Genomic DNA, 72,089 nt, shown 5'->3' with positions numbered 1-72,089 from the left:
CACTACTATAAAACAGGCCATTTTCGACGAAAAAATTCCGTTGGAAAAACCGTTTCAAACGGAATATCCGACGAAAAACCAGTTGTCGGAAAAGCTTTTGTAAGAAAAACAACCTTTTCCAACGGAAATTCTGTCGGAAACACTTTTACAACATATTTTCTGACAGAATTCAGTCATTGGAAGAGATTTCCCGGCCTTGGAAAAGTCTGTCATAAATTTTTTACGAACACAATTTCGTTAAAAATTTTCGACAAAATTTCCGTCAGAAAATGCTGCAATCAAATTAAAAGAAAATCATGCCACACCACCACCGGCACGGCCTATCACCACCTCCAACTATCCGAAAACCCATTGTCAACCCCACCCCCAAAATTTCTATTTATTAGCATCATGTTTAGGTTAAAGCTTCATTTGATCTTGATTATTAGTGGAATGAAAGGATTTGTTATTAATTTGTTTAGTATCATGCCTAGGATCTTGCTATCGATCATGTTTTTATGATATTATGATGATGATTGTTTTATTTGTCATATGTTGCTTGATTATTCATGATTTATTGCTATTGCTTGACCACGCCCTTTCTGCAGGTTAAACGATAATTTGTACTTGAAATCACGCTTAATATAATAATTAATAATTTGATTTAGGCCTAATATGATTTAATTCAAGTGATCACCAATAATAGATTTGTTTGTGCATTAATAATCAACCACCGTAGATTAAATATGCTTAGAATTAATTTGATGAATGTATGTTGATCGAAAAGCGCACATGCATATCATAAGAATCAAGTAAAGATCGATTTAGGGCAGGTTCAATAATCTCTTTTAGGTTGGATTCATACCACCATCCCCGAATATTCAATCATGGTTCTTGATCAGTATGGAGACATTAATCTCTGTGATCATGAATGGGGTGTAACCTTCACACCCGTGAATGGTTTACAAGTTCCAAAAACTTGGTGGCGACTCTTTTATCTCTAGCTTCCTTCTTTTTGGATGCCAAAGTTGAGTTTGAAAAATTCCTTACACCTACCAATCACCTTAATTAACCGAACCAGACCCACCACCTTAACCCACCCCACCTAACCCTAACCCCCTCCCCCCCCCCCCCCCAAATTAAACCCAGATCTAAAACCACCCGAATTAAACACAAACTTAACTCAACTAAACCCATATTTAAAACCACCCAAATTAAACCCATCCTAAGTGAACCACCACACCACCCACCTAAAACTACCTACCAAGGGCACCAAAAACCACATCCACAACCCATAATCAAATAAAAAACAAAAAAAGAAAGAAATTTAAAAATAAGAAAACATACTTTTAATATCGAAATAGGCTTTTAGTTTCACCTCAAATTTGGTTTAATACGGCTTTTAGTTTCACCTCAAATTTGGTTTAATACGGATTTTAGTCAGGAATAAGATTATTATTTTCAAGAATTATATTTTATTAGCCAGGAATTAGGATTGTTTAGTCAGATATTAGATAGTGTGCTTAAGGAATTGGTGTATTCAAGTCATACATATATTTCTAAAAGTTGGAAATTATCAAGTTTTAGTTAGATATTAGCAAATTTATATCAGGAATTGATCTAGGTTTATCAGTAATAAAAAAATAAATTAATCAATTGATGATGTCAATAGTTACAGTTTTGTATTTAAAAATTTAAAGCCAGAAATAAGATTATTATAATCAGGAATTAGTTTGCTTTATTCATATATTAGATAATTTAATTAAGTTCTTTGTCTATTCTGGTCTAGCATAACATTCTAAATTTCAGGAATTAGCAAGTTCAAGACAGAAATAAGATTAATATAATCAGGAATTAAATATTATCAGTCAGGAATTAGAATGGTAAGAAAATAAATCTCATGCTTTGGTGAATTTTATTCAGGAATAACAATTTAAACGTCAGCATTTAGAACATTTTAGTCAGATATTACATAAATTTTGTCAGTTATTAGTCTTTTATTTACTCAGAGTGGTTCTCAGTACTTTGTGATTTGCTTAAAGATTTTTATCTTAAATATATGTTTTAAAAATCTCTCAATTTTAATGTGATTTTTTACTTTTCAAACTTTCAGAATTCTTAGTGAAGATGATATTGAAGACTTAGAGTTGGTAATAAATCTGGTCCTAGTCATCTTTGTCAAATCATGGAAGATTTAAGTGATCAGCAAAAAAAGGATGCGAAAGATATTGGGTTTGGTGGGTTGCTTAATATGAACTTGAAGGATAATATCAGTCACCAGTTGTATGGTTATATGGTAACTCATTATAATCCTAAGGTAAGAAATCTGATTGTTGGTAGAAAAGAACATGCCATTCATATTGACAGTTCTGATATTGCTGATGTTTTGGGCATTCATTTTACTGATATACCTGTAAAAGAGATTTCCAAAAACAAAAAAGGTTTTAATCCTGATGATTATTTGAAGTCAGAGTGGAGGAAATCTTTAGGTTTGGATGGAGAAGAAGATTTGGAAAAAGAAAATGAATCTGAAAGTAACAAAAAAAAGAAGAGGAAAACTGGTGATGAATCTGAAAAAGGTATTGAAAGCAAGAAGAAGGAATCTGAAAGACCAGCTCAAAGTAAGAAGAAGAAGACGTATGTTAATTTTCTTACTTATCAATCATTGTTTGAGAAATATAGGGGTGGAGGTTATGAATTTAAGAGACTCTATGTTATGTTTGTTGTTTCTAATTTTTTAGCTCCAATTGGTGATAAGTCCCCTAATTTTAACATCATAAAGTCTTTGGAAGATGTATGTTTCATAAAGACTTACAACTGGGTTGGTTATGTGATGGATTGGTTATGTACATCTATAGCAGAGTTTTAGTCCTTTGTTTTGAAGAAGAAGGAAGGACAAGAATTGAAAAGTAAATAAAAACAAGTAAATGGTTGTTTGGTTGCCTTTATAATTGCTTTTTTGCAAAAGTTTGAGTTTGGTACCACTTTAGATAAGAAGTCATTTGTAATGAATTGGTCATGTGAATCTCTGAATGAGCGGATTAAAGCGGTTGCTGAAAATATTGATTATGGTTCTGTGAAATTGTATCCTCAGACATTACCATTACAGTACGCTGGCAAAAGTGAACAAGAGATTCTTAAATCTTTTCAGCTGGATAACATTGAGTTTAAACTTGAAGATACTGAGGATGATGAAGATTCTGTTGGAAAATGGAAGGTCAGGGTGTACAATCTGGCCTAATTGATTCTGGTAAAAATAAGGATGGTCAGGGTTTACAATCTGCCCCAATTGAGTTCAAAGCTGATGATGACAAAGCTACATATGTCATGTACAAAATTCCTAAAGAATACCCAACTGATGATGAGATTGATAAAATGGATATTGATGTAAGTTTAAAATGTCTTTTTTTTTATCTGTTATTATGCACTAAATTCTGAAAGCTTTTTTATTATAACCTGTCATTAAGTTTAGTTTAGTTTAGTTTTATTAGGAGTAAGAAATTTGATATCATTATTAATATGAGAATGTTGGTCAGGAATATCATAGTTTTTTTCAGGAATGGAATAATTTTAATCAGGAAATAACTTATATCTGAATTGCATTCAAGTGTGTTATATAATTCTAAAAGTTAGAAATTATTAAGTCAGATATAAGAATATTTTTATTAGGAATTTATATATGTTTATCAGTAATAAAAAAATTAAATACCCAATTGATGATGTCAATAGTAACTGTTTTCTATTTAACAATTTTATTCCAGAAATAAGATTATTATAATCAGGATGTAGTTTGTTTTCTTCATATATTAGATAATTTAATTAAGTTCTTGGTTTATTTTAACATTCTTAATTTCAGGAATTAGCCAGTTCAAGCCAGAAATAAGATTAGTATGATCAGGAATTATATATTATTAGTCAGGAATTAGAATGGTTAAAAAATATATCTCAATTAGGTAAAACATTATTTTTCATTAGAAATTATATTACTTTTAACAGGAATAACATTATTTTTGTCAGGAATGTGTTATTTTTTGTCAGGAATTAATATTTTATAGTCAGGAAATAAGGTATTAGTTTCAGGAATAATGTTGTTTTATTTAGAAATTATTTAATTTTTATCAGGAATTAGAATATTGAGTGTCTTTTATGTTGGATATGTAATTATATTTAACTCATTCCTTTTTTAAACTCAATTTTTTTTATCAACCTGTGAAAAAAAATGATGAAATTTGGTCGTGACTTGAAGATTGTATCAGAGAACCAAATTCATTTTGCTACTTACTTGGAGGATGAGGCAATAAAAAGTTCACAAGAATCTCAATCTCAAGGAGAAGATGATATATATTCCAATCCACAGTTCTTAGCTAAAATTGATGAAATAGTGTTAGCTGCTATGAAGAGCAAAGAGTTAGCCACTGAATTGGATAATTTTGATCTTAAACTTAAGTCTGATGAAATTGTAAGTTTTATTACCATTATCTTTAATTTTTATATGAAATTTAACTTAATTTTTATTTTTTATATTAATGTTTATTTTATACAGGTGAATAATGTTATTGCTGAACTTGATTTGTCAAAAGTCTTTAGTCAAGATATACCTACAAGTGATAAATTAGAAGATAGAAATGAAGAAAAAGAATCTGAAGAAGAAGAAGAATTTGATGTACCTGAAACTGGTATACCTGAACAGATACCAGAAAAAAATGAAGATGAAACTGATGTTTCACTTGGTTCAGAAGCTGCTCCTGTTCACCAAGGACCTGTCGCTGATGTTTCACTTTGTGCAGAAGTTGCTGCTGTTGACAATGTAACTGATGTTCCTGTTTCAGATGTTGAAACTACTGCTGTAAATTCTGAACCTGTCACAACACCAGGTGAAAACATGGTTAGTTCAGTTGATAAGGAGGGTGTTTTTGGTTTTTCAACATCACCTCCTAGGACACCAAGGAAAGCTAGGGGACTCAATGAAGTTTATTCTGCTGGTTTGAATGATAATCAGGCTAGGATTGTGCAAGAAGGTAGGAGTTTTTCAATGGGAGATCAGTCTATGCCAAAATTTAATATAATTACCCCTACTCCTCCTTCTCCTCAACCATCAAAGGAGCAAATTGCAGAAGTTACCGAAAAAGAAGTTCCGGTAATTGTTGAAGAAGAAATAAAAAATGACAAAGATGATGACAGCACATCTAAGGTCTAATATTTGTATTTTATTTGAATAATTTATTAAAATACTAGTAATTATTGTATTAAAATTGAATATTTTATATAAATAAATTTATTTATTTTTTATTTTTGTTATACATATGTTTTCAGGTTTTTACTAAATCTGATGATGTTGGTCAGAGAAAAGTTACAGAAGAACATCAATCACCTATTGATGTTGTGAATCAGGTAATTTTTTTGTTATTTTTTCACGAGTTAAATTATTCTGGTCAGGAATTAGATTTATTTTGTCATATATTATATAAGTTTTGTCAGTAATTAGAATATTTTTGTCATGATTTAAAATATAGTTGGATTTTTAATTAGATTTACTGTATCAGGAATAATTATATTTTACTCAGTTATTAGATTATTTTTGCAAGAAATGATAAAATTTTGTTCAGATGTAAATTTTAACTCTAGTTGTTCATCAGGAATAAAGTTGTCATTGTCAGTTATTAGAATATTTTAGTCAGGAATAATAATTTTTTGATCAGAAATTTACTTCTTTTTTTCAAAATAATACATTCTTAACCAGGAAAAAGATTTATTCAATCAGCTATTAGATTAATTTTGTCAGTAATAAGAATATTCCTATCAGGAATTAGAAATTTTAGTTCAATAAAGTTGTCATTGTCAGTTATTAGAATATTTTAGTCAGGAATAATAATTTTTTGATCAGAAATTTACTTCTTTTTTTCAAAATAATACATTCTTAATCAGGAAAAAGATTTATTCAATCAGCTATTAGATTAATTTTGTCAGTAATAAAAATATAGGTTATTTTTGTTTGTATTTAAGTTATTTGTTTTTTATTTTAATACATATTGTTTTTTCTGTAGGAAGCTCGGCCTAGAGATACAACTGAAGTTTTAGATTTATTGAGAAATAAATATGTTGAAACGGAAACGATTGCTAATGAATCTGTTCCAACTGAAGTTGTAAAATCTCCTAGTGCTCCTCTTTCTACCCTTATTGTAATAGACAAAACTCCTACTCCTACTGTTGCTGAATCATCTCAAGATGAGTTTATGGAAATAGGACCTCAGCCTCCTAAAACTCACATTCAGTTAATTGATGTGGACAAAGTTTCTACTGATAAAAATGTCCCTCCTGAAATTGAATTTATTGTTGCTGATGCATATGCTGAAAAAAAGGCTGAGAGATCACAATATCTAAGAGATAAACAGCTGTTGGAATTGCAGGCTAATTTGGAAGCATCTAGTTTGGATTTAGATTGGGTAGATCCCCCTATTGATAAGATTCCGATTCAAAATCGAGAAATGATTGTCTCTAGGAGTTTGCAGGAAAATAAGCCTTTGTATCTGAAAAATTTAATTGAGCATGAAAGATATATGTGTGACTTCCTCTTTTTTAGAAAATATGATGAGGAGCATGAGTTAGATCCTACAGGAGAAGATGAGGGAGTTAAGGCGCGTAACAAGAGACTGTATGTGGAAGATATAGGTGATGTTATCTGTCAGTTTAAAACTGAAGATCTTTCGCAAAGCGATATTATTTTGGTGAAAGAGGAGTTTTGTTCGGTGCGCCCCTCTGTCTGGATTAATAGTGCTATTCATGATACTTGGGCTTCTGCTTTGAATCTTGAAGAGAGCAAAATAACTGATAGAGGAATATTTCAGTACAAAAGATTTGTTTTTTTTTACTGGAGTTGTTGTAAGTTTTTTTTTTATCGTTATTTATAATGTTTATAATTTATATGTATATAACATAATATATGTTTCAATTTTTTTGTTTTGTAGGATTCCGTACAGAGATATTTAATAAAGAGAGACAATTACAAAAGAGACTTCAAGAAGATAAAAGAGCAGGAAAAAATTTTGAATTCTTTGGAAAATAATCCAGAAGAATATGCAACTTTTAAGGAGAAGTTGAAAAATTTTGAGCTCAATATGGAATTGTAAAAACATGATGCTAAAGATGTTAATGATGCTATTCAAAAATGGGTTGATCGTTTTCCAAATTTAAACATAACAGAAGCAGAGTTGGTAAGTTATTAAATTTATTTTGTTGTTTTTACTCAGGTAATATATTTTTAAATTCAAATACTAGCTTTTATAATCAGGTATTCATCTAATTTTTTCATGTATAAAGATATTTAATGTAGTAATTAGACAATCTTAGATTTTACACTGTTGGATTAACATTACAATATTTAATCATAAATTTGATTATTATAATCAGGAATAAGATTTTATTAGTCAGGAATTACTATGCTTAGTCAGATATTAGATGATTTATATCATGTATTGTTGTATTTTGTCAGACTTAACAATTTAAGTGTTAAATATTATTATTCTATTTAGGAATTAAGGTATATTGATTAGGAATTAAATTTTAGTCAGATATTAATAATTTATACTCTAAGAGTTCAACTTTTGGATTTAACATTGTCAAGTTTAAGATAATATATTATTATTATATTTAGTCAGAAATTATATTATTATAATCAGTAATTAGATATTTTTAGTCAGGAATTACCAAAGATTTCAATATTTTGTCAGGAATTTTATTATTATAATCAGTAATTAGATATTATTTGTCAGGAATTATCAAGTATTAGATTATTTATGTCATTTATCATTCAGTCAGACATTGTAATATAAAAATCATATAAAACTATACTCTTATGATTTATAAAACTAACAGATAAAAATATAAAAGTTTAAGTCATGTATTGGTCTATAACTTATAATAATTTATTCTTTCAAAAAAAAAACTTATAATAATTTATCTTTTTTTTTTGTTTGTTTTATTGTTGCAGTTAATCTTTCCCATTTGGTACAAAAATCACTACACTCTGATGGTTTTCAATCTTATTCCTGATATAACTCCACGTATAGATTGGATAAATAACAGGACTGACATTGATCGATCTGACTTGGATTTAATTGATAAGTATTTGGTAAGTTTGTTGTCTAGTAACTATTTCATTTTGTTTCTTAAATATTACACTTTTAGATGTTTATATATATATATATATTATATATATATATATATATATATATATATATATATATATATATATATATACAGATAAGAGTTGTTCAACGTTTTTTGCAAAGTAAAGGACATCCTTTAGCAAATATGGTTCCTACCTTGACATGGAATACTCCAGTTTTTAGTTGGAAGACTAGCAATGAAAATTATGATTGTGGGATTTTTGCATTAATGTGTATGCAAAATTACAATGGATTTGATGGAGGACTAATTGATTTAAAAAGCGTAAGTGTTTTTCTGTCTTGATATTTTATTTTATTTAAACTAATTATTTTTAGTGTTTTTATTTCTTTATTTTTTTATAAATTTGCAGAAACAAAATCGGAAGTTGTATAAATGCAGAATAGCATATAATTTGGTTAATAGAGAAGACAATTTTTTGCACAAGCAATTATGGAATTCTTGCATTAAATTTTCTATTAACAAAGACAAAATTTTAAAAGCTCAGCCTGCAAGGAAGAAGCTTGAGGCTCAATATAAAAAGGATGTAGAAGCTATACAAAAAGAAAAAAGATAGGAGATACAAGTTGGAGCAGAAGAAACTACAGGAAATGGAAAAACAGAAGAATATAGACCAAAGTTAGATAATTTTATTTTGTATATATATTAACTTTTTGTAGTTAAATATTAGGTTTGTTTTGGTTGATAAACTTTGTTTATACAGTTATTTATATATGTATATATTTTGCTTTTTCTTAATATTTATCAATTAGGTGTACATGCGTGTTTTTGAATAAGTTATTTTATTTTTATCAAGAAAAACAAAACTCAGTTAGGAGATAATATTCAAGGAATGAGAGAATATTATCAGGCAATAAATCATATTAGTCAGTAATATCATTACTATGTTCAGAAATTATATTTAAGAAATGAGTGATGTTTATCAGGAAATAAAACATGTTAGTCAGGAATAGAATTTTTTTTCTTCAGAAATTTGATTAATTCTGTCAGGAATAATAAAAATTATCAAAAATTAATTTTGATTATAAATCTAAAATCTCAAATCAAAATATACTAGAATTAAAAATAATATTTTTTACAAATATTGTTAATGAATTAAAATATTGATCTAGTCAGGAATTGTTTTAACAATGATATATGACTTGATAGGTGTGCATATAATCTTCATCAAGAGAAACATCAAAGAATTTGACGTATATGCTCCTAGGCTGGTCTCAAATTCCAACTTAAAATCCTTGAATAAGTTCAGAGTATAAATTTATATATTCAGGAAAAAGATTCTGTTAGTCAGGAATTAACTTAAGGTAATCAGGAATTAAGTTGAGTTAGTCAGGAATTAACTTGAGTTAGTAAGTAATAAGATTTTTTAAGTCGGGAATGAAATTGTTTTAGTCAGGAATAAACATAGGTTAGTCAGGAATAAACTTGAGTACGTCAGCAATAAGATTTTTTTATGTCAGAAATAAAATTAGGTTAGTCAGGAATAACATTGTCCTAATCAGAAAATAAAATAATTTTTTTCAGAAGTAATAAAAAAATATCAAACCTTAAAATACCAAAATATAGTATTTTTTACAATTATTTTGAATAAAAAAAAATTGAAGATTGGCCTCATGATAGAAGAAGTCAGCAGTAGTGAAATATTAAATGAGTTGTGGATTTGGAGTTATTGTTCCAAACTCATTTGGATCTCTTGTTGCTGTTCTTCTTCTTTCAAAATGTCCTCTAATTCTTTTTTTATTCTTTGGCCTTCCTTTTGTTTTTGGTCGTTTTGGATCTTTTACTGTATTTCTTCTCTCTTCTTCTTCATCAAGTTCACAAATTTTTTCTTCATTTGTTTGGAACACTTTCCTTACAGATTTGTACATTTGTTCCAAAGCATCAACACATATTTTTGATGCTTCTTCATTCCCTTGACATATTGTCACAAGGTTGTAAAAATTCTTTGTTATTGATTGCCTCCAAGGAGTGTTTATTAATGAATGATCTATAGTTGAATTTCCTAACCAAAAAAAAATAGATTACTACATTTTTGTCAGTAATAAAAAAATTTTACTCAGGAATAAAACATGCAACTCAGGAATAATGTTATAATTTTCTGCTAAAACAATATTATAATATCAGATATAAAATTATTTATGTCATAAAAATATAAGAAAAGTCAGCAATAAGCTATGCCATGTTTTTTTTTTCTGTTTGAGCCATAAGTTTTCTAACAAAATTGATTTTATTCATGATAAATTTTATTTGTCAGAAGAAATATCAAATTTTTCAAGAAGAAAAATTATTTTGTTGAAAATTGATATAAATCTGAAAAAATAATTTATTGCATTTCTTAAAAAAGCCATACAAAAGTGAATAAAGTCATGAAAAAGTTCTATAAATCTGAAAAGTAATTTATTGCATCATTGAAAAGTCATTCTAATCTAGAAAAAGTAATTTATTGTATCATTAAAAAGTCATTTAAATTTGACTGAGGTTATAATTTTTTTTGTTAAATTACAGATTAATTATTGTTGTTCATACATAACTCTTCTATATTTAAAGCGTGTTCTAAATCAAGTTTTTTCTATTAAAAGAGTTATATTAATATATACATTGTTTCTATAAAAGGTGCAGTTTTGTAACAATAAGTTATATTTTTCTTCATCTAATCAAGAGTTATAAGATAATGGCTGATTTCTACGCAAATAAAGAAAAATGCACTATTACTTTCAAAACAATTCATCGCCTTAGTATGGTAAATATATTTTACATTAAGTTTTAAATTTATAAATTTTTTTTGTGTTTTAGAAAAAACTTAATGATTTCATTTTTTTTTTTAATTTCAGCCACTTCCTGCAGAATGGAAGTTTTTTCTTCTAAAATTCAGGCATCATGTAAGAGTCTATGCTGGGAATAATGGCAGAGAAGATAGATTTTGGGAAGTAAGAGTCATAAGCATACCACAAGATACAGGGATGGTGGTATGTTGGTTGATCGTGAATGGGAAAACTTCGTAGCTATTAACAACATAGTTCCTGGAGACAAACTTGATATTTACCATGATCGTGATACCATTTACATTAGAATTTTTAATACTGATGGTACTGAAAAGCTTCCTAATGAAGCAGAAAATGGTACCAATGTTTAAGTTTTTTAATATTAAGATTATGTTTGTAATAAATCTGATTTTATATCAGAAATAATAATATTTTTATCAGATATTAAACTATGATTTTCAGAAATAATAATATTTGTATCTGATTATAATATATTGTTCATTGTTAATTATCATCAGGAATTAGATTATTTTTGTCATTTATTAGATTTGTTTTGTCATGAATTAAATTATGTATGTCAGGTATTAAAATATTTTAATCAGGAATTAATTTGAATATTTCAGGAATTTGATTGTATATTTCAGGAAAAAAATTGTTTCAATCAGAAATTAGATTGAATATATCAGGAATAATATTATCTTTTTCATGTATTAAATTTTTTTAACTAGGTATTACTTTATTTAGATCAGGAATAAGATTATCTAGGACATGTATTATACTATTTAAGTCAGCTGTTGCATTTCTATGTCAGGAAATTATTTATGTTAGTAATTAAAATATTTAGCTCAGGAATAAAGATATTTTTATTTTATACTAAATAAACAAGTAATAAATTTTAAAATAACAAAGTATGTACGTACCTGATTCATTCTCATCCCATATCCTTGATTTAGCAAGCTTGGTCCAACGTTTCAGAATGTATCTCTCTGGTATAGAATGTATGTTGTACATTTGCATTATCTTGATAATGTGAAAGCACAGAAATCCAGTCTCTGTGAAGCACATACAAGAACACATAAATTCATTGTTTTGACAGTGATATATGACTTGATAGGTGTGCATATAATCTTCATCAAGAGAAACATCAAAGAATTTGACGTATTGCATTGAAGTTGGCTTTTCCTTTGCATATGCTCCTAGGCTGGTCTCAAATTCCAACTTAAAATCCTTGTATAAGTTCAGAGTATAAACTTCAGCAGCATGTTTTAAGATTTTTCTTTTTGTTTTTGGTTTCTCAGTAGTACATCTGAAGTTGTCACTCTTTTCAGTGCTTCTCCATCTTCTCACAGTAGCTTCAAATATATGGAAGAACTCCAAAAGTTTAGTGGTTCTGTTGGCCTTAAATGAAATTGCTCTGTTTGTTACTTCTAATCTTTGAGATGAATAGATTCCCGCAGAGAAACTATCCTTGCTCAAAGCAGTGCACCGTTTTTCTCGTAGCCCGAACAACCTATCAAACCACTCTTTTTTTTCTAATCCATATTTTTAAACCATCTTGCTCCAGATATCTTCGAATTCTGATTCTGAATCACAGCCACTTAAGCACTTGTGAAACATATTCTTGAATTCAGGGTTGTTTTTTAAAGTTCCAAAGTGTTATACAAAATTTTTTTGCAAATGCAATAGACATAGCCTATGTCTTGAATTTGAATAAACCTGCAACAATCAAATAATTTCATTTTATAGTCAGATATTAGATAAATAATGGAAGAAATTAATAAAATTTTGTCAGGAATTAAAGAGTCAAAATTAGATATTATATAACTCAAGTCAGTTATTAATCTATTTTTGTCAGGCATAACAATTTACTACTCAGGAATTAAAGTATTTTAATCACATATTAAACAAATAATGTCAATTATATATTTATTTTCTTCAACAATTATAGAACAATTTGATATATTTTTATCAGTGTTTAGATTATATTTATCAGGAATTACATGATATTTATTAGGAATTAGCAAAGTTATAGTCATTATTTAGACAACATAAATCAAATAATTTCACTATATAGTCAGATATTAGATATATAATGGCAGTAATTAATAAATTTTTGTCAGGTATTAAAGAGTCAAAGTTAGATATTATATAACTCACGTCAGTTATTAATCTATTTTTGTCAGGCATAACAATTTATTAGTCAGGAATTAAAGTGGTTTAGTCAGATATTAGATAAAATAAATCAAGTATTGTAGTAGTTTCTTTAGGGAAAACATTTTTTAATACAGAAATTAGTACATTTTGTTCATATATTAGATAACTTATAAACAAATAATGTTAATTATATATTTATTTTCTTCAAAAATTATAGAACAATTTGATTTATTTTTATCAGTTTTTAGAAAATATTTATCAGGAATTACATTATATTCATTAAGAATTAGCAAAGTTATAGTCATTACTTAGACAACATAAATCAAATAATTTCATTATATAGTCAGATATTAGATATATAATGGCAGTAATAAATAAATTTTTGCCAGGCATAACAATTTATTAGTCAGGAAATAGAGTTGTTTAATCAGATATTAGATAAACTAAATCAAGTATTGTAGAATTTTCTTCAGGGAAAACATTTTTAATACAGAAATTAGCACATTTTGTTCATATATTAGATAACTTATATCAAGCAAAAATTGTTTTACTAGTGTTTGATTTTACTTAGAGTTGTTTTCAGTACTTTGTGATTTGGATAAAGATATTTAAAATAAAGATATTTAAATATCAACATGAAGATATTTACCAACACTTTTGGATAAAGATGACAAAAATGTAAGAATAAGAATTATTCGTAGAAAATTATTCCAAAAGTAAAATATTTTTTTAATCTCTTATATTTGTCTATAAAACCAAGAATTGGTCATACATTTTTCATGTTTGTGTTCCTGTATATTCTCTCTCCTAAAACATACTCTTTTTCTTTTTTCCTCAAATATGGAAAACAATTCTCAGTCTTCTACTTCATCAAACGATCCAGAAGAAAATATTTTTGATAACTTTGAAAAGAGATTAAATGATCTACTTGAGAGAAGAGACAGAGCGAAGAATGGGTTGATGAAGCTGTATGAAAAAGTTGAGAAGAACAAAATCGAAGAACTGAGTAAGAGAAAGAGGGTTGAAGAAAAACTCCAGGAAGAACAAAACAAAAAAAAGAAAGAAGACGATCAACAAAAGAAGAAACAAGAAGAAGAAAAAGAAGATCAAAAGAAAAAAAACAAGTTTAAAATCTCAAGAAGATGATTAAGATTCTAGGATTTTTTTTTTTGATATATTATATTTTTCGAAATAGTATATGAAATCAAGTATATTTCAGTAATGTACTTTGATTTTATTTTTGTTTCTCATGTATTGTCTTTTTTTCAGTAAAATACTTGTTGGACAAAAATTAGTATATTTAATTTTTCATGTAATAGGTTATTTTTTTGTCAATAATTATAATATTATTACATGGGCACATAAAAAGCCAGGAAATGATGTATTGATTGATTTAAAATTAAATTACTTTGGAAAATGCACAGTAAAAACTGATATAAATAAAGTATTTTAAAGTCATACTCCCCAAAAAACATCATATTCCCAAAAAAATCTATATAACCTTTCATATTTCTCTTCTGTTTGTTTAAAAAACCATTCATTTCTAGTTTTTCAACAAATGATGTTTAGCAATTTTGTTCAATTTTATTCAGATATTAGATTAATAATGTCAATTATAATAATATAGGTATTTACTTGTTAGTAAAAAATTTATATATTTAGTCAAATAATAGATTTAAATTTTCATATAATGGTTTAAATTTATCAGAAATTAGAAATATAAACAGTAATTATATAATAATATTTTATGTTAGGACTGAGTATTATTACGTGGCCAGATAAAAAGTCAGGAAATGATGAATTGATTGATTTAGAATTTAATTACTTGGGAAAACGCACAGTGAAAACTGATATAAATAAAGTATTTCAAACATCATACTCTCAAAAAAATCTAAACACCCTTTCATATATCTCTTCTGTTTGTTAAAAAAACCCATCCATTTCCAGTTTTTCAACAAAGAATATTTATCAGTTTTGTTCAATTTTTATTCGAATTCAAGTATATTGTAAGATATGTAATGTAGTATTTCAAATGGATCCAATAGACGACCCTCATTAATGGCTGCTCTAGAGGATGCTCCACATGCATTATCTGTTCCTGAAATCTTATGCATGTATATTTTTCCTAAATGCACCCCTCGAGCGCAAGCGATGTGTAATTGTGTTTGTAGGCATTGGAATTAATTATGGTATTTAAATACTTGGATTCCTCATGTAGTTAGATATAGGCAGGCCAGTGAAAGGTGGTGGCTTGCAACTGATATTATGAGGCATAATGGATATGGCTTTCATAATTCAATGGTTCAAGATTGGGCTGAATTTCTGGATGGGTTGCGATGGCTATTTAGGGATGAGGAAGATATGTGGAGTAAGAAAAGAAAGAGAGAGGAAGCTATTCAACCTGGAGGGCCGCAGAAGAAGATTAGGCTAGCTTAAATGCCCTGTAAATATGTTTTTCTTTAATTAAAAAGCAATGTTTTGTATAGAATTGTTATGATCATATATAGTTTAAAGTGACAGTGTTCATTTACTTTTGTAAGGCATTGTCATAAGTATGACAAAATATTATGAAGAAATATATACTAATTTGGACTTATGTTTTTGTTAATTTTCTTTTATGTACATAATGTTTGTGAATGAAAAAACACTTTTGAATAATTGCACTATATTATCTCAATAAGGAATATAATTCTTTCGTTCAGAAATTAGATTAATTTCATCAGGAACAGTTTTATTTTAGTCTGGAATTATAATAATTTATGCAGGAATTAACATGCTTTTTTAATCATGAATAATATTTTTTATTTCAGGATTATTTTTATTTTACTCAGTTATTATATTATTTATGGCAAGAATCAAATCATATTTCTTAGAAATTATTTTTGTTGTATTTGTGTAAGGAATTGTAAAATTTAATTCAGTTTTCATATTTTATAGTCAGATATTAGATAATTTTTGACAGATAATTCTATAATTTAATCAGTATTTCAATATATTTAGATTTTAATCAGTGTTTTGGAATTAATATTTTTAACTCAAAAATAAGCTTAACTTAGACAGGAATTAGGTTTTATTAGTCAGTTGTTACATTTTTGGATTGGTTGATTTATGTCAGGCATAATAATATTTTACTCAAGAATAATAATATTTTAGTCAGGAATTAAAGAGCAACAATCAGATATTATATATTTAACGTTAGTTATTCTTCTAGTTTTTTCAGGCATAATAATATACTAGTCAGCATTTAAAGTATTATAGTCAGATAATAGATTAATAGTTTCATATAATAGGAATTAAGGTGATTTAAGTTATTCCATTGTATTAAAAATCAGAAATAATATTATTTCTTTCACGATTATTATATTTTTACTCATGTATTATATTATTTAGGGCAGGAAATAAATCATATCTCTCAGAAAATTATTTTTGTTGTGTTTTTCAAAGGAATGATAAAATTTTATTCAGCTATTCTTATATTAAAGTCAGATATAAAATGATTCTAGATAGATATTACTATATTTTAGACAGGAATTAAATATTTTCAGACTTTAATTAGTGTTATTTGATTTATGTCAGTTATTAATCTCTTTTTGTCAGGAATAATAATATGTTAGTCAGTTTTTAGATTATTTTGATCAGAAATTACATGAAATTCATAAGGAATAACATGATATTCAAATAGTTTCTTCTTATAGTCAGATATTAGATAAGTAATTGCAGTAATTAATATATTTTTTTCAGGTATTATAGAGTCAAAGTCAGATATTATATATATCATGTCAGTTATTAATCTATTTTTGCCAGGCATAACAATTTGTTAGTCAGGAATTAAAGTGTTTTAATTACATATTAAATATATAATGTCAATTATAAAATTTATTTTCTTCATCAGTTTTAATATTATTTTCATCAGATATTACATGATATTTATTAGGTATTAGTAAAGTTATAGTCTTTACTTAGACAGAAGTCAAATAATTTCATTTTATATTCAGATATTATATAAATCATGGCAGTAATTCACATATTTATGTCAGGTATTAAAGAGTTAAAGTCAGATATTAAATAACTCCATTAGTTTTTAATTTATTTTTGTGAGGCATAATAGTTTATTAGTCAGGTATTAAAATGTATAAATTAGATATAAAGTTTTAGTTGTCTATTCGTATATTATGGTCAGACATAAAATAATTCTTGTTAGATATAACAATATTTTAGTCAGGATTTAAATATTTCAGAGTTTAACTAATGTTTATTTTGATATTTTTAACTCAGAAATACGTATAACTTAGACAGGAATTAGAAAATATCAGTCAGATATAATGTGTTTTATCTTATGCATTGATTGATTTAAGTCAGGCTTAATACTTTTTTCAGATAAAACATTATATAGTTAGTTTATAATTATCAAGAATTAAATAAAAAATTCAAGATTATTTTATTTGATACAAAACATATCCCAATATAAAATACAAATACAAATATTAAGCTGAAACTGCTTACCTCTGGTATGGCGTTGCTCATTGCAAGATCTTGATCAGTGAAGATTGATTTTGGTTCAATTCCACACATTGACTTTTTGAAGATTGAAAGCAGCCAAACAAATGTATCAGTCTTTTCATCAGTTATGAATGCACATCCAAACATTGTTGTTTTCCAGTGATTGTTTATACCAACAAATGGAGCACATATCAACCCATATTTGTTTGTTCTGTATGTTTTATCGAAGATTAAAACATCACCATAAGCTTTGAAATCTTCAAGCATTTGGGAGTCACGCCAAAAATAGCTCACAACATTATTTTCTTCTCCAAATTTCAATCTATAAAAGAATGAGGGATCTTGATATGATCTTTCTTGAAGGGTGTCTAATACATTTTGCATGTCTCCACCTTCAACCATACTCATTTTCACCCTTGATACATAATTAAGGTGATCTCTCTTAGTATGACCTACACATTCTTCTCCTCCAGCTTCATTACTTATATAATTATAAGCATCCATTGGTTTAATACCACTCTCAATCATGCTCTCAATTAGTTCACCCATTGGAGCTGATATTTGCCTTCCTGATCTTAGATGATGTCGTTGAACTGCTATAACCAATTCATGATTATGCTCCAACTCATGTGTAACAGCTTCGAAATTTCCTTCTTTGTTTTTCTTGAAACGAATATGGGCTTTGCATCCAGTTCTTGTTTCATTTACCTCCCTATCTTTTCTCTTTTTTGCATCAGTTTTACCCAATATGGGTATTTCCACAGAATTTTGTTCACCTGCTATCTTCATTTTACCCTTTGTATGTCCTTCCTTAGAACATCTAAAATAAAACTCATACACTTTATCATTGGTATCTCTTCTCTTTGTTAATTTTCTGACACTGAAACCAACAGATCTTGAATGAGCTTTGTATAACACATATCCCTCATTGTAGTTTGATACTGTATAACTTGCGAGACATTTACTTATGTTTTCATCCTTGTCATATTTGTAATAATCTGCAACAAAAGTATACATATGAAACATATCATAATTTATTTTTGTCAGTAATTACAATATTATAGACAGTAAATAAATATTTTTTAAATTTATAATACTTAAGAATTACCATGTCTTAGTCAGGAAATAGATTATTTAAATCGGGAATTACTAAATACTGGTTAGGAAATAAATCATCCCAGTCTTGTTTAGGATTATATTAATCAGGAAACAGGTAATATTGATCAGTAATAAAATTATATCATTCAGAAATAATAATATTTGTATCTGATTATATGTTGTTCATTGTTCATTATCTTCAGGAATTAGATTATTTTTGTCATTTATTAGATTTGTTTTGTCAGGAATTAAATTCTGTATGTCAGGTATTAAAATGTTTTGATTAGGAATTAATTTGAGTATATCAGAAATTATATTGTATATTTCAGGAATAAAATTGTTTCAATCAGAAATTAAATTGAAACAATTTTATTAATCAAATTTTAGTGACAAAAAATAGTCAAAATATTACTCAAAAAATAGTCAAAAAATTGTTTGAATTAGAAATTAGATTATAATAGTCAGGAATAAAATTATCTCAGTCAGGAAAATAGATAATAAATTACTCAGGACATAAATGATATAGTCAGGTTTAAGATAAAAAATAGTCTGTTAGATTATTGCATACAAGAATTAGAATTTGAAAAGTCATGACCTTCCCTCTTCCAAAACATTAACACTCAAAACACTCAAAAAACACGTAAAATCATTTACCAGACATAAAATTAATTGAATAAAATGAAATGAATTTACTAGAACAGAGGTTAATTATAAATGAAAAACACATATTTGAAAAGACATGACCTTCCCTCTTCCAAAACACTGCACCAATTCACGTTCTAAACATTACATAAAAGAAAATACAGTGTACAAGAAACTATATTCAGAAAAAAAAAAAAAAATTATTACATACAAGAATTAGAATTTGAAAATTCATGACCTTCCCTCTTCCAAAACATAAACACTCAAAAAACACGTAAAATCATTTACCAAACATAAAATTAATTGAATAAAATTAAATGTATTTACTAGAACAGAGGTTAATTATAAATGAAAAACACATATTTGAAAAGGCATGACCTTCCCTCTTCCAAAACACTGCACCAATTCACATTCTAAACACTATATATAAGAAACCACAGTGTACAAGAAACTATATTCAGAAGAAAAAAAATTCATATAAAACTATAAATTGCTTCAGTTTGAATCTTAATTAATTTTATAAGAATATAACTACTGCTACTACAAAAGGTATATTTTTTTCATATTATTATCATACATTTGTTAGTTTATTTTATTTTGTTTTGTTATGATTTATGTGTTTTTTTTTTTTAGATGGCTAATCATATTGCACACCTAATTGATGCCTTAGAAGATGCACATCCAGCACTAGCTATTGAAGAGATATTATGCATGCATATTTTCCCTAGGTGCACCTTCAAAGCCCAGGCGATGATTAATTGTACATGTAAATATTATAATGAATTATGGTATTACAAATTTTGGATTCCAGAAATAGTAAGAAGAAATCATAATTCAAATGAATGGTGGGTTGCATATGCATTATGAGATATAATGGTTATGGTTTTCACAATGGTATGGTGCAAGACTGGGCTGAATTTCTTGATGGATTATGTTTAATTTTTGCGGAAGAAGAAGCCAACAAGAGAAAGAGAAAAAGAGAAGAGGCAAGCCAACCAGGTAGAGAGGAAAAAAGAATTAAAATAGAGGATGTTATTAGTAGCTTATGTTTAATGTTTTGCACTTTATTATATTTGAATTAAAAAACATAACATTTCAGTAATATTTAATTTTTTTTTAAATTTAAATGATTTTATTTTATTTTTTGTTTTGTATGACGTTATAAAGTAGTTAATGTTTTTTGAAATTTATAATACTCAGGAATTAGCATATCTTAGTCAGGAATTAGATATTTTAGATAAGGTATTACAATATATTAGTCAGGAATAAAATTAACTCATTCAGGTTTAAGATAATATTAGTCAGGAAAAAGATAATAATAGTCAGGAATTTTATTATCAATATTATATACAATAATTAAATATTTTTAAATTTATAATACTCAGGAATTAGCATATCTTAGTCAGGAATTAGATAATGTTGGTCAGAAAACAGATAATGATAGTCAGTTTTAAGATAATAATATTCAGATATATCATAGCATACAGAAATTTTAATTTTTTATCAAATCAGAAATTTTTTTCTGGTCAGAAATTACAATATATTAGTCAGGAAATATATTATCTTAGTCAGGAAATAGATAATGATAATTAGAAATTATAGGAATCGGAAAGAAAAGAAATAATATTAAACAGGAAATAGAAAATGATAATCAGGTTTAAGTTAATAATAGTCAGTTTTAAAATAATTATAGTCAGGTTTACATTATTTTCACTAATTTCCATATAATTTTTTTTAGGAAATAGGTTTCCATAGGAATAAAATGAATTCAGTCAGGTTTCAGATAATATTAGTCAGGAATTATATTGTCTGTAATTACATCAATAAATTACAGAGCATTTAATAATTTTACAGAACATTTAATTATCAGTATACCTATTATACTTGCAACATCTTCATCTCTTTCTTCGTCATCTCTTTCTTCATTGATATTGTCTCCTAAAATTACATTATCTACTGCATTCATCATTAGTGTTAGTATATTTGAATTTCACTCTAAAATTATCAAAAAAACTGGATTTAAATTAAAATTAATTTTCTGCGACATGTAATATATACAATTCGTGAAACATAAATTAATCCTGATTTCAAATTCGATTGGAATATAAATTAATCCTGACTTCAAATTCGGTTGGAATATAAATTAAGCCTGATTTTCAAATAAGTCGAAATTAACTACGATCTGAAATTCGATTGGCGTTGATTGCATATAATAAGTCGATATTAACTACGATCTGAAATTCAATTGGCGTTGATTGCATATAATAAGTCGAAATTAACTCGAATTTAAATACGATCTGATGTTAAATCGAAATTTACTACAATCTGAAATTCAATTTGGCTTGCATGCGAATTATAAGTAGAAATTCATATTTCAAATTCACTATGATACAATATGAAATCATGAACTATGTAATTTGAAATTCTTATATATGATTCGAAATTATATACAATCAAAATTATGAACTAAATTGTACCTTTTTCAGCAGTAATTGAGCTAGAAATTGATTCTATAGGTGAATCAGAATCTCCTTCAATCATTATTCTATTGTTTGATTTCTCCATTTTTTTATGAAATTTGAAGATTTGAATTCTCTGAAATTTGAGGAAATGAAGTGGTTGAAATTCGACGAAATGAAAGCGTTCGAAATTTTCAGTAAATGACGGCGCACGAAATTTTATGAAAATGATGAAAACGAAATATTCAGACACTTTATAAAATGGCGCGCGGGCTTTGGTCGGGTTGATCAGGCCCGCGCCTTTTTAATTAAGGAGCCCGGACTCACGTGAGTCCAGTCTCACGCAAAACGCTTTGTTTTTTAATACAACATTGAAAAGTGACTTTTTTGTTTTGCTTTTAGTAGTACGTATATACGATTTCTAAAAAAAATGATTTATGCCAAAGTGTTAGACATCACACTCTTCCATTGGTCACCTGTCTCAAATCCCAATAGCTCCATATAAAAAAGTCAACTACTCCATGTATAAAAAGTCAATTGATCAAGTGAAGTAGCATATAAATTGAAAATAATGTGGAGTTGGAAGAACAATATTTTACGATAATCATAGTAATGGCCCAATTGAATTTGGAGTTTTCGTGCAGTTATTGCGTACTGATTATTTTTTGCTACTCTCATCTATCCCCCTGCAATATTCTTTGATTAAAGGTAAATTAATCAACTGACATTACATATCTGTGGCTCCTTATATCATGCATTTTAAATTTTAAGAGGTAGTCGATGAACATAGTTTACGTACAATAATTTTTAACATAAATTTAAAAAAGATGTTAGGTACTTGAAAAAGAGTACACCTAATGAGGCGCAGACACCTAGTCCTACACTCACTTGGCATGTGGTCGGGTTAGCTTTCTTTGTGATTTCTGTGGGCAAATTCAGTAAATAAATCTTTTATGTCTACTAAAACTTTCTTAATTAATTATCAAAAGTAATACAAGTTTTCTTTAACTTGACGTTTTTGTGTTATTTATAATTTTATAGTGGAGTGATTAGTTATATTATCTATTTGTATGGGTTTGGAACTTTCTTCAAGTACAACAGTATGCAGCAGTAGTGGCGAACCACAATCTTTTCAAGTGGGTTTAAATAAATTAATACTAAATCCTAATTCAACTTAAATATGTTTATTATACTATTTTTGTACACATATTGTACATATATTACACATATAGAATTCGCACATTAACTAACTCATTTAATTAAGTTTGGGTACCCTGTATGTGTCGATTGAACATTAATTAACTCATCTAATTCAATATGTATGATTCGATGAGTATTGTAGAGAAAGTTATTGGAATGCTACGCCCAGATTCAGAACTAATATTAGGAATGTAAGCGGTCCAATGTGTTATATATGCCGCAATTATGGATCAGAACTTGAAATATCAGCATATCGATTTCACGATTAAGAGCTCTATGATGTTCTACCTCGTAATTTTAAATTTGATTTTTTTTTAATCTATAAGTTACTAAATATGCTTATTTGATTTCTTCAAAGAAAAAAAATATATATTTATTTGATGAATAGTAATCTAATTTCTATGGGTTTTTTTTTATTATTTACTTTTTAGACAATTACCTCTTCCAGTTTGATGATGATTTCGACTACATGGTGCATTGCGGAAAACAACTCTTTTTTACCGTAATGTTTAACCCAGCTACCCTCGTCATGGTTGCTATACTTAGCCCATTTATTTTGAACGAGCTCAACCAATTTGGGATGGTAAATAGATTATATTTATAATGCGCACTATTTAGATTAAATAAAAAATAGCAAATTTTTCATAATACTATGTTCATGTGTTTTACAACTTGATAGGACTCTTTGTAATCATTATTGGATTCTATCTTGTGATTATTATTTGAGGTAAAAAAAAAAATTAATAGCAAAGATATTTCCTCCCACAAGATGAAGATGAGGAGAGGGCATAGAAAACAACATCCTCATAATTTGTTTCAAGTGATATTCTAATTGATATCTCAAGTCACTTTTAGTCAGTGATGAACCTACCAATCTTGTGATTATTAGATTTTAATTAAACTTAAATATGTTTATCATACTATTTTTGTACACATATTGTACATATCTTGTACAGTTGTACATATATTGCACATATATTATCCACACATTAATTGACTCATTTAATTAAGTTGGGTACCTTATATTTGTCAATCAAATTCGCAGATTGGTTTTACCCTTGATATGGCGTTAGGAAATGAGCTAGCGAGGAGGAAGAAAAGCCACACAAGCGCAGAAGAGCTGAAATTAAGCTGAAGAAAACAAGCTCTTAGACCAGCAACATCGTAGATGGTCACAATTAGCTCATGGTACAGATTTCCTCCTGTGGTGAGGAGCATGGTGCAAAACAATTTTGCATTACTTTCAATTTCAATTTTCTTGATTCCCAATTCCTTTGCAATGTGAGTCCATCGAATCATTGATTGCATATAACTCTATAGCAAGAGGATTAGCAACATTGTATTTGCGAAAAAACAAAATGTACCAAGAGTCATCAACCCTTCGAATGACTCCCCCTCCGGTAGCTTTATCAATATACCAATAAGTTACTAACTAGTTTAGATACTCATCTTTGAGCCTCAATTGACAAATAAGTAGGCCCTTATCTATATGATACTCCGTAATAATTTTTGTTTAATATTTATTTATTTAATTTCTAGTCACAACAATCTCTAACAAAAAAAAAAATGGATGTGGTAGGCCATAATGTGGAAAGTAGGGATGGCAACGGGTCGGATCTGGACCGAGTCCGGGTGCGGATGGACCCAGATCCAGATCCGTTTTTGTATATAGGATCCAGATCCGTCGGGTCTAGAAAATGAAGACCCGGATCCGGATCCATCGGGTCCAACGGATCCGGGTCCAAAACGGGTCCAATATATTTTGCCTAATTTTTTGCAATAAATGTAATGTTCAGGTCAAAAAATTTATTTCAAACTTACGTTGTTGGTTATTAAGTTCAACCCCAAATTAACCAACTTATACACTCATATTTTGAATTAAAATTATAAACAACAAAAAAATACGATGTTACATATGAGTTAGTGAAAAACAACGATAATGTATATAATATGAGCATCCAAAATTCATCTCTTGAAAAGGGTTAATCTTTATCATTACTAACATTATCAACATTTTTAATAAAGAAAAAACAATTTTAGTTTTTTTTAAATAGGAAAAATAAAAAAACGGGTCCACGGATCTAGATCCGGGTCTAGGGTCCAGACCCAGATCCAGATCCGTTTTTGTCAGTAGGACCCGGATCCGACCCGGATCCATCGGGTCCAAAATTTTAAGACCCAGATCCATGAAAAACGGATCTGGATCCACGGATCCGGGTCGGGTCCAGATCCATTGCCATCCCTAGTGGAAAGTGAAATTAGGATACTTAATAGAGTTTCACCATTGGAATATTATTAAACATCACATGAGTTGCTAAAGTGAGAAGTGGATTGGGTTTCATCCATATCTCCATTGGATGTGAAAAACAACTCATTTTGTGTCAATATTCAAAGTTGAGTTTTACATTTAAAGATGGTTTAAAAAGTTACTAAAAGCAGATAATAATATAAAAAACTAGTTTTAGGCTCGTACGATGTCCCGAGTTATTGCTTTAGTTCCATGATTGAAATCTTTATTTATATTTAAGTTTAATAGAATGATATACAATATGATAATAACTTAGTAGCTAATAACACTATATTTTTAAAACTTAAGGTTGTGGTTCAAATCTTGTACCAAGATATATTTTAAGCACGTGAATGAAATATTCAATTGATTAAGGAAGGTGCCACGTGACACCTAAACATCTTTAGAAAACGTCTTTTAATAAATAGTATAGATTGAAATTAGAAATCTTATGTCGTTCATCTATGCAATGGTGGGTCAATAGTTGGTGACATTATCATTGCAATTTTGTCAGCTAGGAGATAAATTATTGTTGATTTTTTTTTTCCCATTTGTTAAATTAGGATGGAGAACTTGAACTTGCATACTCGAGCTAGAATATCCCAATGAACCAAATTCTAGGAGCATCATAGCCATAGCCGGGACAATGATTCTTAGCTTCTACAAGGGGATAATTATGGAGTCTGCAGATTATAAATGGGAACAAACTTAATTTGCCCTTCCTAAAGGGCAATCAACTCATATACGTGATCACAATGAGTTTCTTGGCATTTTATCTACAAAGTTGGAAGTTTTGTTTTTTCAGCAACCTCACTTTTTATTGAGGTAATAAGACTAATAATCTTATTTCACCAAAAAAAAAGACTAATAATATCATTTTTCAACATTAATTTGTTATAATCTATTATTAATTAAGCTCATTTATATATACTAGCAAAACAACCTTACAATGCACAGGATGATATCTAAATTATATAGAGAATTACAACATTAATTTAGCAATTATATACTAGAAAAAAATATCACATTCACTGAACTTATTAGATTTATTTATTTATCGACGTTTTTCTTGTATCTGTTTTGTACCCGTACCCTTGTCCTTATTAAATCTCATGCATCTTTAGCATATAACCCTTAATTTGATTCAAATTACTATCATTTCAAGTCGAATCAATTTAATTTTAACACATAGCTAAAATGGGCTATTACCAATAAACCCTATTTAGTGGGCTAATGACCCTAGTGTATTAATTTTAACGGCCAATTGACTAGATTGGTAAATAAAAAAAGACCCCTAGCAACAATTTGGTAAAAAAACTTACTCTAGCGACAATTTGGTAAAAAAAGCTAACCATATGCGACAATTTGATAAAAATAATAAACTCCGACAACATTTAGACCAAAAAATCTACGGCTATTTCACCAAATGTCACTGAGTACTTACAAAATTCACCAAATGCCATCAAAGTTTCAAAATTTACCAAATGCCACTGACAAACAATACAATGACACATCGTGCCACTAATAGCATATGGACGTTAGTTTTCCGTTATTGCAATTCTTATTTTACCAAATGCCATTACTTTGGAAAATTATTTCACCAAATGCCATTACTTTTTAAAATTAATACACAATAATTATTTATTATAATGAATAAAAATAATACTTTTTTTCGATTTTCGTGACGAATATTGTTCGAGTAAGGTTTTGGGGGTCATTTTGATCCTTTATGGGTACACATTAAACTCGAAATAGGCAAAAAAAAAAAAAAAACATAAATACCCCGTTTCACATTTTTTTCGAAAAAAAAATTACGATATCGACATACAAAACGGGGCATATATGTTTTTTCAGTCAATTCCGAGCTTAATTTGTTTCCATAAAGAATCAAAATGACTCCCAAAACCTTACCCGATCAATTTTGATGCTTAAAAAAATGACACGTCACACAAAACGGAGCATTTACGTTTTTTTTTGTCAACTATGAGCTTAATTTGTATCCATAAAGGGTCAAAATGACCCACTAAACCTTACCCGATCAATTTTGATGGTTAAAAAATAACGAGACGCTAATCGAAATATTTTTCAACACACAAAACGGAGCATTTACGTTATTTTTTTGTCAATTTCGAGCTTAATTTGTATCCATAGAGGGTTAAAATGACCACTATTAATTAAAATAAATAATTAAAATGATCCAATCATATAATGACACATGTCAAGATTTATTCTTAAAGACTAACGGAGTTAACGACCGTTAGTCATTAATGGCATTTTGTGAATTTTTTAAAAGCTCGATGGGGCCGTTAGTCATTAATGGCATTTTGTGAATTTTTTAAAATCTCGATGGCATTTGGTGAATTTTGAAAACCTTGATGGCGTTTGGTGAATTTTTTAAGTACTTATTGGCATTTGGTGAAATAGCCGAAAAATCTAATTTTTTCCGATTAACTCTGTTAAAATCCTAATCTAATTTATTTTTGTGTTTTAAAATTTATTTTTCCCTTTTAAAATTTTAAATTAATATGTCATCTCATTTTTATTTTGCTAAATTTCGATACCCAATTTATTTCCAACCCCTTTGTAAAACATTACATACGGGGTCAGGGCTATAATTAGATAATATTTTTGGGCCCTGTTCAACTTTCAAATTGGGCCCTAGATTCAATATATATAATAACCAATTATTTTTCATAAAATAAATTCATTCATTATGATTATTAAGAATTATGATTATCTTGAAGATTTATTTTTTATTTGTAAAATTGAAAGAGCTAGTAAAATACATATATAAAGAATTTGTGGAGAAAATTAACGGTATTTTCATTAATTTCATCTTAAAATTGGAGAAAAAAGGGGAAGATTAGAAGATTTTGGGTTGGGATTTTAATTTTAAAATTGGAAATTATATTTATTAAAAATTAATAAGGGGTGAATTAATTTTAGGTAATTGTTAATTTTGAAGAAGACATAAATGTAGATTGAAATATTTTGGGAGAAAAAAGGGAAAGATTAAAAGATTTTGGTTAGGATTGAAAAATTTGAGGAGTGAATAAGGAAATGGCATAGAGAAGATGAAAATTTTTAGGAGAGAATAAAGGGAAATAAGGAAGGGAAATTTTCTTATTGCCGTTATTCAATGAACATAGACATTCTCTAGTATTGCTTCCCAAAAAAGAGTAAAATTTGTTGGTTTAAGGAATTGAAACTTAAACCTTTGTTTTAAAAAGTAGCACTCAACCATCACTCCAACGTTATTTTTCTAATTTAACATGAAACTAATATACATATATCCAAAATTTGGGTCCCTACAAATTGGGGGCCCTGTTCGGTCGATCACCCCGCACACCCTTAGAAATGCCCCTGATTTCATTAATAAAGGTATGAAACTTAAGTGAAAATTGATACAATACTTAACAAGTGTTTTTTTTTTTCCCTTGAAATTGTTATTTTCCATAAAAAGGGTTAGTAAAATAATAAAAAAAAATCACGAAAACGAACTAATTTAATTATTCGCTAGTAATTTGTCAAAAAATTTTGTATTTTTTGGGTTTAAAGTCGCATGAAGTAATTTTATTTGCCAAATTGTCACTTAGGCTTAATTTTTTTTTACCAAATTGTTGCTTAGTTAATTTTTTTACCAAAACTTTTTTTTGGACGGGAATTTTTTTACCAAAACTAAAGGTCTTTTTTATTTACCAATTTGGTCAATTGGCCAATTCTCAAACAATGACCATTTTGTTTCTCACATACTAAAATGATTTGACTTCAAAAAAAAAAAATACTAAAATGATTTATTCTAAAAAAAAAAAAATACTCCCTCCATTTTTAAATACTTGTTCCACTTTTCTTTTTCGGCCGTTTTTAAATACTTGCTCCATTTCCTCTTTTGGAAAACTTTAACAATATTTAATTCATTTCTCATACTTAGTGGAACCAACATTCTCCCTCCGTTTTTAAATACTTGTTCCATTTTTCTATGCGTGGAGTTTTAGGAGAAATTGAAGAAAGTAATAAAATATGAAGGTAGTGGGGTGGTTGAGAAAAAAAAAATTGTAAAAAGTCAATAGTGGAAGAATGGGAGGATATTGTAAAAGTTTTCCAAAAAAAAGGAAGTTAAGCAAGTATTTAAAAACAGCCAGAAAAGGAAAGTGAAGCAGGTATTTAAAAATGAAGAGAATATTACTCTCTCTCCTCCTAATCTTCCACTACTTTTGCTTCTAACAATTTTTTATTTTTTCAACTACCCACTACCTCTATATTTTATTACTTTCTCGAATTTCTTCTAAAACTTCACGTATGGAGAAATTGAGCAAATATTTTAAAACGGATAAAATGTTTTATACCCAAAAAAAAAAAAGTAACGTGCCGGCTTGCCATACGCTAAGTATTCGAATTTGGAACAATCTGCAAAAATTTCGAGTCCCTTTCCCTAAAAAAAAACTAAAAAGTGCAAAACTTTGTTATAACAATCAATTTATCAGATTCCCATAAAATTCAAACATTTCTCCAAATTATTCGGCCTTTTTTTTTTTTTTTTTTTTCCCTCTTCCCTCCTGCACGTCGTCGGTCGGCATCTTCTCCGGGACTTCTTTCGAACTTTCCCTACCTTTTGCCGGCCGCCGATCATCCGCTATCTCTTTCTCTCTCCTCTCTGTTATAGCCTGACTTCTTCGTTATTCTTCAACCTGGTTGATTTCCAAATCCTTAGTTTTTTCGGTGAGTAATTTTTTGGATGTTATTTTGATTAACTTATATCAATTTGATGAAACGTATTCGTATTCCGTTTTGTTTCGGTATAGTATTTGATTTGATTCATGCTTGAATGTGATTTTGGATGATTACGGCACGTTTGGTAGGCGGTAATAAAATGGTTGAATTGGAAACGAAATCAGGATTATTGTTTGGTCAGAATTAATGGATATGTTTTGAATTATTGATTGAATTTTGTAATTTTTTGAAGAAATTAACTATTTTTTCAAGCTAATTATTTTATGTTTTAATGCAAATTTTATATAATTTTAGCTTGTTTGGTAGGCGATAATGTTGTTATTGACACGTATGATTGGATGAACAGGAGATTAATGAAGATGTTGAAAATTTGATTAATAATATGTTAATTTTGATGAAATCAGGAATTTGTGTTTTTGGTGTTGAATTGAAGGGGGATGACAAGTCAAGGTAGGAAAAGTATGTCATCTTCACATGCCAAGAACAAAGCAGCCGAAAATGGTGGTCCCTCGGACCCTGTTCGAAAGCCTGCCCCTTCTCCACGCTCAATGTATGACTTATTCTACCTTTGTACTTCGTATATGTTTTCCCTTTTCATTGCCTTGTTTTGTTGCTTGAAAAGAGTTTCTTAATTTTCTATGTACTGTTGGTTAGGTTATGTTGTTAGTTCGATCATTGAATGTTAAAATTGTAATTTAGGGCATGTTGGGTATTACTAGGGTACTGCCAGTTTCCGGTTTTAACGGTATATGATATTGGTTGTAATGAACATGGAGGTTGAAACTATGCCAAGCTTTATTATGTTTTCTTGTTATCTTTGAGAGTTGATACTCCAATCTGTATTCATTTTAGGTATAAGATGTTTCTGACTAAGTGGGGGGTGACAAAGGTTTATGTCATTGAAGGTTTTTTTACTTGAATTTTTTTTTTTCAAAATGCTGATTTGTAGTGATTGTCATTTTTGAGCCTATGCTCTAATTAATTGTACCCATTCTAAGGAATTCTCTTGTTCAGATATAGGTTGCCTTTCAATATATTGCATTTAAAGATGGGTTGTTCGACTATATGATATGTTTAAAGTATAACATCAGTCAGATAAGAGTAGGAAGTGAACAACTTTTGAGAACATCTTAGTATAGATCAAGAAGTGGAATGTGAGGCAATTGGTATAATTCACTCCAGAATCCAACATAGACTTTCTGGAGTGAATTATACAAGTTCTTCATTTCCAACACATCCTTGTGACTTGTCTCCGTTTTCCTCTTTCTAGTTTGCTTACCTGAACAAATGTGCATTCAAAGAGAAGCTTCAACTTGCAGCATGGGAAATTCTTATGTACACTGTATATTGAAAACAAATTAGTCTTCCTGCTCCATGTTAACTTTTTGTAGATTTGTATATCTTGCATTCACCTTGCTTTCAGAGATGTGGTCAATTTCTGTGCTTCAACAATTTATCATTATAAGTTTCTCTTTATTGTTTGCTTTAAGGTGCAAAAGTTATTTCAAGATGTTTGGAAGGGTTGCCTTATAAATTACTAGATCTGAAATTTCCAGAATGTTCAATAGTCAAACTAAGGGGAACTATCTTGGAAAATTTTCTTTTTTGGCAAGATAATGTGTATAGGTTGATAGGGTGTCTGTTGGACAGAAATATCTTTGTGTCAAAGTTTCTTGGTAGGAAGGAGAATATGAAGCTAATATTTTGGGAAATGATACTCAGTTTTCAGAAATTTTTGAATAAAATGGGTGTATAGTATAGGCACACTAAAAGTCACCCCAATTGTAATGAAAAATCATCCCAAAAATCATCTCATGCTATAAGTAGAAGTCTCTAAGTCACTATATATCTAAACGGATATGCTGTATCTGATAACCGGGGCAGCCAAACACTTTTTATGCTTATATTTTATATGCCCGGCCTTACTTTTCACCTTCATGCATCTGTATGTATATCTTTTCTGCTGACTATTTAATACAGGAATATTGTATATTGTTTGTTTGGTTAACAACTTAACATCATAAGTTAGGTGGTTTTGTTGATTTTATTTGGCTGCCTTTAGTCATACACGAAAATGAAGCATGTATTTTATTTGGTGAATATAGGTTTTATGGTTTAGTTGCATATATTTTGTGTACTTTGTACTCCCCTACTGACTTGCACTCTCTAGTGGATAGATTTAGTCAGGATGACTTAAGTCTAGAATAACCTTTTTTGCTGTTAAATGTCCATATCTTAAATTATGTGTGCACATTCTGTTGCTTTTTATTATTCTTTGAGCATGTACTTGTTCCTAGCTTTCATAATTATAGCTTTTGCTATAATGATACTTGTATAATTCACTCTAGAATCCAACATAGACTTTCATGCAAGTGTTTGCAGACCATATAATGAACATAGTGTGTGTGATAAGACAATTTTAGCTGCATGGACTTGAAAAAGTGGGCCTCATTGATTTTGTGGTTTTGCTTGTAAAAGGAAACTAATTGCTTGTTTATGCAGGGGATTGACTGGAGAACGTACAGTAAAACGCTTGCGACTATCGAGAGCACTTACAGTTCCTGAAACTACAAGTGTTTATGATGCTTGTCGCCGGATGGCTGCTCGCAGATTAGATGCCTTATTGCTTACTGATTCAAATGCTTTACTCTGTGGAATTCTTACAGACAAGGTAACTATTTTCTTTATTTATTTTATTGAGTCACCCAAATTAAATAAGAGGATTCGTCACATTCATATCAATTTTCTGTGTATTAGTTCTGAGAATTCTACTTAATACAACCTTGTTGTGGTTCAAGGATATTGCAACAAGAGTTATAGCTAAAGAACTAAATCTTGAAGAGACGCCTGCTTCAAAAGTGATGACCAGAAACCCTGATTTTGTTCTTTCTGAAACTCTTGCTGTGGATGCCTTACAAAAAATGGTCCTAGGTAATTATAACTCTTCTAAAGCTGAAATTAAGTTGTTATTATGTTTTTGTTTTGTTTTGTTTTATTTTTATTTTTTTTTATTTTATTTTATAAAAATCTTTTTCTTTTTAAAGAAAAAATCTTTCTTTATTTTTTTTTTTTAAAAAAAAGAAGTCAAGTATATCTAATAGTAGCTACTTCATACCAGGGAAATTCAGACATTTACCAGTTGTAGAAAATGGAGAGGTTGTAGCTTTACTTGACATAGCAAAGTGTTTATATGATGCCATTGCACGTATGGAGAGGGCAGCTGAGAAGGGGAAGGCCATTGTTGCAGCTGTTGAAGGTGTTGAGAAAAACTGGGGTTCATCAGCTTCAGGTCAGTGGAGAGTGTGGCATGGTTAATATCTCCTGCTATCTGAAACAGTTTATCTTGCTGATGTAATTTTTATATTGCTAGTTTTCATCTTGTGCTATATAGATTTGTGTTATATAGATTGTTTTCTTAGGAATTTTGACAATCTTGTAGTACTGTTTGGATTCCAGGCCCTAATACATTCATCGACGCATTGAGGGATCGTATATTCAGGCCTTCATTGTCTACAATTCTGTCTGAGCATTCAAAGTAGGTAATGTTTCTTTTTTTTTTGGAAGTTTTAATTGGTAGTTTAAGCTTTTAGGCTGCCTATCTAACAGACTTTAAGAATTTCACAGGCTCCTAACAGTATCACCTACTGACACAGTCTTAGAAGCAGCAAAGAAGATGCTTGAATCTCATTTAAGCTGTGCTATTGTTACAGTAGAAAATAAACCAAAGGGCATCTTGACGTAAGTCCTATTCAGAATTTTATTTATTTTCTAATGGTAATTCCTGATTAGTTTTAATAAATGGAAAGTGATGCATTGGGTTTGGGACTTGACTCCTCGAGTTTATGCTGTCTCAGTTTTCTACCAGTTGTTTACTTTCATCTTTGCATTCTGTCAGGTCCAAGGATATATTAATGCGGGTAATTGCACAAAATCTCCCTCCAGATTCAACACTTGTGGAAAAGGTATGTGTTGTCGAGGCAGAACCCTTGAAGTTCCAGTATTTGCTGTCAATTAAGATGATCAACATTTTTTTTTTTTACTATGTGTAGATCATGACACCTAATCCAGAATGTGCAACTGTTGATACACCTATAGTTGATGCTTTGCACACAATGCATGATGGGAAATTCTTGCATTTGCCAGTTGTGGATAGAGGTATAATTGTTTAGAGGAGTAACTTTGTGCTTTGAGTTACTGTTTTGCATCTGTTCTCATGGTTGTGAGTTTTATTTGGAACAGATGGGTATGTTGTTGCTGTTGTTGATGTGATTCACATCACCCATGCTGCTGTTGCCACTGTAAGTCAGCTCTTCTAGTTTATAATGCCGCCATATGTTATGCTTTAATTTTATAAACCATATGTATAAGTTTGTAGTTCATGACATGTTTTCATATCAAATGCAGCTTCACTATGCATCTGTTTAGTGTGAAATATGTCCTTGCCATTTGCCACCTCTGCAGTCCTGCACATTAATTGAGTTGTTTTGGGGATGGGTGGTTTTTCTTACATGCATTTATATATGTGGTGATTCTTACATGCACCTTGTTCACTTGATAATGGCCGTCGCTTGGTTCCATTTGACGAGGCATTGTTATTTGTGCTAAATTATTGTTAACTGATTCATAGATGCAACTTTCTGTTTACTTCTTGTTCAAAATTGAAGGCATTTTTTAATGAATGGCGGAAGTTTGTATGAGTATGATTTCCATTTGTGTCTGTAGATGAATCATTTGTACCAGTATTTTGATGTGTGTGCAGTGGCATCTGCTATGGTCTGCTATTGTTCACGAGTAATGAATTTTCTCCTGTTCTCATATTTGATAATTAGGTTGGTAATACTGGTGGAATTAATACTGAGGCTACTACCAATATGATGCAAAAATTTTGGGATTCTGCCATGCAATTGGGACCTGCAGATGATGATGAGGATTCAAGGAGGTAAGAGTTGTGATCTTGTGTTTATTTAAAATATTACTGAGACATTTTGTAACTCTTTGTATTATTATAGTGAGGGATCCCTTAAATTGGCATCTGAAAGTGGCGATACTACAAAATCCTTTCTCACTTCATCAGCTCAGCCAAATAACTTTGCCTTCAAAATTGAAGACAAGAGTGGCAGGATGCACCGGTTTATATGTGGTAGGTTTGTCAAGATCTGTTATTTGCAGTTTAGAATATTATTTCAAACAATGATATAGATTATAGAACAACAATAAATCAAAGAAAATAATAGACAAATGTCAATCAATTTGGGAAAAAACTTTCTTTGCCAGAAAAAAGTTAAACCACAAACTTGCTCTATAGAAGCTATGATTTTCCATGACAGTTTACAAAATCTCTCAAGATCTCTTTAAATCTTTCTCTCTTTATTTGAGAACAATGACCTTACATTATGATTGTGTTTATGCTTTGGCACAAAATGAAATATGTAGTCTAGTTGGAAATATTCTTCACACAAGGGAAAAAAAGTGGCTCCGGTAACTGGGTCACTTGTAGGCAGCCTGGGGTTGCTTCTCTCCTAGCCATGATATGGACAGCGTACTCCACAGCCTATATGTGGCTTTTCTTCATTGCCATGGGTAGCGTGGCTAGCCTTAGCACTTTTTCTACATCTCACCAAACCTTATGCCTCCAACATACATTCACATACACCATCTCCACACCATATACCCTACAAGGTCTTATACTCAGACATCTCATGCCACATTTTAAATACTTTAAGAGAAGAGGGCAAGAGTCTTTAAGAGAAGAGGGCAAGACTGAGCTTGTCTAGCAACGTTTTAAAATTGCTTAACAGAGTATTACTTTGTGAATGCAGATACACGAAACTTGACTGATCTCATTACTTGTATACTTCAAAGAGTGGGCGATGATATTGATCGCAACCGTCTTCCTCAGATTTTGGTAAAACGAATAGTTTGTTCACCATTTTGGGTTTTATAATTATGATTGCATGATTTGAATATGTTGTTGAACATATATTTACTGCTTGCCGCATGTTGCAGTATGAAGATGAAGACGGTGATAAAGTTGTCCTTGCTTCAGACAGTGATCTTGCTGCAGCTGTAGATCATGCTAGATTAGCTGGATGGAAGGTAATGCTTGCTTCACCTTTGCTATCCATGTAGTTCATCTCCTCAAATATCAGCTGTTGAAATTGCTGGTAGATTTTTGGTAGAGAATTTTATTTGGTACCCATCCTGATTTATTGACTAGAAAACTGGTCGCAGCAACGGTCTTTCATTATGGATGAAGAGAAATTTCAATATCAGAGTGAACCCTAAATTTTAAACCATGTAAACAATGAATCTTATAAGTGTCCTTATTGACCTATTGTAATACTTCCTCCGTTTCTTTTTATTTACAACGCTTTCCTATTTTGGAAATTGTTAATTACTTGCAACACTTTCCATTTTTGACATTTCTTTATTTCTATCTCTCTCCTACCCACATGGGTCCCTCTTATTTTTCTCTCTATCTCTCTCCTCTTCAAAAATTTCTTAGGAGACCGTAAAAATAAAATTGCAACTACAAAAAACGGAGGAAGTATAATGCCATAATAAGATTTTAACACATGAACTTTGAATTTAGAATGTGACTACAACATCATGAATGATATATTTGAACTTTTTTAACTAATCAAACTTATATGTTGAACTATTAAAAAACCCCTTCTTATTTCTTAAATACCTTATTTCCTCTTCCTTGCCCTTCAAAATCAATCTTTCATCTCCCTTTCAAATTTTTGCATCTGCTCTGCCACCCACTATGCTATGTTTACCATCATCAATTGTCTTTTTATCTCCACAACTCTGTCTAGCATTGTTGGCTTAATTTACAAAAAATTACTGTTCAAAATAATATATATGGACAGAAATTAAGAATTATGTCCATCTTACGGGGTCATATCACAAATTAGTTGGTGTACCTGGTCAAATGTTCTTTGGTTTTGAGATATATATATTCTTGGGATCTTTTACTCTATGTCATTTGAGTTTGAACTGTGTTATATTATCTATGTTCTTTGTAATTTTCCTTATGTGCTTTTGGGTAGTGAGGCATGCATGTTTTATGTTGACTGGCTTTACATTTAATATGGGTGCACAGTGCATCTGGGTGCATAACCCAAGCACTGGGATCCTATAGGTATTGATACTTTTAGTTATGTAAAAGGCTGAGTTCGGTCACACAGCAAAGTTAATGTAACAGCAAGGATTTCTGATTTTAACTAGCAAATTAATAAAGAAGAAAGCTATAAGATTGATTGATAGTGGTGGAAGGATTACAAAAGATAATTTAATAGCTTAAGGCTGTCAATCTTCGATAGTGAGTTAAGCTCACCGGTCTCCAATAATGGCTATAGGCCATAATTCTCCAAAAGGTTTACACCAAATTTCTGCCTACCTTCTTCTTTCTCTTCTCTCTCTATTTATACTAAGGCTATAAACTACTACCCTAATAATACTAGACTTCCCATAATGCCCATACTACATTTGATGACTACTAACATACTAAACAACCCATAATACCCTCTCCTAAGTCAGTTCATTACAAGTTAGCTAAGCTGAAGTGGAAACCAGGTATGATCTTAATTGTATTTACATTAGAAGACAGACTGATGCAACCAGAATCTTTCTTATATTTGGTTTTGTGGTTTTTACCTTCCTACCTCATTAAATTAGGCCTTTAAGCATCCTTTATTTGCAAAAAGATCAAAGCACAAATATTCGGAGATCCACAATCGAACCGCATGTCAATTCTGGTCCATGTCACCCAAGGACCAGGCAATCTACTTTGGCTTTTATGGAACTTCTTCCTTGAGCTTATGTCTTCTTCTAGGCTCCTATAGCAAGCTTGCTTCTGTATTTCAACCTGACCTATCACTAAATTTCTGAACACCTGTTGATTTATTGTGCTCTCCAAACCAACCAGGAAGAATGTGAAGTTTGCTGTTGAATTTTGTTTCCATCTATGCTTCATCCTTGAAACTGATAAAATCAACAATATTATTTAATGGCTGTCTTCCCATACATTTAGTTGTCATACAGAACACGGTTTCCATATAGTGCATTCCCTGCATGATGGGCAGAGTAGATCAAATAATCTGATAATTGAGGTCCTTTCTGTTAGAAGACGTTTTAGCCTTCCGCTAAAGGTCTCTACTCTTCTCCCAGGAAGTGTGGGAAAATGTGTAGAGAATTCTATTATTGCAAGTGGACTCCTCTTTTTAAATATCAAAGCAAGCATTATGCACAAAAAAGATATATCAACGTCATACAACCCTGGGAATAAATATTTTTAAAAGCATTGTAAACAGCATGTTCTGTAAAATATCTTCTTTGCCTGGTGCCCAGTGCTGACATCCTTAAATAGTCTTTCACTCATGAGATTATAAAACCCTTCACCATGGGGGTTATTGACTAAGGAGATTTTGAGTAGATGAATTTAACTTTCCAGGATGCATTTGCATAATTGAGCAAACAATTTCAGTTTCAAATTGAGTCAAACATTTTCTATCTATTTAGCTTTCTGGTAATAGTGGGCAAGAGAAATGTTCCATTGAACACGTGTGCTTATTTATTGTGAATTGGCTGAGGGTGGTTGTAACAGGGTAAAGACTATGCTCCTCAAACCCCCTTTACAGTGCTCCAGGTGAGAGACTCTGTATAGGCATTAAGCTGATTTGAATAGATAAATATTGCCAGCTTCGCCTTTACCTGATGGATCAAATGTGAAAGAATAAAGAAGTCTACTTCTTTTGTGGTTTGGTATGTTTCAAAGCTCTCCACAGACCACATTTTCTGTCAAGAAGCTAGTTGGCTTGAATAACACCACTGGAAGTTCAGATTGAATTATGACCTTATTGGGCCTCCGAAAATAACCATTCTGGTGTTGGTAGTGCTGCACATTGTGTGGCAATAAGAGCCAAATAAAACAATTGTAGGTCCAAACCTATGCCACCATACTTTCTAGTAGAGGTGAGCAAAAAATCAAGGTACCCTATCCGGAACCAGAACTGGAACCGGAACTTGTATAAGAGGTTCCGGTTTCGGGTAGCAAAATGGGGAACCTGTTGTAACATATTTCGGTTCAGGTTCTCAATTTTTTGGAATCAGAACCTGTAGGGTACCCTATAACCTGATAAAAGTATCACTTAAGTTCAATTTTTACACCAATTCTATACTCTTTATATATATATATATACATATATATATATATATACATATATATATATATACATACATACATATATATACATACATACATATATATACATATATACATATATATACATATATATATATATATATATATATATATATATATATATACATATATATATATATATATATATATATATATTATATTTATTTATTTAATAAATAAACATCAAAATTACAATTATAAATAGAAAAAATTGACATTTACTACGAGCGAAAGTACCCTGTGTTACATTTGCTACCCGTTTAATTTTTTATTTTATTTTGCTACCACCTAAAATCAGATAATTAAAATTTCACTACCACTTAACGGAATCTTACTTAACGGAAGTTGTTAAGGTTCCGTTAAGTTTATTAAAAAAAAATAAAAAAAATAAAAAATTAAATTTTTTTTTATAAAAAAAGTAAACCAACCACCCCTTCACTCCCCCCTGCCGGCGGCCGACGCCCAGAACTTCGGTCGGCGCGAACCCCCCCCCCCCCCCCCTTTCCCCAACCCCTACGCAGCCAACGAACCCCCTTTCCCTTTACCCGTTCTCGCTACCCCGAACCAAAACCACCCCTGTCCCCTTCCTCCCACCGGAATTCGCCCCCCAGCCCCCGTTCCCCCCACCAAAATCGACCCCCCTCCCCTTCCCCTACCGTTTTCGGCCTTCCCTAACCCTAAACCACCACCATAAGCGAAACCCTAAATTTGTTTTGGGTGGTTTTGGGGTGGTGGTTTTGGGTTAGGGAAGGCCGAAAACGGTAGGGGAAGGGGAGGGGGATCGATTACGGTGGGGGGAACGGGGTAGGGGGACGGATTCCGATGGGGGGAAAGGGGTGGTTTTGGTTCGGGGTGGGGGTCGAGGCAGCGAGAACGGGGAAAGGGAAGGGGTTCGTTGGCTGCGTAGGGATTGGGGAAAGGGAGGGGGTGGGTTCGCGCCGACGCCGGCAGGGGAGGGGTGGTTGAACAGTGGCTAAACCCAACTAATGGAAATAGTAATGGCGCAAGTTAGTTGGTAGTGAAATAAATATTTTAGAGATTTGGGTGGTAGCAAAATTAAAAAAAAAAAAATTAACAAGTAGCAAATGTAACACACAGTTCTTTTGCTGGTAGCAAATGTCAATTTTTCCTTATAAATATATGTATTAAATTTTTTCAACAATTACTATTAGTTTGTTTTACTTGCGTGTTATAAACAATATAAATTAGTAACCATCTAATTTTTATACGAAAATCTGCAAAAAAAAATATTAAATATTTTACAAGACATGGTAGCTTGTTACCCGGTTCCGATTCCCAATTTGAGGAACTTGTTGCAACCGGTTCCGGTTCCCAATTTGAGGAACCTGTTGCAACCGGTTCCGGTTCCCAATTTTAGGAACCTGGTGCACCAGGTTTCGGTTCTAAGAATTTTAACAGGGTACCCTGATATGCTCACCCCTGTTTCTAAGCTTCTAGCGTAGGCATTTTCTCTCAACTTGGTGAGTTTATTTTGTACTTGTTCCCTTGACCCTGCTATTAGTAATATTGAGAGAATGCCAATGGCCAAAAGATACTTTCCGATACTCTCTGCCTAGGCAGGGATTCACTTGAAATTGCTTTAGAAGGCCGTCCTTGTAGGCCCCATACAAGAGCTTCCTTCTGTTGAAGCCTTTTCAAATTAAAGTGGTCATAATTTGCCACAAGTGAAAAACTGGGAAAACTTATAAACTTCTTTAACTTGTCCACTTAAAAAACATGGAATACACCCCACCACCTTAACCTTTATCCCTTCATTCATGTTTTTGCTGAAATACTTTTTTTTCTTCATATTTATTCATTAGCCAAGACATAGTTTCTTCTTTGCATCTGTGTTCCCTTGATCTCTTGAACAAACTTATGTAATAATGTACAAAAAGAAGCAATATGTAATAAGTGCCTTGGACATGTTTTCTTTACAGCTAGTAGAGTTGTCAAGTGATCTCTGTCGTGGTTTTTGTATTGAAGCCTGCAAATATTTAACTGATCATTATTAATATTACTTGTGTTAGATATCGGCTTGGGCCACATGCATCATTAATAAAGAGAGAGTCCACTATACAACACTCCGTCTCACATGCGAAGTCCCTTTTTTTTTTTTCGGGGGGGGGGGGGGGGAATAAATCTTTACAAGCTTGAACAACTTGCATTGTATTTGTTCAAAAAAAAAAAAAAAGCTTGCCTCGTTTTTTTCTTATCCCTAATTTTAATGTTGAGCATCTGTGCTTTAGAACGGAATTCTCATCTAAATCAGTATGTCTTTTATCTTAGGGGTTTTGAACAGACCTCTGTATCAATTGAAGCTCTCAATTCACACTTGCATTTAATATCATGCTAGTTAGTGTTTCTATATCTTGTGGAGGTGTTGAGTTCTTATTATACTTCTTCATTAGGAAGGTGACTTGATTTATGATTGGACAATTTACTGAAATGCAATCCACTGCTCTGAAAATTATCTTGTTTATTGGTCTAAATTTGATTATCAACTAGCATTGTGTCCATTGGGAACTGACCAGGACAATAAAATTTAAACTTTGGTATTGCCGTGGATTGCTGGATTTTAGTGCTTTCTTTGTCAGCTTGCTATCAATTTCCATTTTTCTTCAGGACTCTCTCAAACATTGTTGGTTCATTTGAACAGGGATTAAAATTACATTTAGATTACTCTGGATTACGTCGTCGTAGACGCGCTTCTGGGGCAACGAGCCTGGATTATGCTCAGCCTGATGCATGGTCATCTGCATACAGTACAGTTGCAGCAGGTGCTGCATTTGCTGCTGGATTGGGTGTACTTGCTTATTTGAGGAGAAATGGCTAATAGCACTATGGCCTCGATATATTTTACTTCAGCTGCAGGCATGACAACATTTCATTGGCAGGATACATATTTGTTGGTTGGCTTTGTGTTTATTGAGGACCAAGGAGTGAGTTGTGCCAGCAGCCTCTTTTTGTATAGATCTATAAAAAAAAAAAAGGATGCCAATGTGAATTTTTGCTGGCTAACTGAGTGTTAGGCCATGTGTGATACACGATTATATGTGTTGTTTCATGGAAAGCTATTATTTCATGATTGAATTCCTCATATTCATGTAATTTCTTGATTCATAATAAACACCAAACCAGCTGACAAGATGATGATGAAAAGATTATATTTGAATTGATAGGCTTTTTATTTGAAATGCTGTTTATGTTTGGTGTTCAAGCTTGATTGTAATGAGAATTTACCCTTTCACATGGAGGCGTAATGGGACATTTTGGGAGAAAATTGTGCCTATAATATTCTATTCGATTGATTTCCGTTATTTGAATGAAGAATGAGTTGGGTTGTCGATTCTGGTCATTTTAATTTGTTTGCTGGTCATTAAGAGTTTAACTCTTAACATAGGTGCATAACAGTTTATTTGCTGCCTTTTGCATAACATAACAAGTATTTTTCATATATTGGTTTAATAACCCAAACATTGCTCGAAGATTAACTAGTGTATGATGAAATACATATCAATTAGAGAATAATACATCATCGGAAGTGAAGTCATGTAAATATTGCAACTAAAAAAATCGGAGGTAGTATATAAAATAGTTAATTGCGATTTGCATTTTGGTTTGGTTTGATTTGATTCCAAAATTTCAACAAAACCTAACCGAGCCATTTGTGGTTTTAAAATTTCGTAAATCAAACTATAATTTTGAAGCCATTAAACAAAATAAAAAGACGATATCTCTTTCAAAATAAATAAATAAATAAATAAAATCAAAATACGATTTGATTTGCAGTTTGGTGCATTTAGTTTGCAGTTTGGTGCGGCATAGGTTATACATTAAACACACCTAAGACCCTAAATCGTGTACATAATCGATGATAGCACGACATGCATTGCGAAATTAGTTGCTAACTACCCATTATTCCCGTTTGAAGATAAAAAAAAAGGGAAGTACTCAATTACCAAAGTTGAGCACGAGAATAACTCATTGACCATTTGTCACCGACTTCGTTGCTGGAATGAAGTTACAACTTACAAACTTGATCAACACTGTATTTTACAGAACATACACTAGTATCAAATTCCGTAATTTCTGCAACTCAAATATGAATGCTGTATTTTTTTTTATAAAAAATTTAAGATCCACAGAATAAAAGATTTACCAACATCATCATAAAACATGGGTCCACATGATTGCAATTAACTTTCTTCGCTATACTTTCACCCTCACTCACTCACTCCAGTTTTTGCTCTAAGTATCTACTTTAGTTCTAGTACTTGTAGAGTTGTAGTAGTACTTTTACTTTACTCACCACTAAACACCAAAAAGGAAGGAAAAGAAAAAGGAATGTAGTCCTCTTACCCTTTCACACGATCATCATCAAATCTTATATTCACTTATTTTACAGAAGAAAAAAAAATAAAAAATCAAAGGAATAAGCTCGGAATTAGTCATTAAGATTTGATAAGGGTTAAGAAGGATTATCTAAATTCAATTACAATCAATAAATTTTTATCATATTGATAAGCTCGGATAAATTCAAAATAGAATCAATTAAGTAGAAACCAATTAAATAGAACGCACCCTTAATCCCTTATCATTTTTTATTAAATATGAAAATCAAGATGACATCCATATTACCATAGATTCATAGTTTAAAAACAATACAATCTTTTCTAATTGGTATATTCAAACACATTAATTAGAATATCACTCATGATCTTCCAAATAAATCCTAAAACCCCCCTGGTCACAATTTTGTATTATATGCTTTAATTATTGGAGTATTATTTTTATGTTACAAAGTATATAAAGCCCACAAATTATAAAGAAACCCATTTTCCAAAACCCCATTTTTCTAGCTACTTCATTCTATTCTCCAAACACCATCCAATGAAAACCCCTATATTTTTTCTCCTCCTCATTTCGTTCTCCACCATTTTCCCTCCCAAACAATGCTTAAGCCAAACTCAATCACCCATCAAAAACATAGTAGTCCTAGTCTTAGAAAACAGGTCATTTGATCACCTTATAGGATGGATGAAAAGATCCGTAAACCCGAACATCGACGGTGTAGATGGTACAGAGTGCAACCCTGTATCCACCAAAGACCCGAGATCAAATTCCGTCTGCGTCACCGATGACGCCGAGTACGTAGACCCAGATCCAGGCCACTCCTTTGAAGAGGTAGCAAAACAAGTATTTGGGGAAAACAGCAGCATTCCTTCAATGACAGGGTTTATAGAACAGGCAATCTCAATGTCAGGGAATGTTTCAGAAGCAGTTATGAAGGGATTTAAGCCTGAAAATGTGCCTGTTTTTGAAAGTTTAGTTAGAGAATTTGCTGTTTTTGATAGATGGTTTTCTTCAATTCCTGGACCAACTCAACCAAACAGATTATTTGTTTATTCAGGAACATCACATGGAGCTGTTAGTCATGTGAAGAAACAGTTGGCTCTTGGATACCCACAAAAAACTATCTTTGATTCATTGCATGAAAATAATCTGGATTTTGGGATTTATTTTCAGGCAATTCCAAGTACTTTGTTTTATAGGAATTTGAGAAAGTTGAAGTATGTTTTCAAATTTCATCTCTATTATACTTTCAAGAAGCATGCTAATGATGGTAAACTCCCCAGCTTATCTGTTATTGAACCCAGGTACATATTCCACTATTAGTCTTTATGTTTCTTTCATTTATTATTATGTACTTTACTACTTTGTTGGTGTTGTATATAATTACTACGTGGTCCAAGACCGACTAATGATACACTTGTTAACTCGTAACATAATGAGTGGCTAGACAATTGTTATGGAGTAACATTAGTTCAAGACCGACTAACGATACACTTGTTAACTCAGTTATATAATGACTAATGAATAATGATACACTTGTTAACTCGTAATATAACTAGCACCTAGATAATAGTTACGGAATAATCCATATTAGTCTAAGGTAATATTTTTTGCTTCTAAATTTTATCTCAAAGAAATGTACATTTGGATTCATTTCAGGTGTTTTTGAGTTCAATTTTTCCTCAATTAATTTAGTTCAATTGTTTTCAGTTAATTGGAATAGGCTCTTATGAGGTCTAGAAGTACCAACAAGTATTTGCTATTGTCCTATAGAACAATTGAATATAAATAGTTGTTGACAAAGACTTTCTCGAATTCTTTGTCTAAATAGAGTCCATATTGACTTATTGAGTGGGAAATATTTATTACTTTTCTTTGAGGAACCAATTATTTAATTATTAACCGTGTCATTTTATATCGAGCTTATTAATTAATTAACTAGAACATAGTGGTTTTGGACCGTGCAATAATAATAACATCGACTTTGGCATGTATTGGAGACGACAATGATGATGATGGCACTATTAATTAACTAACTCGAGAGTTTTGTACTAAAGTGTTAACTTTATAATAATAATGGGTATGAAAATTTTGGATCAGATATTTCGATACCAAAGGAATGCCAGCTAACGACGACCATCCATCACATGATGTAGCAAATGGACAAAAGTTAGTGAAGGAAGTGTATGAAACACTAAGAGCAAGTCCTCAATGGAATCAAAGTCTTTTGGTTATAACATATGATGAACATGGTGGGTTTTATGATCATGTACAAACACCTTACATCAATGTACCTAGCCCCGACGGCAACACTGCTCCTCCCCCGAGTTTCTTCAAGTTTGATAGGCTTGGTGTTCGTGTTCCAACTATTATGGTCTCCCCTTGGATCAACAAAGGAACTGGTACCTTTTTTAACTTCACACAATATAAATTAATCTTTTGTACTCGCAAAATTAGTTTAAGTTTTGTTTTAATATTATTATTACTCCGTATCATAATGTATACAGACAATTATTTTTATCTAATATAGCATGAATAACAATCTTGTGTGTGACTGTGTGAGACGGAAAATGTCATCTTATTTTTACATAAAATGCATCAATATATAATGAATGTCACCCTTAGAATTACACTTGTTTTCTTTGTTTGTTTATAAAATAAAAGAAAATTACAATTAAAAGTATGAACTTGTGAAATTTTGTGTTTACCAAGTTGTAAAATTTATAATTACATGAAAGTTAGGTAGTCGTATATTGTTGTGCTTTTTGTTTGGTCTCATTTCTGTGTGAAATGGGATTGGATTGGATTGCCTATTTTTTTTTTTTGTGGTATTGGCAGAAATAATTGATTACTTATTTGGTCGGTAGTGGACTCTTTTGTGAAACTTTTTTGGCCAGTTGCACCGACAACATGCTAAAACAATGCTTTTCATTTTATAAAGGCTGTGATTGCGGATCCTACTATGCCTACACCCGCTATACTTTATTCGTTCTACTAAGATTGCCTACAATTATAAAGGATTAAAGGTTGTCTCATTTAGTTTGTCTCGATTTAAATGGATTATTTTTCCACCTAACAATTCATGTGAAAATAATATAATAACTTTTAAAGTAGACTAAGGGATATGGGACAATTTTAGTGGGACGGAAGGAGTGTATAATTCCCTGGGTTTTAGTTGAACAACATTGTGTATGAGACAAATGTAAAAGTCAAGGCGACACATTAGTTATGTTGTTGAATATGCTCTAGGTTACAGGGTTGGATTTAATTCCGGATGCCCATCCTGCTGATAATTTGGTTGTTATCTTTACAATAAGTTCCCTAGCCATTATATTGACACCATAGTAGGAACTAGGAAGCCACAAGTCTAACAATATAATGCATCTTTCTTAAAAATCCTAAGTTCAGCGTAGTCACTTCAACCGATTTTGATAGTTACACTAGCATCCGGAACAAAACTGAAATTAATGTTTTTCTTACGATTTTATTAGTCCCAATCGAGATAAGCTTGACATTGTACGTCTTCAAGGTTAACAATGTCAAATCGACAGGGTGGTAGAGTACTTATATTGACAATTTGACACCATACATTATGAGGACTAGGGACTTTGTCTTTAACACTTGTAGTTATGCTGTACCAACCCATGTGTTGGGGGACAATCCTTTGGTTGAGATTTGATGATGGTTAATTCAGGACTATACTTGAAATTTAATGCGATTTTAATCAGAACATGCTAATCAGCATAGTTTCATGTGGATCTGCTCTCCTTATTCTAGCATATGTTCGTCATTACTACTTTAGTCAAGATTTAGCTGTCGGGTTATTTGTTTAAATTACGGCATCAATGTGACATTGGATTGTGAAAGTAGTGAGAAAACCTCTAGCATGTTAGTTCAAGTGTTTAATGATTTTGACTATGAAGATGCTGTTGTTTTGTGCAGTGATAAGTAAACCAAACGGACCAACACCAGATTCTGAGTTCGAGCACTCTTCAATCCCAGCTACCATTAAGAAAATATTCAACCTCAACTCCAATTTCTTGACTCACAGAGATGAATGGGCGGGTACTTTCGAGGGCGTTATTGGGAATTTAACTTCTCCCCGAACTGATTGCCCACGTAAGTCATATACTCCTTTCGTTCAGAATTAATAGTCCGTTACAAAACATACTAGTTCATGATGTCCGAAAAAATTAACATTACTTGAAAATTAGTGATCATTTTAATCTGCTGTTTCTTAGAGTTTCTGCCTGATGTAACTCCACTGAGGAAGACTGAAGCAGACGAAGAGAGGCAGCTATCACAGTTTCAAACCGAAATTGTTCAGTTAGCAGCTGTTCTGAATGGTGACCATTTCTTGAGCAGTTTCCCTAATGGAATGGCGGATAAAATGAATGTTAAGGAAGCTCACGAGTACGTAACAGGTGCTGTGTCACGGTTTCTTCGAGCTGGGAAAGAGGCAGTTAAGCTTGGGGCTCATGAGTCCACCATTGTAAATATGAGGGCTTCCCTCACTACCAGATCCTCTGTTCATCATTAAGGAATAATAATCTTAGTATACACAGTTTAAGGGTAGCCATAGTGCTAAGTATTATGGTTTACCAATAATTAGAGGCCTTCCTAGAAAAAAGAAATGCTTGGAAGTTAAATAACTTGGTAGTTTTTAGTTGCGTGCTCGAGTAATTAGTGATTCTCCATCCGTCCCAAAGATTGACTTCCATCTTTTTGCAAATTGCAGCCATTTAAGGTTTCATATTGCAAATTGCAGTTCGCCTAAACTGTGAATTGCAACCCGATTAACTTTTTTATCGGTTTACATGTCGAAAAATTTTCGATTAAGGTTTTAGGGACCATTGTAGTACTTAAGGGTCCGAATTGAGCTCGTAATTAGCAAAAAAATAAAGCAAGTGTCTCGTTTTGTGTAACAAAAATGTATTGATTTGTGGGAAATTGTAAAAATGAGATACTTTATTTTTTTTTAATTCCGAACTCAATTCAGACCCCTAAGGGCTACAATGACATCTAAAACATTAATCGAATATTTTTTAACCATATATATGCAGTGACCTTTAACTTTTGCGTATATTGCATCTCAAATGTGCCCTTCTTTGTGTGTTATAGGAGAGCCTGTTAATTTTTGCTTATATCTCAAATGTACACCCGAATGTATATAACAAATTCCAATGTTGGGCTAACCTATCAATAAAATGAAATTATTAATCCCTTCATTCTAATAAATCTTTTCAATTTAAATTTTTGTATTATTCATAATAGAATCTTCTAAATTACTCTGAATATATTTCGATGTATAAAAATTTATATATTCAATTTGTTTTTTTTTTAATTTTTTAATTTTAAATAATACTTAGTTTATTTCCTCCGCTTCTTTTTAGTTGCATCAGTTATGTAAAAACGAAACTTTTAAATTAGTTGCATCACTTTTCTTTTTTAGTCCATATACTCTCTCTATCTTTCTCCCATCACATGATAGGATTTTTTTTAGTTTGCAAATTACAAAGTGACGCAACTTAAAAACAGAATATATATATATATATATAGAAGAACTTTTAAGCATGGATGCAACTCATATACCATACAACTAGTTGTATCTTATACATGGGTCTATCAAATAGCCCGTATATGAATAATTAGGGAGATCGAATATCCTAAATTTCATACTCTCTCCGTTTTTAAATATTTTGCTCCATTTTCCTTTTCCAGCCGTTTTTAAATACTTGCTCCATTTCCTTATTTGAAAAGCTTTTACAATATTTAATTAATTTATCTCATCAAGTGGACCCAATAATATTAATTCCATATTCTCTCTCCTTCAACTCTCTCCTCTACTTTTGGGTTTATGCTACCTCCGGTTCAATTTACTCGCAACAATTTCCTTTTTTGGGTGGTTCAATATACTCGCAACAAACTTATTTTTTTTCCTTTTTTAGTATGTTTTTGGGTGGTAATTGACCAAAATACCCTTACTTTTTTTAAACAACCTTATTAAATTACAAATCTGATTTTATTATATTAAAACCCAACCTTAATTAATCAAACCCCAAGCTTAATTAATTAAAACCTCATCCCCTTTAATTTTCTCTCTCCTCCTCCAACCCCATTTTCATGGTGGCTTTGTGGTGTTAAGAGCGGTGGGGGTTGCAGATCGGCGGCGGCGTGGGATCAGAGGCGTCGTGGGATCGGCGGCGTCGTGGGTTTGATTCGTTGGTTAGGTTGCTGGTGGTCAGGTTGCTCGTGGTCGGGTTTCCTGGGTTTTGGTTTCGTGGGTAGGTGTCAGCGGGTTCCTGGGTTCACGGGGTGGCTGGGTTCGTGGGTTGCTGGTGGTGGCCTGGGTTGGCGGGTTGCTGAGTGCTTGAGGTGGTGGTGGTGCGTCGGTGGTTTGCTGGGTGCGTGTGGTGGTGGTGGTGCGTCGACGGTGCTGGGTGGTGGTGTGTGGTTTGGGTGATGGTTGGTGGTGGTGGGTTATTTAATTTAATTAAAGTTGAATTTGTTTTTTTTTTTTAGGTTGGATTAATAGTTAAGCATATACCCTTATTTTCCCTTAATCAAGTTTTCAATCTTTTGCCTTGGTTTTCGAAAAGTTGTACTTTGTTGCGACTAAAATGAACTAGAGGTAGTACAATTTTTTATTCTTCCACCAACCACACTACCTTCATACTTAATATTTTATTACTTTTCCAATTTCTCCTAAAACTCCGCACATGGAGAAATGGAGCAAGTATTTAAAAACGGAGGGAGTATTAATTTTTTTTAGGTGTTTAGAGAGGGCATGGGTGAGAATCGATCTCAGAATCTCATGGAGGCGGAGGAAAACTCTAACCACTTGAATTTCATATTAGATGAACTAAATCTAATTTCTTCCATCCCATGTCCCCATGACTATAATCCACAGACTACCAATGTTTATTTAACACATTTCAATTTAGTAATGTGAGCAGAAATTAGAGAAAATTTGTTGATTTAATTTAATTTTGAAGAGCTGATCTTGTTTTAATTAAGAAGGCTCGGTGGACGGTGGTTGCACTTGGTTACTTGTATTATTGAAGCCAAAGTGAAGCGCCTTATTCAAGCTATTTAGTATTTACCCCTCTTTTCTCGACTTCCGACCTCTTTCTCTCTCCTCGCGCAGCCGCCGGCAATTTCGTTGCAACAATCTCCCTACTTTTCTCAAGGTTAAATTTTTTCATTATTTATCTGTTTTAATTGTATTTGATTCTAAACTATTCAATTTCTTGATATGTTTTTCTTTTTTTGTAATTTTTCCAAGTATAAAAGGAATTCAATTGTTGATTTTGGAGAATATTGGGTATTTTTTCTGATGAATTATGGTTTTGCTATTGTTCATCACCGATTGAGTTTTTTGGGTATAGGGTTTTCAATTTCTTATATCTGATGTTGTCAAGGTATTTCTAAATTAGGGTTAAGATTAGGGTTTTGGTGCTGGCTTTCTATATGAATGATTAAAGAAGTTCAAGTTTCAGGTTTTCTAGTATGATATTACTTAGATTACTTGAAAACAAAAATCGAGAAATATTTTGTTGATTGTTTAGATAAATGTGAGATTGTGGAATGTATTAACCTTTTAATTATTTTAGTTAACCTCCAGAGATTGTTGAATGAGAAGGGGAATTTGATTTTTTTTTTTTCCTGGTAGTCTGTTGTTATTCATATCAATGCCTATATTCCCTGTTGTGGGTTTTCGGTTGGAAAGGTTGATTCTTTAAGCACAGGCTTGATTAGGTGTCTTAGGGGATCGAGAAAGTGGAAATAATTTGGAGACGAAGATGAAGGAATTTATGTTGGATTAACTGAATGATCTTTCCCATTTCCTATAATTAGTAATTAGAAGCATATACATTAACTTTTTACTCTTTAGTTAATGGAAAGTTCCTTCGTCGCTTTCATGTCCTATAGATCAGTAATTTAGGAGCATGTATTCTCTTTGATTTCATACTCTTTAGTTGATGGAAATTTTCTTAATTGCGATGATTGTTTTTGGTGATGTTTGTAATGTAATGTAATGATATTGTGGTTGTACTGGGTAGCTTAGTAATCGTAGTTCTATCATTTTATGAGTTTGTAAATTTGGGTATGGTGGTATGTCTAGTTTCTTTTTATTGCACGTAATCTATGGAAAAATGCAGGAGCTTACTTCATTAAAGAAGGATGTTTGTGATTCTAAATCGTAAGACTCTCTTTCTTTATGCAGATTTAGCTGTGCCTGACTCCACTGACTGGATAGCATGAACAATTTTTGATCTGTTTGGGTTGTTGAGAGTAGAAGTTTTGAGACTATACTTTAGTTTCCTTCTCTGTAAGGACTGAGATGTGCTCATAGCCTTGACATTTTCCATCGAAATAGAGGCGATGGATCAAGGGTTTCTGGTGATGCTGACAAATCTGCTTCACTTACAGAACCACTTGGACCCCTCCTCCTCCCTCTTCTCTTCTGATGCCGCGTCCTTATCAGCCTCCACTACAACCTCTCTTTCCTCTCTCCTCACCTCCTCCTCTGCCGCTCCTCTTCTCTTCTTCACAATTGCCTCAGTTCTCTCCTTTGTTGCTGCCTCTCGTCCATCTTCTTCCTCTCCTTCCTCTTCCTCCCGTTCTCCATCTCGCTCTCGCTCATCTTCCCCTTCGGATCACTCCCTCTCTGCCTTCCGAGCCTTATCTACTGAGCTCATATGGTCTATGGACCCCCCTGTTCGTGATGCACAGTGGCGCTCTTCATATGGCCTCTCCTACCCTGTCTTCACTACTGTTGTTGATAAGCTCAAGCCTCACATAGCCCAGTCCAATCTCTCCCTTCCCCCTGATTATGCTGTTGCCATGGTTCTCTCCCGTCTCACTCATGGGCTCTCTGCTAAAACCCTTGCCAAGCGCCATTCCTTGGACCCTTACCTTGTTTCCAAAATAACCAACATGGTCACCCGTCTCCTCTCTACCAAACTTTACCCTGAGTTCATTAAGATCCCTGCTGGTCGCCGACGCCTCCATGAGACCACCCAGGCCTTTGAGGAGCTCACATCGCTGCCTAATTTGTGCGGTGCAATTGATTCCACCCCTGTCAAGCTCCATCGCCTTCCTACTGATGTCAGTGACCCTTCATCTTATCATTGTCGATATGGGTACCCTGCCATACAGCTCCAGGTGGTGGCTGACCATAAGAAGATCTTCTGGGATGTTTGTGTCAAGGCTCCAGGGAGTGTTGATGATTCCACTCATTTCAGGGATAGTGTTCTCTACAATAAGCTCATGTCTGGTGATGTTGTCTGGGATAAAGTCGTCAATGTGAGGGGACATCCTGTTAGGCCCTACATTGTTGGGGATTGGTGTTTTCCATTGCTCTCTTTCCTGCTGACCCCGTTTTCTGGAACTGGTAGAGGCACCCCTGCCCAAAATATATTCAATGCTGCTCTGATGAAGGCCAGGTCAGCCTCAGTGGAGGCAATAGGGCTTCTCAAAGGGAGGTGGAAAATTTTGCAGGATCTTAATGTGGGCCTTCATCATGCTCCTCAAACCATTGTGGCCTGTTGTGTGTTGCATAATTTGTGTCAGATCGCAAGGGAACCTGAGCCTGAACTTTTTAAGGAGCCTGAGGAGAACGGGTCTCCTCCTAGGGTCTTGGAGAGTGAGAGATCATTCTACTATTATGGTGAGAACTTGAGGCAGATATTGGCTGATGATTTGCAGCAACGAATGTCATCTCGATGAAACCTAAAGCTCGTAAGAGTTAGATTGTATGCTGTTAGAGTTGATATACTAATTTGATAATAAGGATAGCTTGGGAGTTTTTAGATGGCAGTGGATTAAATATCCTTTCTCAAAGTAATCTGTCACTTTCTGCATGATTTGTAGTTTATTTTTTAGATTCATCCATTTTTTGTACCGAATTTTTAATGTAATTTATGAGAAGAAAGCAACATGAAGTCTGATTGAACTGATCCATCACCTGTAACATCACTTAAGTGATAACAAACTAGAAGCATTTGACCTTCAGAATTAGTGGATTTACTTGCACGAATATATGCTTTAATTATGAATTTCGTAAATTTACTCAGTGTGCCATGTTTTTTAAGTTTCACTATTTCAGTAATTCAGCAGAGTAATACTAATCATTTATATCAACTCGATTTCCCAGCATTGTAGCTTTACAGATGTGTTATCACAAGTCACAACATTCTAGAAACATTTCAGTGAAACCAAAGTGCCTTACTTTGCTATATCAGATCTATTTCAGTAATATCTGTTATGCTGTCTTCTTTCAGACTTCAGAGTCAAAAAATATGTTCTTCCTGTCTAGAGCTTTCTTTCGGAGGTCCTCGAGCCCTCCTGTATGGTTTTTCTTCACATTTATGATCAGGGTAAGAATTTATGCGTGCATTTTTTTCTGCTGTACTTGTTTTTGTTAATAAATTGCAGAGTATTATCAGACATTATGTTCTGTTATTTGTTATTCTGTTATACTCTATCAAGAACTTGGAACATTTTTTTTATTTTGAAAGATGAAATTTCAAGGAAAAATTGTATCTTATGCCACCTCAAAAAACCCTATTTTTTTATTTAACACTCTGTTCTAATTTTTATATAGAAATACAAAAAAATTCGTTAAACCACCGCTTATGAGTTTCCACCAAGAAAATTGTTTGCAACAACTTTTCAGCCTTTGAAAATTATTTTCTCCATCTCCAGCTCTATTAAACCTTTTGGGGGTTAAAGGTCACAAAAAATTTCTTAAAACTTCTGTTTTGCGTGTCAAGAAATGTTTGTTTGCATGTTTATAATTTCAAATCAATAAATTTGTTCGGTTAAACTTTTAGAGATTATTTTGGCTCTTACGGGTCAAAACTCAAATTTAAGGTCAAAATTAACATAAATTTACTATAGAAGCCTAGTTTTACATACCATGAAACACATTTGAGTCAAATTTGAGGTTTAAATTAGCAAAAAAATTACCTAATTGACCCAAACAAGATATTTATGATAATTTTTTTGCTAAGTTTGATCCTTAATTGGTATTAAATTGACCCATAAAACTTTAATTGATCAATTTTCCCACATTTATCGCAACACACAATTAATTTGAGGCATTTTCGCCACACAAAATGAGTCATTTTAGTTTTTTTATTAGTTTTGATCTCAAATAAGTCTAGATTCCAAATGACCCTCATCAACCTTAATTCAACATTTTTTTGCACGTAAATTGAGACTTTTTAAAGGCTAGAAAGTGGCTATTCAGAACAAAATTTTCCTTGGATGGTGAAATTAAATTTTATAAGTTTAGAGGCGCACGCAATGCGTGCACGACTATTTCCCCTTTTTATATTTCGTACATAAAGTTATCTTTATACTTTACTTATTTGCATAAATGCATATATTTACAAAATGTTACTAACTCATATTTTTTCTAATAATTAGTAAATGTAAGAATCCATTTAGGCCCTATTCTGTTCACCTTATTTCCACTTATTTCAGGGTTAATAAGTTCATATAAGGCCATAAGGGTTAATAAGTTCAGATAATTTTAGATAAGATAAGTTCAGAAAAATTAAGTTCAGATTAGTTGTGATAAGGGTTAATTATGGCTACCCAAGTTTAATCTATAACTAAAGTAAGTTTTAATAAGGACTAATAAGTTTAGATAAATTCGGATATTATCAGATAAGTTCAGATGAATTAAAATAAGATTAGATAAGTAAAAATCAGATGAATGGATTGCACCTTTAACGAATAAGCAACTAAAGAAAACCATGCAAAACAATCCTAAATTTAACTTTTACACGGGTTTAAAAATTGTCCATTGTTCTAGCTATCATCCTTCCTTGTACAAAATAAAACCTTCAAATTAAGAAAAAAAATATATTAATGTTCAGTACTCAAGTTTCCCCACTCACAATCCTTTCCTTCTACAACAGCTAATCACTTTTTCAAGTCCCTTTGTTATAGTCACACACGAATATATGAGGTATGTCAGTCTTTTGTACGAGAATTAATGCCTTATGTGTGCCCTTTTCTTTCTATGTTTCTTCTATTTGCTCATGCCTCCTACAATCCTATTGCAATCTTCCCTTAGATGATTCTTTATATAATCTTCTGATGTTATAGTCATACTATTCTAAGATATTTTAAAACCATAATACTCATTCTTATGATCCAGTGTGTTATTAAGAATGGAGTTGATAGATTAATTGATTATTATGAAGTCCAAGTTAATGAAGGGGCTATACTACAATATCGGCAAGGAAGCGTATTGTTTTTGATGTTAAATTACAATTGAGTGCTGATGATTAATGTAGTATATAATCAAATCAGTAACTGGTTAAGTTCTTTGGTTGGTTTGATGAGTTTGTTGGTATCTTTAGATGATATAGATTAATAAAGGTGAATTTCATATGATGGTTCTAGTATTTTCGGTCCGTTTAAAGAGAGAACAGTGTTTGTATTATGATTTTGAGAAATATCTGCTACTACCCTTTATTTTATTAATAATCATGTTGAAAAGTGTTTGAAGTATTACTTATTAGATTTTTCTCCTTAATTACTTTAATTTCAAGTTATCCTCTTATTTTCTGTGGTTTAATTTTTTTTTTTTTTCTTATGCAAAGTTTTTGAAGTTGATCCTAGCCTCTAAGAGCAGCAGCATCGGGACCTTTCCCAATCCTTTTAGGACCCTTTAGTCAATCCTGATGAATGTTGTGTGTTGGGAAAGGATCCTCTTAAAAAGAGGAATGACCCATTTCCTTTCTGGTAAAAGGAAGCTTACCTCGTCCCTTGTGCAAAATTACACATTAAAATATTCAACAACTCACGCGTGCTGCAATCTCCAACGGCTAGTTCCTTTTTTTTTTTCAATTTTTTGTCATACTTCATTCCGACAAGTGGCAGCATCTTATTGGCTTTGATTTTTTTTTGCTCCAAAATATTATAACGGCTATAATTTGCAAACGGTAACTTATTTTTGAAATCCGAAAACACCAATGGTCATAAAATTTTTTTGTCTATAAAATGAGTATAAATTTGCTATATTTTCACAAAATTTCAGTTTCACTTGTACAATACTCTTAAACACAAAATTATTCTAATCTCCATATTTTCAAGTTTATTTTTCTCCATTTCACTTCCAATTTCTTAGAGTCTTCAATATGGATCGTAATAATTCTAATTACGGTCGTAACCCGAATTTTCCTAACAATTCAAACTTTCAATTTAACCAATCTAATCCTCCTGTTGACCCTAATCTGTTGAGTAATCCTCAAATTCAAGCTGTATTTTTTCAATGGTGTAGTAGTAGTCAACCAAGACCAACAAATTTCAATAATATTCCACCAATACAACCAAATTTACCTCATAATTCCCAATCCTATCAACAAGCTTTTGGTAATACCCCTTTTTTCCCTATATCAGAACATTTAACTCAAAATATGAATCAATCTCCAGGTGGAGTTTGTAGTAGCAATGCTACTCCAATAGAGTTAAGTGGTGAACATGTTGAAGAATTAGCGGGATATCGTATTTCGAATATCCTATTTTTGTCTATTTAAAGTACATGATTTCTATCTTCTAGTGTCACAAACAAACACACCAAAAATAAAACACCAAACACAATATGAGCTTAGATTCAATCTCTTCAAGTTCTTCAAGCTCTTCCTCCTCAAGTATAACTGATAAAATTTATGATCACATGGTCATGAATTTTATAAATGAGAGTCAACGTTTAGTTGCGATGCAAAATTCAGTGCTTAATTCATTACAACCTGAAAAGCAAAAACGTCCGAGAAAACGAAGGGTAACTGTGCCTAGAAATCGTGAAGCGGCTCACGACAATCTAGTTGCAGATTACTTTAGTAATCAACCGGTATACAATGATACCGTATTTCGAAGGAGGTTTCGTATGAGGAGACCCCTGTTCCTTCGCATTGTGGACACATTAAGTGCAAGTAATCGCTATTTCCAACAACGTCCTGATGCTACCATGCGTCTTGGTGCTTCACCCCTTAAAAAATGCACCGCGGCTATACGTATGTTAGCTTATGGTTGTTCAGCTGATCAAGTAGATGAATATCTAAAGCTTGGTGAAAGTACTGCTAAAGAATGTCTTTCACAATTTGTCGATGGAGTTATTGCTCAGTTTGCAACTGAGTACCTCCGCAAGCCAACTATGGAAGATATCCAGCGTCTTCTAAGAGAAGGGGAGGATAGAAACTTCCCCGCCATGCTAGGAAGCATTGATTGCATGCATTGGGTATGGAAAAATTGTCCAGCTGGATGGAAAGGAATGTATCAAGGCCGATCTAAAACGGCCACTGTTATCTTGGAAGCGGTTGCATCTAGGGATTTATGGATTTGGCACGCCTTCTTTGAGACTCCTGGGTCGTGCAACGATATTAATGTACTACAACGTTCTCCTGTGTTTGATGATATAATAAATAATCGTGCTCCACAAGTTCTGTTCACAGTTAATGGAAATACTTACACAAAAGGATACTATCTCACCGATGGGATTTATCCAAAGTGGTCGACATTTATAGATGCGGTTACTGCCCCTCAAACAGCTAAGGATACGTTATTTACTGAACGTCAAGAGAGTGCGAGAAAGGATGTTGAGCGTGCTTTTGGTGTGTTACATGCTCGTTTCGCAATAATCAGGAAGCCTGCTTTGGCATGGAGTGTAGATCTGTTGTGGAAAATTATGATGACTTGCATCATTATCCACAACATGATTGATGAAGACGAGCGTGATACATATTTAAATTATAAGGATCCACCCGAGTTTGCCGATGAACAGCCTGAGAATATGCCGGGGTCGTCCTCAACTAGGAATGCAACAACATTCACTGTAACTCTCGGACAGTATGATCCAGATAATTTCGGTAGATTGATAGCTTCGAGAGGGGAAATTCGTGATAGAGACGTCCATATGGCTTTGAAGAACGGCTTGATCGAGCATTTATGGGCACAGTCTATGAGGTCCGATGAAAATTAAACATTTCAGTTATTTTTAAACTTATGTTTGTTATTTTCTTTGCTATTTATCAACGTAATTCATGTTTTTTTTATTCGTGTCGTTTAATCAATGTATTTCATGTTTTTAATCAATGAATTTTATGTTTTTGAATTCGTCTCGTTTAATTAATGTGTCGGTTAATAGAACGATATATTATTAATTATTATTAACAACATTTTCAACAATAATAATAATTAAGTATATTAATAAATATATGTAATTTGAAAAAGGAATAAATGGTGGGGTATATGTAAGTAGGAGAGAGAAAGTGGGAAAGGATACTCATTGATGTTGGAAATTTTTAAGGGAAAGGATGAGTAAAAGGATGGAAATAGTGGGAAGTGATATGGAGGAAAGAGAAAGTGATGTGTCAAGTGTAGGAAAGGAGAGAGAAACCGGGAAAGGATATAAGTATCCCCAACACTAATGATGCTCTAAGACAGTTCGAAAAATACGGTTCGATTGAAATCAAGCTTATAGTTACTATGTGTATTAATGAAGGTTTTCCTATTTGTAATGATTTCAAGGTTTATTTCTAAGACTCTTGTACAAACTCCACCAAATTAATTTCATAGTATTGGATTTTATCATACTATAAATTGAATTTATGTACTACATGGATAAAATATCATAACATCTCAAAACAGAGGATGCAAAACTAAACACGATTATCAACCATTAAGAAATGTTTAAATGCAATTGCAATACACTGTTGTTACAAGACATAATGCAAATAAGTATCATACACTAACAAAAACCAAGCATGATACAAGCTAGTGTACGGGATATACCGGTAGCATCCTTCATAAAGCCGGTAAAAGAGTGTTTGTGCAGTTTAAGCCCTCGTTAATCGGTGAATAAACCATGTCCTTATCGGCATCGGTCTATGCCACGTGGAGAGCTGCTTCTCGTCACGTAGCATGTCCCTCTGGCACGTGGAGAGTTGCTTAGGGCCACGTAGGCACCTGTTGCCTATAAGGTCGGTGTGCCACCTATCTATATAGGTGACACCTGCTTAGTTGTGTTTCTGTAAATATCCAAGCAAATCCCCATTTCAAAGGTAGAATCTCTCTCTCTAAAAACACTTTCTCTCTCTTCATTCTCTCTCTTCTTTCTCTTTCTTCTCACAAAGGTACTGACTTTAGCATCGGAGTGGTTATTCCCGGATAACCCCCGGGCCAGCTAATCTGTATTGGCTGTGTAGGTGTGTAATTGGACGGTAAACCATTACCAGCCCTCGGACATTGACGGAAGCAGAATTCAACAGGAACAATTGGCGCTAGAAGGAGGGGATAGTAATAACTTCTATCGTCCAACAGAACCTCTCACAGTCATGGAAGGAAGTAAAGAAGCTACAGTACCAGTACCGGAAGTTGAAAACCGACAATATGATAACAGTATCTTTAATGCTAACGCGAATAAAACTGTAAACAGCCTACCAGAAATCGTGATCAAAGACGAAACTCATCTCCTTCACGGCAACACAACAAACATGCCAATAACGCCTAACCGCAATAGAGCAGTAACCTCAGATCCTTTGGAAGGGTTTACCCCGGAGAAACTGGAGATAACGGCTAAGGTTATGCGGGCTATGTCTAAGAAAAGAAAGGAAGCCGAGTTAACGGCAGGGGAGGTATTGGGTGATGTACCGGCAAAGCCGCTAATAGTGAACCTTGAGAGTCAGTTCAATCAGGCGGGACAGCAACCCCTGTCAAGGAGCCGGGGCCGAGAGACCATACCGGCTGAGCGCCAAATCACACAAGGCGCCCAAGTGGGGGATTCAGGTTCTTATCGGCATGAGGTTTCCAGCGGATTGGAAAGGCGGACAACCAGGGTGATCATTAGGCCCAGGATATCTCCGTTCACACAAGAGGTACTTGACCAACAGATGAAGAAAATAAAGATGCCATCCTGTACATACGACGGTAAGGGGGACCCTAAGCGGTATGTAGCAGCTTTTGAGAGTCACATGTTGCTATATACAGATACCAATGCTTTGTGGTGTAAAGTCTTCCCTACAACCCTTACCGGGGCAGCTTTAGATTGGTTCTCCAATTTAGAGCCGGGGTCAATTGACTGCTTCGAGACCCTGGTGGAGTTGTTCACGGGTCAATACATAAGTAATAGTGCAAGACAAAGGACATCTAGTGAGATCATGGCTATTCAACAACGGAAAGAGGAATCGCTCAGGGATTTCATTAGGCGCTTCAACAACGAGGCTAATACCATACCAAAGTTACAACAAGAAATTGCCGTGATGACATTGATGAATGGGCTGGTTGACAACGATTTCAAAAAATACATGTCGCGAAAGTCTTTCCCAAATTTAGGGGTAGCATTTGCCAAGACTCACGAATACATAAAAAGTGAGGAGCTGCTGAAAACGAGCCGTCAGATATCGTCAGCAGAGCCTCCAGGAGGCAGAATGATAATAGCCCAAACGCCCAGACGGGCGGGGTAAGTAGGTTGCAGCCGCAGAGCCAACAGAGATCTGGAAGGCTGGCGAGGGGATTGGGCCGTTATAGCAGCTATATGCAGTTAAATACCCCGAGAGCGGCAATTTATTTAGTAAACCAGAATAAAGAAGATTGGAGTCGGCCGGCGCCGATGATAACGAAAGGCCGGGACGTGAAGAAATACTGCATGTTTCATAGAGATGTCGGTCATTACACCGAAGAATGTGTTCAATTAAAAGAGAACATTGAAGATCTCATAAGAAAAGGGCGATTGTCTCAGTATCGTACTCAAACAGGTCCCAGCCGGCAGCAAACTGCACAACCCAGGCAAACTGAGTACCGAAAGCAGGGAGATTCATCAATGCAAGATGACGCCTATAGACAGAATCATGCGGAAACATCCAGGCAGGGAAGTATTCCGACAAGGCGCAAAATAACAATCGATGTTATTACCGGCGGACCAGTATACGGGGGTTCCGTAAGCGGAGAGAAGAAAAGTTTGTCGGAATACCGACACCTAGTGAACGCATTGAGCGTAGAGGAACGACCTCGACCTTCTCCCATGCTTTCGATATCCTTTTCGGAGGAAGATGCTAAGGGAATAGTCTTCCCTCATGATGATCCGTTGGTACTGGTATTGACGGTTAATGGAGCAGACATCAAGCGGAAGCTCCGCCAATATCCTATTTGCTAGAGCCTTTGATGCCATGAGAATTGGCCGAAAATACTTAACGCCAGTGTCTTATCCCGTGATAGGGTTCAACGGGTCAACGATAAGACCTGAAGGTAGTATAGTTCTTCAGGTTAGAATGGGAGAAGGTCCAACAGTAAGAGATATTATGGCAGAGTTTTTGGTGATTGATGTGCCATCCGCCTACAACGCTATTGTCGGTAGGCCTTTAATTCATGACATGCAAGCTGTAGTCTCAACATACCACTTAACGATGGTATATGTATCCAACGCTGGAATGACAGAACGCGTACGGGGGAGTCAAACTATGGCAAGAGAGTGTTATGTTTCAGCATTAAAACAATCAAGCCGGCAACATACCTGCGAACAGACACCATCTAAGCGAGAACGAGTTCCCTCTACACATGATTTGGCCATGGAAAATTTCGATACTCGGCCGGTAACTGCGACACGTCCTTCCCTAGGAGGCGAGACCGTAGAGATCGAGTTGCAGCCTGGGGTCCCCGGGAGGGTAGTGCGCGTTGGATCCGATATGGATGTCGACACGCACTGCCATTTGGTGGAATTGTTACGAGAAAGTGCTGACGTGTTTGCTTTCTCGGCAGATGAGATGCTTGGAATACATCCTGACGTCATAGTACATAAGTTAAATGTCGACAGAAGAGCAAGACATGTTCGACAGAAGAAAAGGAACTTCTCAACAGAGAAAATAGAGGCTATTCAGTCAAAGGTAAACAAATTGCTAGCGGCAGGGTTTATTGAACCCTGCACATATCTCGAATGGCTAGCAAATGTAGTTATGGTTAAGAAGCCGTCAGGGAAGTGGAGAATGTGCGTGGATTTTACGGACTTGAACAGAGCCTGCCCGAAAGATTGCTATCCCTTGCCGAGGATAGAGAGACTGGTAGATTCCACTTCCGGTCACGCACTATTGAGTTTCATGGACGCTTTCTCCGGATATCATCAGGTCAGCTTATATGAGCCAGATCGAACCAAGGCGGCATTCATTACCGATGCTGGGGTTTTCTGTTACAGGGCTATGCCGTTTGGGTTAAGAAATGCAGGGGCAACGTATCAGAAGCTGGTCGACAAGGTATTCGCAAACCAGAAAGGAAGGAATGTAGAAGTATATGTGGATGATTCAATTGTGAAAATCCGTTTGGTTACAGATCACGTCGCCGATTTGAGAGAAAGTTTTGAAACTCTTCGGCGCTATCGGATGAAGTTGAATCCGGAGAAATGTGTGTTCGGCGTTCGGTTAGGAAAGTTTCTCGGGTTCGTGGTAAGCGAAAGGGGGATAGACACTAAACCCGATAAGATCGAGGCAATTCTTAGTTTACCAGAACCAAAGTGTATAAAAGATGTACAAAAGCTCACTGGTCGAATGGCTGCATTGACGAGATTTATCAGTACGTCAGCTGAAAAACGCCTTACCGTTCTTCGTGATCTTGCGCCAGAACAAACTGTTTGTATGGGGGAAGGAGTAATCCAAGGCGTTACAGGCTATGAAAAATCACTTGAGGTCCTTACCCACTGTCTCAAGACCGGAACAGGGAAAAATATTATAGCTGTATATCTCCACGTCAGCAAAGACGGTAGCAGCAGTGCTCCTAGTAGAACGACAAAAAACCCAACTGCCAATTTACTTTGTGAGCCACGTATTAAATGCTGCCGAGAGACGGTATCCGTTAGGGGAGTAAATCGCATACGCAGTAGTTGTGGCTGCGCGAAAATTACGACCTTACTTAAATGCACATGTAATTGATATTCTGAAAAATCAACCGTTAGAGAGGTCTTTGCAGAAGATGGAAACATCTGGCCGCCTGCTTAAATGGGCGATTGAATTGTCTGAATACGTTATTACGTATAAACCAAGGGTATCAATCAAATCCCAAGCCTTGTCTGACTTCATTGTAGAAACATCTTATTATGAAGAAGAGGAGGGTACCGACACATGGAAGGTATCAGTTGACGACTCATCTGCTTCAACCGGCTCAGGGGCTAGAGTAATTATGATCTCTCCCCAAGGAGATGTGTTCGAGTATGCTGTCAAGTTCAAATTCAAAGCCTCGAATAATGAGAAAGAGTATGAAGAAGCCTTGGCAGGAATACAACTATGCATATCTGCGGAAGCAAAGCGTATTGAGATGATAACTGACTCGCAACTGGTGGCAAATCAGTTTAATGGCACTTACGAAACTCGAGAGCCGAGCATGACGGCATATCTGGCAAAACTCAAGAGTGTTACATCTAATCTGGAGTATTTCGAAATAAAATTGGTTCCTCGAGCAATGAACACGCAGGCAGACGCGTTGGCTAAACTTGCAATTCAAGCTTTAACGATTTAGAGAGGACGGTGATGGTAGAAATTTTGAAAGAAAAGAGTATTGATGAACAGTCTCCCAAAAATGTACATTGTACAAGCGAAGGTCGAGAATGGTATGACGAAATCTTAGCTTACAAAGTACACAACGTCCTGCCCACCGATAAGATTGAGGCGAGAAAGATCAAGAAGGACAACGTTTGGTTTATTATGTTTCGGGGAACATTGTATAAACGGGGGTTTTCACTACCATTGCGAAGGTGTATAACGGCGTACGAATCGGCAAGGCTGATAGAAGAAATACATGAGGGCGATTGCGGTAATCATGCGGGGGGTCGGTCAATGTCGCTGGAGGCAGTGAAACGGGGCTACTATTGGCCGACAATGAACGCAGACACCATTGAGTACGTTAAAAAATGCGATAAATGCCAGAAGTATGGGCCGGTGATTAATCAACCTCCAAATGATTTAACACCCATTCTTAACCCAATTCCGTTCGCTCAATGGGGAATGGACATTATCGGGCCGTTCACGTCAGCAAAGGGTGGCCGTAAATTTTTTATTGTAGGGATAAACTACTTCACCAAGTGGATAGAAGCGGAACTGGTAGCAAAGATCACAGCGAACGAGGGGAAGAAGTTCATCTGGAAGAGCATCTTCACCCGATTCGGATTGCCGACTGCAATGGTGTTTGATCACGGCTCTCAATTTGATTGTGGTCCGGTAAAAAATTTTCTCAGCATTTATAAAGTAAAATTTGCGTATGCGGCGGTATGTCACCCGCAGTCAAATGGGCAAGCCGAGGCCGCTAACAAGAAAATACTAGGGGCAGTCAAGAAAAAGGTGGAGGACGCCAAAGGCCTGTGGGCGGATCTGATAACCAAGATTTTATGGGCAAATCGTACGACAACGAGAGAAACTACGGGGGAATCACCTTTTAACCTTGCTTTCGGCTCGGAAGCAGTGGTTCCGGCGGAAGTGGGACCGCCTACTTTCCGCGTACAACACTTCTGTGAAAGTCAAAATGATTTGCTGCTTCGACAGCAATTGGATTTTCTACCGGAAGTGAGGCTGACGGCCGCCATAAAATCTGCTGCATACAAAAACCGGATGAGCCATTCTTATAATCGGCGCGTCAATTATCGGCCCATGGAAGATGGAGACTTAGTTTTGCGTAGAACGGCCGCAACCGACAAAGGGAACGCAGAGGGAAAACTTACTGCAACTTGGGAGGGGCCTTATCAAATATATGAAACACTTCGGCAAGGGTCTTATCGGCTAATGACCCTAGAAGGAATGCCCCTGAAGAATGTTTGGAACGCTGGTGTGTTAAAGAAGTATTTCATGTAAAGCTTAATGTGTTCTATTTTGCGTAGTATAAATTTAGATGACATGTTGTCATGCGTACGCTTATGGTATTCACTAGCATTGTAAACTGTTTTAGTACCTATGAAATACAATCACTCTACCTACTTTCGATACGATCTGATCACAGCCTAGCTAGCTGACTCGGTCGTTCAAGTGAGAAAAAAGAATGAATGGATATTAATGGACCTCAAGGGGAGTTGAAAGTGCAGTTTGATCCACTGCCTTTGCTCGGCCTGATAAAGGTTGGATATGTAATCTCGGTATACTTCACATCCGATAATTAATTACATGCATTACGGAGTTTTCCCAAATTTTATTTACGAATAAATTTTTCCGAAAAACTCGGGGAGTATAGGTAATGGGTAACTTTAAAATACCGAGAACAAAGTTTATTACAGGTATTAAAGAGTTTTCCCAAATTTTATTTACGAATAAAATTTGCCGAAATTCTTGGGGAGTATAGGTAATGGATAACTTTAAAATACCGAGAATAGAGTATTAAAAACCGAGAAAACTATTCAAGATATACAAGCATCAAATATTAGATATAAAAAATACATATATAAAAAATAAAAAATAAATAACGACCATAATATAAACAGGAAACACACGATAGCAAGAATTATAGTAATACATAAAATAAACCAATCACTCAAAAGTCAAAGTATCTGATCGGCTATATATCCAACATTAAAAGAAAAATATTGTACGATACAGACAGAGATAATTGTTCTAAATACAGAGAACGGTTACAGAACAAATGGCCCACATAAATCCAATGGTGACTACCCTCCTTGTCAATCCTTGTTGGCCTCCCCTGCTGTTTCAGCCGCCTTACCGGGCTCTTTGTTAGCTTCATTGTTGGAGGGACCGACAGACCCATCTTTACTAGCATGAGTGATAACAGGGCTACTAATAAGGGCGGCATCAAACTCCACTTTTGGCAATTCACGTGGGTCTAAGTTTGTTATCACAGAATGTGGTGGGAGCTCGTCAAAAATATTCACTCTCATAGCTGGTAGGAGAGTTCCTCATTAAAAGCCTTCTCGACGGCCAGCCATTTTGCCGAGTCCCACCCCTCAGCTTTGCACACACAGCGATGCGCGGAGACCCAACCGACAGTATACCGATTAACCAGCAGGTTAGCGTAAAGATCAGTCTGTAGGAACCGGTTAACGGCTCGGCGTCTGAGTCCTGGATTTTCACGCTCCATCTTTTCCACTCTGCCGGCCAGCGCCGCCTTAGCCTCTCTCTCATCCTCCAGACTTTGCTCAAGGCTGGATACCTTCTTCTGCAACTGCTCTTGGTTCTGAAGCTTTTTGTTTAGGTCCGACATCTGCTTCTGCAAAAGTTTCATGTCGGTCTTCACCTTGTCACGCTCCTTGATAATGGCCTTGCAAGCATCGTCCGCCTTCTTCAGCTTCGTCTCGGCTTGATCAGCAGCACGCTGGTAGTGCTGGTACCATGTACCACCTCCACGGCAGAGTTGACGGTCTGGAGATAATGTTAAAATGGCCGTTAGTCACATAAATAGTACATATGTAAATAAACATAATAAAATAACAAGGATTCTTTGCTGTCTTACCCAGAGCATGTTGTTCATTAGCTGGTCGCAAGGGGCAGCAACGCGGTTGACAGGCCTGTCGGCTGGCGTCGCCAAATCCTTTAGCACCCTCTAGCCCATGCTCTCGCCAGTGCTAGGATCGTCGCAGAGAACAGACTCGCCACGGTTAACATTGATCTGGGGATGCCATGGATCACCGGCAGCACCAAAGGGTACAACTAACTCGTTAGCAACTTCTTCCGGGATTCTGACATGCGAAATCTCGATGAAGTCACCGACAAGAGCCGGGAAGAAAGCAAATTTGCTGGGGCCGCCAGAGCGTGTCGAGATGACCGTTAGATTCTCCTTGCTCGGAGGCTTGTTGATGTTGGCCACCTGGTAGGTTCTGGCCTTGCTGCTAGCCCTAGGACCAGTTGGATCCCTTAAGGTGACTGTCAGCTTTTTCGGAGGATGGGGATCGGTCTCGTCCTCCAGATTTACGACCCCTTCCGGCCATGTCTCTTGTGCCTCCTGATGGAGAGGTGCCGAATCGCCATCTCGTTTTTTCTGTTTCTTTTGTTGCTCTCGGTCGGAGGACCCAGACGTCCTTTTTGACGCGTTGCCGCCAACCCTTTTCACTGCTAAGGTACGGGGTTTGACAACACATTCGGTAGGAGCCATGTCTTGCTGTCTCGTTCTTTTTTTTTTAGGCTCTTGTGGCGAAAACGGGAAGGGTGTCGTATGACTTTTTTTGGCCGATCTGGGCACTGTTGCTTCACTCTCCCGTCAGGATACAACCCTAGTCGGTTGTAGTCGAGTTTGTCAATACCTGGTGGTAAAATCACCTGATAACAAACATCAATACACCGACATTATAAAGGTAAACATAGACGTTTAAAAAAAAAAAAGAGAGAGAGAGAACAGTCATAAGTAAAATAAACGCAGCCAGGTAAGAGAATAAGCAGGAAAAACACTTATCAAAATTAATTTCTAATGCAAAGCATAAATACAGTAAAGATAAATATAAGTAAATGTATATAATTTATAAACATTTCCATAGCAAATGCATCGGTATGGCAGAGACCGACATGAGATAGAGGGGCGTTGCCTAGTATATAATTACAATGGGGCAACCACACCCCCGGAACAACTTTATTCTTCTTACCAGCACTAACATATGTACAGTTAAACCATCTAAAAGCTTTTTTCTCCAACTTTCCTAACGCTCTCGACCGTATGGTCTCGAACATACTATGAGGGTGGTAAAATGTCCTACGGACGGTAAAATCATCGGGAACACTCATAAAAATAAAATTATTTCTTCCAGTTCTTACAACTGGTCAATTTTGGCCACACGGTGCATTTCCCGGGAGCAGTAAAAAGAGACCACCATCCGGGTGACTGGCTATCTCTCTTTATCCAGTGCAAACTCCGAAATAAGTTCAAGGTAAGGGGAAAGTCCATAAATATCATAACCCAGACAAGAGAGACTATATTTCGGATGGTTGGAGGCGTTAACTGCGCAATTGATACATTCCAAGCCCTGAATATTTTTTCAATATAGTGATGGAGTGGAAACCATAAACCAAATTCGAAATGTTTGGCGTAGACAACAATGTGGCCAGGAGGGCAGTCCAAAGCCGTTTGACCTACACTTGGTAATCTGAGTTCATAGCCGTCAGGTAGACGGTAGAAGCGTTTACCATGTTGGCAATAGTCTTTCTCGGTAGCTGTCTGCAACCATACCGGATCCACAAAAGATTCGATTATCTCATAACTGCTAGGGATTTCTTGGGGTTCTAGATATTTCGGATCATCTTGATCTGAGTTGTATTCCTCGTCGAGACACTCTTCTTCTGCGATCTGAGCAGCAAGATTGAAGTCGGCCCGAATTTCCTCGTCGTTCTCGTCCTCTTCTTCGTCATCATCTTCTCCTTCCCCAAGCCTTTCCGATTCCTCTTCATCGCCTTCATTACCGATGCTTTCACCCCTACTTTGTTGCCGTTCCAGGCTATCCTCGACTGACAGGATATCTTCTTCTCTGATATCCGAAGCTTCATGTCCAGGATCAACATCTTCTTCCTCACCAGAGCGTCTACTGCTCTCACCAACCTCAGGTTGGTAACTGGTGTGTTTTGTTCTCGGCATCCTGCCAATATTAGTGCCGTATTGATTAAATAAATCCAAGTTTGACCTTAAATGATAACGAACGCTAATAGGCTCAACGTCGGCAATCTCTGTGTCCTCTGGGATATCGGGGTTGGTAGGACGCAAAGCCTTCTCGGCGTCAGCCAGAAACTTATGACGGTAATAAGCTTCTCTTTCTTCTACAGAAGATAAGGGTGTACAGAGTTCAGCCTCATTGGCTTTACCCGTATTCGCAGGCATTCCAGAACCAGACATTTACAAATAATGAAATAAACGCAAAATCTACTTAACCACAAACCATTGAGAAATCGAAAAGAAAGTTAGGGTTTGTTACCTCTTTTGAACTCAACTCTTGAAAGCGTAACTCCGGAATCAAATGTCCTTCGTTTACAAACACCGGTCTAAAAACAACTGACCAAACCTTCGACAAATCGACTCTTGAATCGCAGAAATATGTGCGAACTACAACTGAAATGAAGTGGAAATTTTTCGAAATTTTTTTTCGCAAAGAAAGATGAAGGGGTTAAAAGTACGAAATTTTCTATTTATACTGTCCAAGTGAAGCGGTTGATGTGACATTTACTACATGCAATCCAACGGGTGTAATAAAACGCCTTTTCAAAACACCATACTTCGATGACTGACACGTGCCCCATTACTTTATTACATTTTCCCGCCAAATCCTGGGGAAATATTTCAAACGAGGGTGAAAATGTATTAACTCTTATTTTCGGTTTTCGTCTTCAATTGAGCAAAGCCTATCGGCAATTAGCTCACTTGGGGGGCAAATCGTGGATTTTTTCGTCTTCAATTGAGCAAAGCCTATCGACAATTAGCTCACTTGGGGGGCAAATCGTGGATTTTTTCGACTTAAATTGAGCAAAGCCTATCGGCAATTAGCTCACTTGGGGGGTAAATCGTGGATTTTTTCGTCTTCAATTGAGCAAAGCCTATCGGCAATTAGCTCACTTGGGGGGAAAATCGTAGATTTTTTGGACTTAAATTGAGCAAAGCCTATTGGCAATTCGCTCACTTGGGGGGCAAATCGTGGATTTTTTCGTCTTCAATTGAACAAAGCCTATCGGCAATTAGCTCACTTGGGGGGTAAATCGTGGATTTTTTCGTCTTCAATTGAGCAAAGCCTATCGGCAATTAGCTCACTTGGGGGGCAAATTGTAGATTTTTTGGACTTAAATTGAGCAAAGCCTATCGGAAATTCGCTCACTTAGGGGGCAAATCGTGGATTTTTTCGTCTTCAATTGAGCAAAGCCTATCGGCAATTAGCTCCCTTGGGGGGCAAATCCTAGATTTTTTGGACTTAAATTGAGCAAAGCCTATCGACAATTCGCTCACTTGAGGGGCAAATCGTAGATTTTTTCATCTTAAATTGAGCAAAGCCTATCGGCAAATCGCTCACTTGAAGGGAAAATCGTAGATTTTTTCATTTTTTCATTATTCTTGTATGGTATATTATGCATACTAGCACCATGTTCCATTACAAGTGAGCACGTTTGTTTTACTATTGTCCTCACTTGGGGGGCTAGTTGTACGGGATATACCGGTAGCATCCTTCATAAAGCCGGTAAAAGAGTGCTGTGCAGTTTAAGCCCTCGTTAATCGGTGAATAAACCATGTCCTTACCGGCATCAGTCTATGCCACGTGGAGAGCTGCTTCTCGTCACGTAGCATGTCCCTCTGGCACGTGGAGAGTTTCTTAGGGCCACGTAGGCACCTGTTGCCTATAAGGTCGGTGTGCCACCTATCTGTATAACCTGCTTGGTTGTGTTTCTATAAATACCCAAGCAAATCCCCATTTCAAAGGTATAATCTCTCTCTCTAAAAACACTTTCTCTCTCTTCATTCTCTCTCTTCTTTCTCTTTCTTCTCATAAAGGTACTAACTTTAGCATCGGAGTGGTTATTCCCGGATAACCCCCGGGCTAGCTAATCTGTATTGGCTGTGTAGGTTTGCAATTGGACGGTAAACCATTACCAGCCCTCGGACATTGACGGAAGCAGAATTCAGCGGGAACAGCTAGTTTGCTACAAGTTTCTGTGTCACTGCACTAACCTTAGAAACATCTTCAAATCTGATCCGAGTTCGTCACAAGCTTCTTCTCCAAATCATAAGTATCAGATTGGAATTTTGTACTCCCTTAAGCTTCAAAATTGATGGTCAAACAACGAAGAACACAACTATTTTGAAGTCACTAAGCCACCAACTACCTACATTAAATTCCCTGCTAAAAGTTTAAAAATTACTTTTCTTGCAATACAAAAACATAAACGACGTCTGTTGTTGCCGTTATAAATTCGGTTGCCTATGTGGTCAATTCCGCTATCCTACATGTCACCTTCCAATGCTGACTCATCCCCGTGTAAGCAAGATTGCTAAGTTGTCGCCCAAGATTGACAAAATTTGTCAATCAAAGAGATAAACTGGGCAGCCCTCAAAAAATTCCATGCCAAAGTTTCATGAGTTAGATGATGCATTGATGACTGTATATGTGACTACTACAATGTCTGCTATAACCAAGGGTTTATGGCCCTGTTCTTTTGGACTGAAATAAATATAAAGATAGACATGATTTAAACTTAACATAATGAACTAATAGACATGAGCTAATTGAATTGATTAATAGAGTTGAACTAAACATAAATTCTGAAAAAGAAGTTCAAAAGAATAGAGCCAAAGACTACAACTCTATAAACAGCTAAAATGCTCGATGATTATTCCCTAAATTGATCACAGATTCACGGTTCTAAGGATGTATTCGAGTCAATCATTATTCGTACATGATCAACAAAGTTAGATTATAATCATTTGCAGCAACTTATATACGAGCGAGTACATGGAGTTCGGGTCACTCAATATGTCGATGTTCAGTAGGCTCAGAAAAATTGTCGAATGGTCAAAATTACATGACATTGATATAGGAACTGCTAAGGGCCTTGCATACTTGCATGAAGAGTGTCAAA

The 72,089-nt window shown here is 33.8% G+C and overlaps 7 protein-coding genes across 8 annotated transcripts; 6 read left to right on the top strand and 1 right to left on the bottom strand.

The window, feature by feature from the left end:
* Positions 1–15,511: 15,511 nt before the first annotated feature.
* LOC110703825 (protein FAR1-RELATED SEQUENCE 5-like) lies at positions 15,512–21,285 on the bottom strand. The gene is made up of 3 exons (XM_021881608.1): positions 21,195–21,285; positions 17,583–18,577; positions 15,512–15,520 (listed from the first exon to the last, which is right to left on the bottom strand). The coding sequence occupies exons 1-3, from the start codon at positions 21,283–21,285 to the stop codon at positions 15,512–15,514; spliced, it is 1,095 nt and encodes a 364-aa protein (XP_021737300.1).
* An 8,024-nt stretch (positions 21,286–29,309) lies between these two features.
* Positions 29,310–42,454, top strand: LOC110703975 (CBS domain-containing protein CBSCBSPB1-like). Of its 2 annotated transcripts, none has more exons than XM_021881777.1 (15): positions 29,310–29,984; positions 30,430–30,546; positions 32,499–32,667; positions 32,795–32,927; positions 33,115–33,285; positions 33,453–33,531; positions 33,621–33,734; positions 33,892–33,958; positions 34,046–34,151; positions 34,236–34,294; positions 34,826–34,935; positions 35,006–35,136; positions 35,816–35,901; positions 36,003–36,092; positions 41,864–42,454. In XM_021881777.1, exons 2-15 carry the CDS (start codon positions 30,434–30,436, stop codon positions 42,038–42,040), a joined length of 1,605 nt encoding a protein of 534 aa, XP_021737469.1. In that variant the 5' UTR covers positions 29,310–29,984; positions 30,430–30,433; the 3' UTR covers positions 42,041–42,454. The 2 variants fall into 2 exon arrangements, with proteins under 2 accessions (XP_021737469.1, XP_021737468.1); XM_021881776.1 differs by having other exon boundaries at positions 29,312–29,984; positions 30,401–30,546.
* A 1,364-nt stretch (positions 42,455–43,818) lies between these two features.
* On the top strand, positions 43,819–48,788 carry LOC110703973 (non-specific phospholipase C6-like). Its single transcript, XM_021881775.1, has 4 exons — positions 43,819–44,864; positions 45,661–45,962; positions 47,503–47,679; positions 47,802–48,788. The coding sequence occupies exons 1-4, from the start codon at positions 44,098–44,100 to the stop codon at positions 48,098–48,100; spliced, it is 1,545 nt and encodes a 514-aa protein (XP_021737467.1). The 5' UTR covers positions 43,819–44,097; the 3' UTR covers positions 48,101–48,788.
* Positions 48,789–50,507: 1,719 nt separating this feature from the next.
* LOC110703972 (protein ALP1-like) lies at positions 50,508–53,630 on the top strand. Its single transcript, XM_021881774.1, has 2 exons — positions 50,508–50,750; positions 51,788–53,630. Exon 2 carries the CDS (start codon positions 51,946–51,948, stop codon positions 53,290–53,292), a length of 1,347 nt encoding a protein of 448 aa, XP_021737466.1. The 5' UTR covers positions 50,508–50,750; positions 51,788–51,945; the 3' UTR covers positions 53,293–53,630.
* A 130-nt stretch (positions 53,631–53,760) lies between these two features.
* Positions 53,761–58,693, top strand: LOC110703971. The gene is made up of 2 exons (XM_021881773.1): positions 53,761–53,942; positions 55,494–58,693. The coding sequence occupies exon 2, from the start codon at positions 57,185–57,187 to the stop codon at positions 58,559–58,561; it is 1,377 nt and encodes a 458-aa protein (XP_021737465.1). The 5' UTR covers positions 53,761–53,942; positions 55,494–57,184; the 3' UTR covers positions 58,562–58,693.
* Positions 58,694–61,189: 2,496 nt separating this feature from the next.
* Positions 61,190–61,732, top strand: LOC110703823. The gene has a single exon (XM_021881607.1). The coding sequence runs from the start codon at positions 61,190–61,192 to the stop codon at positions 61,730–61,732; it is 543 nt and encodes a 180-aa protein (XP_021737299.1).
* Positions 61,733–61,847: 115 nt separating this feature from the next.
* Positions 61,848–64,077, top strand: LOC110703889. Its single transcript, XM_021881670.1, has 2 exons — positions 61,848–63,387; positions 63,518–64,077. The coding sequence occupies exons 1-2, from the start codon at positions 61,848–61,850 to the stop codon at positions 64,075–64,077; spliced, it is 2,100 nt and encodes a 699-aa protein (XP_021737362.1).
* Positions 64,078–72,089: the final 8,012 nt, after the last annotated feature.

This window comes from Chenopodium quinoa, unplaced genomic scaffold (genome assembly GCF_001683475.1).
Source record: "Chenopodium quinoa cultivar QQ74 unplaced genomic scaffold, ASM168347v1, whole genome shotgun sequence".
In the NCBI taxonomy this organism is placed as follows: domain Eukaryota; kingdom Viridiplantae; phylum Streptophyta; class Magnoliopsida; order Caryophyllales; family Amaranthaceae; genus Chenopodium; species Chenopodium quinoa.
This window is presented reverse-complemented; position numbering and strand designations above follow the sequence as displayed.

Coding starts and splice junctions, on each gene's coding strand:
- LOC110703825 (XM_021881608.1), bottom strand. CDS start 21,285: ATGAATGCAGTAGATAATGTAATTTTAGGAGACAATATCAATGAAGAA. Junction 18,578..21,194: donor AGATGTTGCAAGTATAATAG/GTATACTGATAA, acceptor CTTTTGTTGCAG/ATTATTACAAATATGACAAG.
- LOC110703973 (XM_021881775.1), top strand. CDS start 44,098: ATGAAAACCCCTATATTTTTTCTCCTCCTCATTTCGTTCTCCACCATT. Junction 44,865..45,660: donor TTATCTGTTATTGAACCCAG/GTACATATTCCA, acceptor ATTTTGGATCAG/ATATTTCGATACCAAAGGAA. Junction 45,963..47,502: donor TTGGATCAACAAAGGAACTG/GTACCTTTTTTA, acceptor TGTTTTGTGCAG/TGATAAGTAAACCAAACGGA.
- LOC110703823 (XM_021881607.1), top strand. CDS start 61,190: ATGATAACGAAAGGCCGGGACGTGAAGAAATACTGCATGTTTCATAGA.
- LOC110703972 (XM_021881774.1), top strand. CDS start 51,946: ATGGATCAAGGGTTTCTGGTGATGCTGACAAATCTGCTTCACTTACAG.
- LOC110703889 (XM_021881670.1), top strand. CDS start 61,848: ATGGGAGAAGGTCCAACAGTAAGAGATATTATGGCAGAGTTTTTGGTG. Junction 63,388..63,517: donor CAATTTACTTTGTGAGCCAC/GTATTAAATGCT, acceptor ATCAACCGTTAG/AGAGGTCTTTGCAGAAGATG.
- LOC110703975 (XM_021881777.1), top strand. CDS start 30,434: ATGACAAGTCAAGGTAGGAAAAGTATGTCATCTTCACATGCCAAGAAC. Junction 35,137..35,815: donor GATGCACCGGTTTATATGTG/GTAGGTTTGTCA, acceptor TTGTGAATGCAG/ATACACGAAACTTGACTGAT. Junction 36,093..41,863: donor CTAGATTAGCTGGATGGAAG/GTAATGCTTGCT, acceptor TCATTTGAACAG/GGATTAAAATTACATTTAGA.
- LOC110703971 (XM_021881773.1), top strand. CDS start 57,185: ATGAGCTTAGATTCAATCTCTTCAAGTTCTTCAAGCTCTTCCTCCTCA.